This window comes from Zeus faber (genome assembly GCF_960531495.2).
Source record: "Zeus faber genome assembly, chromosome: 11".
NCBI lineage: Eukaryota > Metazoa > Chordata > Actinopteri > Zeiformes > Zeidae > Zeus > Zeus faber.
Window position 1 is genome coordinate 26,093,002 of NC_137205.1, and position 71,652 is coordinate 26,164,653.

At 48.0% G+C, this 71,652-nt stretch overlaps 2 protein-coding genes across 2 annotated transcripts in view; one reads left to right on the top strand and one right to left on the bottom strand.

The window, feature by feature from the left end:
• Positions 1-21,313: 21,313 nt before the first annotated feature.
• Positions 21,314-52,680, top strand: notch3 (notch receptor 3). The gene is made up of 32 exons (XM_080009261.1): positions 21,314-21,674; positions 22,862-22,934; positions 33,382-33,524; positions 33,621-33,956; positions 34,631-34,753; positions 34,862-35,251; positions 35,353-35,538; positions 36,930-37,043; positions 38,195-38,308; positions 39,294-39,527; positions 39,705-39,815; positions 39,931-40,123; positions 40,235-40,380; positions 40,739-40,972; positions 41,362-41,514; positions 41,605-41,833; positions 42,036-42,237; positions 42,753-42,909; positions 43,120-43,304; positions 43,405-43,537; positions 43,672-43,929; positions 44,046-44,158; positions 44,667-45,214; positions 45,510-45,836; positions 45,957-46,105; positions 46,523-46,748; positions 47,134-47,224; positions 47,338-47,506; positions 47,780-48,084; positions 48,180-48,327; positions 48,431-48,528; positions 48,700-52,680. Exons 1-32 carry the CDS (start codon positions 21,614-21,616, stop codon positions 50,227-50,229), a joined length of 7,479 nt encoding a protein of 2,492 aa, XP_079865387.1. The 5' UTR covers positions 21,314-21,613; the 3' UTR covers positions 50,230-52,680.
• Positions 52,681-61,703: 9,023 nt separating this feature from the next.
• LOC307237131 (GDP-L-fucose synthase-like) overlaps positions 61,704-71,652 on the bottom strand; it is a gene marked incomplete at its 5' end in the record, with an annotated part of 13,923 nt that continues 3,974 nt past the window's right edge. The window contains 9 exons of the mRNA XM_080009769.1: positions 61,704-61,855; positions 62,590-62,689; positions 63,015-63,094; positions 63,874-63,940; positions 65,287-65,351; positions 65,478-65,611; positions 65,962-66,035; positions 67,006-67,134; positions 67,621-67,735. Coding sequence (XP_079865895.1) covers positions 61,800-61,855; positions 62,590-62,689; positions 63,015-63,094; positions 63,874-63,940; positions 65,287-65,351; positions 65,478-65,611; positions 65,962-66,035; positions 67,006-67,134; positions 67,621-67,735 — 820 coding nt within the window. The 3' untranslated portion in view covers positions 61,704-61,799. The remainder of the gene's footprint in view (positions 61,856-62,589; positions 62,690-63,014; positions 63,095-63,873; positions 63,941-65,286; positions 65,352-65,477; positions 65,612-65,961; positions 66,036-67,005; positions 67,135-67,620; positions 67,736-71,652) is intronic.

Below are 71,652 nucleotides of genomic sequence, written 5' to 3' on the forward strand. Positions count from 1 at the left end.
ACGAGGAGGATCCGTTTCGTCCCGCCATGGTGTCGCGCTCGCACTCTCCCCCTCCACGAGCCCCGCCCTCTCCTCCACCCTGCTCTTTCGTTTTTTTTTCTCCCGCTTTCTTTCCCCCGCTCTCCTCCGCTCTTTTCCCTTTCCGACCTCGTTCTCCCCCCAAACCTCCCATAATCCCGCGGGGCAACGCGGAGAGAGTGTTGCTCTATTTTATTTTATTTTTTTTATGGACACGGTGACAGGGTTGAAAACGTGAGATAAAACTCATGTCTCTCACCGGAGGATTGGGGGTTCCCAGCGTTTTCGGGACCCCTGTTAGGCGCGTGGGCGTGTGTGGGAGCGGCGGAGGTGGAAAAGGGGGAAGACTTATGGTTGCAATTTGAAGACGCTTTTTTTAGTCACCCCTTAAAAGTGGGAAGTCAACGTCAGTGAGCCTGGGGCGTTCTGTGGGAAGTCAAGCCGGAGATCTGGAGGAGTGGGAAGTTTGGTTTTCCTCCCGGAATTCTCTCGCGCTTTGAGGGGGTGGGAGGTGGGGGGGGGTGCATAGGTTTGTTGAAAGTGTATGCGTGGGGCACGGGGGGCGGGGGCGGGGTGGGGGTGGGGGGGTCTATTTACATTAGATTGATTCATTCTGTCAGAGTAAAGAGCGGAGCATACAAAGTTAATCTCCAGGAAACGGAACATGCAGCCCACACCACATGTAGCTCTCTCTAATGTGGGAACTCAGAACCGCATGACGCTGTAAAAATTGGAGGAAGGCCTAGAGCAGAACCACAGCTCACAGTTTAACCGGGGGATAAAAAGTTAAAAACTCGGAGAGGTTCGGCGCGATCGCGGTGTGTATGTTTGCATGTGTACTTGTGTGCATATTTGTTTGTCTCCTCCCATGTGTGTGAGAGTGAGACAGAGACGGAGCAGGCGAGTGTGAGTTTGTGTGTGTGTGTGTGTGTGTGTGTGTGTGTGTGTGTGTGTGTGTGTGTGTTTGTGTGTGGATGTGTGATGGTGTAAAGTGCATCCGAACCTCTCTGCCCGGTTCCCAGAGTCGGAGCCAGCTGGATGGTAACTGCGGCACAGCTGCCCTCCAAACCAATTACGAGAGGGCTGGCTCGCTTTAAACACAACCACTGCGCCCTCCTTTCAATTTTGAACTCTAAGTGTAACACATTGAAAAATAACTTTGTTATTTGTCGTTCGCATATTAAGGATATTGGATTAAGATGCCCTCGGCGTACCTGAGTGATTGCCATCTGCAAAGTTAGAACCCTAAAATTGCAAACAGAGGGGGGCGATTGTGAAAAATGATGCAGAGAACGGGTTTACATGATGTAAACTCATAAAAGCCAACTTCAAAAGCTAATTCCTGGCAGGCCTGACAGTTGAGCAATTGCATATTTGAGATATAGCCCATGCGCGCATGACTTTTTAGGAAAGTGGCTGTAATGGAATCTGTCCATCTGCACCGGGTGCGGAGCCACCCGCCCTGGCGGGAACATGGCCTGATCATCAAAGAACATCAAATCTGCATTCAAATTCACAGCAAATCCTCTGTGATGAGGCTGTTCCTTCCTGTCACTCGCACAAATCCAGGGGTCGCAACCTCCAGAGTCTACAGCCACAGAAGTCTACAATCAGTGAAAACATCAGAGACCGACTTCAAGCCTCTAGCTGCAGCAGTAGAAATAAGATACACCCACAACGTGGGGCAACATCCGAAAATGAAACACAAAGAGTTAACTTTTTGGGGGATAGAGGCATGCTTGGATGAGGGGGGCAGTGGGAGGAGGGTTCATGTTGAGTAGCGGAGCGTGAGCGGGACCGATGTCGAGGTAAAACGCACTTTGTTGTGGAGAGAGAACCGGGCCATGATGTGCACAACTGGGCAGCAGCAGGTGGAGGGCAGCTTGGGTTACCTGGGGTTGGGATTTCAAAGTACAGCTGGATGGGACTGTCACTCTCACCGATGAACCAGGATTAGGGGTTAAAAGGGTCGAGAACTCTAGCTCATAATCAAGAAAATTGCAAAAACAAAAACATCTACTCTTCACCAACTATGAAATACGCATTACAGTCTTTGCTACTACACTGTAGCTGCTTTCACACATGCACTGTAACCCTGAAATGATCTGTACATTACCCAGAGGAGCTGTATGTGTCACGCAAATGTCAGAATCAGTTGGACCGGTCATTAAGCAGACTTTACGCAGCCAGCACCCGAGTACAAATTCTGCGTAATTTCCGATTGAGTGGTATGTGTGAACAGAGCAGGTGATTGTCCGGATCGTTCACAGTGAGCGAGTGGGCGTGTCGCATGTTGATGACGTCTCTATCATGCGCCAGTTATTTACCTTAGTGCGGATCTTCGTGCACGGAGTGTAGCCGCTGCGTACCTCTTTCCGCTTTCCTTTATATTAATTTCCACTCTTTCCTTTGTATTGCGGATAAGTCCAAATACATGGAGTATGGACGCAAAAAAGTCACAATTACTGATAAGTCGTCAGCCTCGTCCGCCATCTTGGGTGTGCTGTAAAACTCATTCAGCTCACTCACGCAGCGTCATTGCGTCACGTCCTGCCTCCTGCACGCTCTACCAAGGCTCCGCCCCTCGTGTAAACCAAACAGCGTTTCCAGTAGGTGTAAACGGGTCTCGGACAATCTCCGGTTGTGCGCTACATGTGTGAAAGGGCAAAAGCAGGTTATGTCCAAATAAAACACAAGGACCTTCCAAATTCCCGCTTATGCATGCAACGCTGTCGCTATCAGCACGCTTGGCTATTTTTTCAGTTGGCTTATCATTTGGCCAATTCAGTCCTACGTCCCAACGTCCCACGTTGTGCCGTCCTGGCAGCCATGCCGGGGTGGGTCCTGCCCGTTCTGCGAGTCCATAGTAGGAGGGGAAGTTTCCATGCCGTTACTAGTTGCGGGGAGCGATCGCTGGTCGCTGGCCTCCTGCAGCACTGTGGGAAAATACAACTCCCACTTCCTTTGCTTGTTTGGACCAAAGCGGTTATAAATGGACCTTTGGACGAGAAGGCCAAGACCAGTCACATCACCCTTTTTTAACATTCCCAATCTCCAGAGACCTCCGCTCCGAGGGAGAGGTGCTGGGGGCCATGCATTTTTTCCGTTGGAATGTTTTGAGTTAATGTTTAAACCAAGAATATTTACTATAGCAATTTGGGCTGATTTCTCTGGCGCTTTGATACCCCTGGAGACCCTGTTTGAAAATTTGCTTTGTGATTGTTTTGTTTCTTTTTGCTCTCTTTCCCTCACCCTCTGCTGTGCACTGCCCAGAGACAAAGGAAGAAAGACCAGCAGAAAAAGAAATTGAAAAAGATGGTCAATAAGCCTTATGGCATTACAGTCCAATTACAAAGCGATAGATAAGGAGATCATTTCATATTCTTGTGCTTGCTGGGGTTCAGATTGGACCCACAGCTGCATAGGCCGGGTCCTGCAGCACCCTGGACCTAAGCTGAGCCCTGACAGGTGCTGCCCCCAGACCCCTCTCCGCGGCTTAACGCTGATCCCCCCCATGTAGACGCCTGCGGAACGGCACTTTCCCCTGGCATGCTGTTAAAACCCAAGGCCGGGCTGTAGCCAAAACCGAGACGAGTCATAACACCAGGCTTCTAGAGGGATGCTGAGGCGGAAAAAAAATGGAACACTGTGCATTGCAGGAGAGCGGTGGAATAGAGCGTTAAACATCGAGTGAGGACCGACGTTGCAGAAGGGGTCGCTGGGTGAAGCTCAGACCTGACGGAGGATCACCCCCCATCTCCCCCTGCTCATGTCCTGGACATGATTTACTTCATTCAAACGTGTCGATCCTCCATCCTCCCTTAGCCGATTGGATGTCTCGTTCCCTGCCGTCCCTCCGACTTGGAGGAAAAAACCGGGCGCCAATAAAGCCTTTGGATTTAAAAAAAGGAAGAAAACTACAGTCCTCCTTTTCTTCCTTTGTAGTTTTTTGTGTGTGCTCCTATAATCCCTCCATTAGACATAGTAGCAGCAGCTGTCACTGGCTCTGTCTCTCTAGCTGGGTCCACAACAGCATTACGCTTTTTAATGAGTGATTAGTCTCAGATATCTGGCCGTTGCCCGAGCCCATACTGTGGGAAATAGGCATGCTGGTTGCACTCTATCCAGGGATCGGTTTAGAGTTTCCTCGAATCTGAATAGGAACACAGGGATCCTAAAAAGACTAAATAGAGTATACGACTCAACAAAATGGTATTTCAGTTAGATAACCGCAGCAACTCTGACGCACAACTGGAGCGGCTCCAAACCTTTGCAGACGCAAAGGGGGGCAAGTTTTTTCCCGAGTCGCTTTCGCTCGAAAACGTCAATATCCTGAATGTCAACATGGCATTTTGGCTGAGACGGACCAGGCACCGCGGCGGGCTTTGTCTTCGTGGGGTGAGGTGAGGTCTCCTGTTATATTGTGGCCGGGTTGTCGCTGAGCCAGGATGGATTCCTTGGCCCAATCATGTGAATTCATATTTCACGTTCGTGCCGAAGAAAAGTTAGGGACTCGGGCGCCAACCTTTAGTACTTTGTCATGTTTTCTTTTGGTTATAATCTGGTTCTCGTGGGCTGTCAACAAGCTGATCCGTCTTCCTTCACGAATTTTGACCTAGTTCTCGATCAATAAATGCACAGTTTTGCAAAGGAGACAAATGCCCAAAGTTTGGAAGTTTAAACGTCATTGTTAACATGTACAATAGAAACGGTAATCTGCTTCCACTTATTTGCAATATCATCTTGGGGGGATTTGGCTGCCCCCTTCGGATATTTTGGGGGTGGGAGGGGCGGGGGTTTGAAGGAATTTTTTGGGAGGATTTGTGAACCCAGTCGTTCAGTGCCTCCCCGGAGCTGGGGCTAGTCTGCCCCACCGATTGAATAAAGACTAATAAAGTCCAAGCGGCCTCCGAAAGGGCATCTCCGTCCCAATGTCCTGCAGGTTGGATGACATTGCGGTAATGTTTAGGAAGGGGGGGGGGGGGCACCCAGGAAAATAACCGTCCCCGCAAGACACAGTGACATGGAATCTTTGTCCACGTCACAAGTCGTTGTTGCACTATTGAAGCGCCTCGCGGGGATGAAATCATAATGAGGTGTTTTTCGGCGCAAGAGCACGGAGCAAGCTGAGTTTTTTTATGCACCTCCATTTTTTTTCCCCTCTCTCTCTCTCTCTCTCTCTCTCTCTCTCTCCCCCTCTCTTACAGGCCCTGCACGCCTCTCCGATCTCTCTCATGCTCTCTCAGTAAATTGGCAGCGCGGCGTGCGAGCCGTGCCCCGGCTCAGATCCGTACGCAGACAGCCGTCTGTGTGACGGCCGCAGTGTCTTCGCTGAGACAAAGAGGAACTTGGCAGGCGGCTGAGCTGCGGCTGGATCAAACGGCTCCTGTTTATTGGACCGCCCCCCCCCCCTTTTTTTTTTCCCGCTGGCCTCTCGGCGCAGACTGTGCGAGAGTGCCGTCTGAAGTGTCTTAAAGATCCGCTCCCTCCAGTAAGACAGGGACCGCACCAGACCACACACGGGGGGGGCCTCCGACCGCCACAAAGGAGAACCACAACACAGCACCTACACCCACAACGCACATGTTCTCATTTGCTCCATTGTCTGCCTCGCTTTATGACTCCTTGTACTTGCTCGCTTTATATCTCTATTGCCTCAAGTCCGCCCTTAGTGACGGATTTATTTTCCCTAATTCCAGGCTGTTGTGCGGCTCCGTCTTTCGCCTCTCTCCTACTCAGTCTCCATTGCCGCCCGCCGCCTCCCCCCCCCCCCCCCTCTCCGACTCTCCGATCCCTCAGACAACAATGTGCTGCTCCCACTCGCTCACCTTCCCGCGCGGTAGCACCATGGTGCAAGCGCCGGAATGTGTTCTTATTAACGGTGATATATATTTACCGTCAGGCAGAGAGGGGGTCCACAAGGATCCTCATTTCAGCCGCGTACAGATACAGAGGAAATGGCGTCGAACCCGAATTCCCGCAGGTGTTATTCAACGGCCCACGCCGCGGGCCAAAACTTTAAGTGTTGAATGACAGCGAGTGAAGACCTGAGGTATCTCACCGCAGTGTGTCAGCGAGGTTGGAGTGTGTTGTTGTTTTTAGAGAGCGAAAGTGAGATGCGGGAGAGATTACGATTGAGCAGATAAGTGTGACTGGAGGTGAAAGAAGGATCTGCTGGAATAAAGCTTTATCTTTGCATCTGCCTTTCAGTTCCCATGCTCCTACCGACACAGTCGTGGCTGCAGGAGTTTCGCAGTGGATTTATGGGGGTGAGGGTCTCTCTTCCTTTAGAGCCCCCTAGCCTCAAATTGTTTGTGTACTTGACTGACAGGGAATTCTCATTCTCCCACATCCTCATATCTTTCCGCCCTTGATTCCCACGCTAAGAGGTTTGATGGGAAAGTTCCAAAACACTGAGATACCCTCGGAATCCTGAATTCTTATACAAAAAAAAAACTCTCATCCATCACAGAGTTTAAAAAAAAATGAGAAAACAACAGGAGAATGGGATAGCGGGTACTTCTCGGGGCGACCTTGGCGATGTTCGAGTTAAGAACAAAGCACAACACCAAAAGGAAGTTCTCACACCCCCAAAAACGGTTTCCATGCATGCTCAACCAAGGCCACTCGGTGCCCCTTATCTCTCTCCCATCGATCCCCAGCATGGGGAAATGCTCTTCCCACAGAATCCCCTCACTCCGAAGGGTAAACAAACACAGAGAGTCCACCATCTGCGACTGGAGTGCCTCTCGGATGCGGAGCCCTCGGGCCCAGAGGTCGTAGCGCAGTTGTCGAAACCGCGAGGGGCCACTGGAGGGATCCCACCAGGTTAATGCTCGGCTCACTACGGTAGGTGCCGTCGAAAGAGGCCCCGTCAGAGAGGGAGAGTCAGAGGGAAGAGATAGAGATGGGAGTTGGGAGCAGGGGAAGGATCCCCCGGAGGAGGACGGAGGAGCGCGCTGGGGGGAATCAGCTCGGGTATTTAAAAGACCCGGCGGCCCGAAGGCTGCATGTGTTCCTGTCATCAGGGGGATCGCATACCCCTCAGCCACCTCCCTCGTCCAGGGTGGCCGGTGTGTGTGTTTTTTAAGAGCCGTGAGCGCTTTGAACGTAGCGGGCTTCAGAGCGCAGAGCCCATCGGGGCAGGAAGGTAAAGAGGGTTTCGGTCTCATTAAAGCCAGAGTGCGGGCCTCACTGCGAGCACCATGTGGCGTAGGTGAAGACGCAACATCCAGATATTCCGAAGTCCAAAGAGAGAAAACCCGGCGGAGCCAAGGCCTCACCTGTTCCAACGTTTCACTCAAGCATTGGAGACCACAGCTTCCCCGCGCTCGCCAGATCCTGAGGGAACTTGGGCCGCAACACAGCTTGTTAATCTCCAGTTTATGCATTTCCATATCAATTGTATAATTATTTTCTCATCACTGCGATACTGTCTTATTTTAAGTCTCCCGTAAATGAACACTAATGCTTTCGTCCAAAACCCTGAAACATAACCTCATGGAAAATATATTGGGGTTGGGGGGTGGAGGGTGGATCCGGGCACTAGTCCTTCTCTCTTTCGGCTTCTAGAAAAAGGAACCGTGTAATTCATGGAGACTGGCCACACTTCACTCTACCTTTGATGTCTCCTTCCTCCGTGTCAGATCTGATCACTATTGAAACAGATGCCCACATTCATTCGTTAAGTCTTGATTTCGGTAACCGCCAAGATGCCAGCACATACTTGTCGTGTATAAAATGTGGTCCGTGCTTTGCGGTTCTAAAAAGGATCCAGAGCTCAGTGTTAGTCTCTGCGTTTCTACGACAGCTCTTTTCCTCCTGCCACGTTGAAAAAGTCACGCTCACTCATTTATAGGCCGTGGCGGGATCAATTCTATAACCCGCTCCCGAGGAGCGGTGTCTTCAAGGCCGACTCGGGTTTCAATGGGTCTTTGAGCAGCGTGAAATCAGGACTAGAGGCCAGCTTGTGCAAAACCACTGCCCCAGACTGCGTAGAAAGGAGAGAAATTTGGCAATATATCAGCCATGAGCTAGCCAATAACATTATCTGCAGCCCCCTCATTGAAATGCATTGAGCCCAACTGTGCCGACCTGAACCCTCTTCCTGCTCACGCCCTAAAGGCCATGCCCCTATTGTAGGGTTATGCTTCTTCCTGTGTTTGCCCTACAGAAGCTGGGAAAAGGGGAATTGAAACAAGCTGTTGCAACAGCACTTCCATGGGATCCCGGGTCAGAGTAGACCCCCAGGAAATAGTGCTTTCTCTCTTAAGGGCATGGCTGAATCCAGTTGTGAAGCTGGAGCTCAACAGGCAATCGTTTGCTACAGTACATGACCAAGGCTTATACAATTGTGAAAAACCAAAAACCAGTTCCAGATTAAGTCGTTCTGAGTCGGTAATCATACAGGGCTTTCAAAGGTGGTGCATTTTTCACATATTTTTCTTTCTTGTATTTCGCTCCGATATTCAGAGGACGGGAATGCATTTTGGGAAGAGGAGAAAGAGGAGAGAAAGGAGCGGCGCAAATCATGGTGCGCTTGCTTGAATCACAGAGCGGAGCAATTCCCACTAATTACGTCCCATAACAGAGGCAATAGTGTAATTAGGGGCTAGAAGAGAGCAGAGTGCGGACCACATCTGGGATCCCCTGGGGTCTCCTCGTCCTGACATGTTCACCAGAGTGTGAGAACCTTGGCACTCAAAACACACCTAAACACACAGTTTCGAGCCGCAGTGCGACACCGGACTCCACAATGCAACAGGAATATATTAAATTAAAGGGTTACAACGCTAAAAGCAGGCGTAATTGTGCTTTCTAAGCCGTAGACGAACCTGATGAGCTGAAGCGTGACTGATTAACGCGTGTTAAAAGTTAACTGAAAGCCCATTTTTTAAAGACTTTTATCCAGCCAAATAATAGATTCTAGGTTGTTTTGTTATTTCCGTTCATCTTATACTTCCAAAACATTTGTGTGTTTCGAAAATTCGGACACGCTTTTGCTCGGTAAAGTAGAGATCAGTAGGATTTGTTTTTATTCTGAAAAGCAACAGTAGTTCTATTTAATGATCTTTTTTTTTTTTTCTCCTATTTGACCGAGCCTGTAAACACACATTTGAATGTTTGTGTGTTTTTTCGGGCTCTTCTATATCGGGAAGAAGCCAGCGGTACTGTGAGAAGCCTCCGTGAGTCAGGATCTCATGACAAGCGCCGCGGTCATCTCCGACCCTGCTTCAGTGACGCAAACGCGGACGGATAAAGCCGGCAGGTGATTGTCTGCCTGTCTTTTCCCCTCGGAGGAGCGGGTGCCCACCCTCAGCCTTGGCAACCCACCGGGAGGCCGCCGCAAGGTCAGCAAGGCTCCCCGTATCCTCTCAACCATGTTCGGTTTACGCCGGTTGTCGCTCGTCCCAAGGAGAGTGATGAGGCGCTTGACGCTTCTTTTCCAAGGACGCCCCTGTTGAAATGATGTGTTTTCACACGATGATCATGACGCCCGTTCACCCACCGGATATACCGGTATGAGGAGAAACCTTAAACAAACCTAACAAAGTGTGCTCCGGGGGGCATCGCTCCTCGCAGACCTCTGCTCCACCGCCCCACCCCGGGCCCTCCTGGCCGAGCTTTGATGGTTGTGGGTTTGCAGGGCCCCGACAGCTGCTGCTAAATTAAAGAGTAGGAGAGGACATGACAGGGCCCTGGAATGCGTGGATTCTCCTTCTCTTCCGTGCCGTCCTGGGAAGATGGCTGGAGACGAGGAGATTTGTTTGTCCAGGAAGCCGGATAATCCGGAATATCGTATACATGCATCATGCATTCCTGACTATCTGTCCTATGGAATCGCTCGCCCCCTAAAAACCAGGCGTTGCTGTGCTACGAAGGAGATGAGAATTAATTGCACAGGTCAGTGCTGATACGTTTGGCGATAAGGGATGAATTTGGCACGGCCGCTATTTGGAAAGGCTTATGATGTGTATTACCATGAGGGGTTATAGTGTCCGCCCTCGGCCCTCAGACCGTCCCGAGGTGAGACCTCCTCTGTCCCGCATTATCACACTTCCTTCATTAGTTGCCCGGGAGACAGTGACCAGTTCAGCGGGGTCAGCGGGGCCAGAGGCATGGTTGTAAAATCAGCCAGACAATAAAGCCGGCCTCAATAACAGTGTAGTCGCCATTCACCGGAGATTAGCACGACACGGCCTCCAGGGATCCACCCGTGGAACGCGAGCTTTACCTAAAGCCACAGGACGTCTTGCAAACACAGGAGGGGACAGGAAAAAAAAACAAACAAAAAAAAAACCAAAAAAAAAAACGGAGGAGCGCCGGAGGATTGGCAGGCTCTGCTGGTGATACAGTAGCGAAGGGGCTCGCAGGCGGCGTGCGAGGGTGAGGGCCGGAGAGGGAAGCGGAAGCGGGTGAAAAGCCATGTCCTGGATAAGGCAGAGGGGGCAACAGCGCATGTCGTCAACGAATGAATGTAGCGAGGAGCGAGCTGAGCGGGGGCGGCCGGACAGCTGCTTGACCGAGATACGCGGCCAGGACAGAGGAGAGACACCCCAGAGGGACGGATGAAAGGTTCATGGCCAGGAAGGAGACACTGGCTTCCAGATTGCACTGGTTGGGGAGGGAGGGGTGAGGCGCCCACCCCCCGATTCCACCAGCCGCCTCCATCCCCCCTCCACCCCTGCCATGGACTGGTCCCTTTGTTTTTCTTCAATATATTTTAATAAACGTGGTATTACCGCAAGCCCCTCCGATCCATCCTCCGCTACTCCCCCCCCCCCCCCCCCCCCCCCCGGGTGCTGTGGTTCAGGAATGTCTGCTGCCGTCAGCCGCCCCCTTCCGCCCCCTCTTCCACCGAAACCCTTCCGCCAGGATGGCCGTGTCGGGCTCCGCTCACTCTCTTCACCAGCGCGCCCCAGATATGCCGCGGAAAAGAATTCATCACAATTAGGTGGACGCGCGATTCCCACGCCCCCGCCTTGCGTCTTTTCTTTTCATGGTCTGAATGGAACGGCAATCAGGCGAGTGGACGTGTCGACTAATTATCACGGTCCGACGCGTTGACATTAATTCGCTTTTCCGGGCGGATCGCGCAGGCCGGCGACGCGCTATCACAACGTGCAATCTAGTCGAGTAGTAGTTTGCGCCCGAAAGCGTGCCGAGGATAAGAGTGAAGTTTCCGACATTGAAGTGGGTTGGGGGAGCCCCAGGCGGTTCTCCAGCCTTTTTCGACTCCTATCTGCTTCCATCTAGTCCATCTAGATGTGGAGTGTGCCTCCACATCAGCCACGGTCTTATGTGCACCTTAGAATCTCCGCCTTTTTTAAAATTTATTTTATATTTTTTACTTACTTACTTTGACACCATATGACGAAGTGAAAAGGCTTTTGAAGTGTGGTGGCATGCGGCGTAGTCTGTATGTTTTGAACACATCCATCTTTGTTCCTCATATCAGCGCCCCCTATAAATCGTGATGAAGAAGACGAGGAATTCGTTTTTGATACCGAGAGATGTAATCTTTCAGCGCTCCAGGAAACTTGGACCGAGGGGGCTGGAGGCCTCCGCCCGTGGAACCAGAACAAACGGGCCTGTGGATTTTGGCAGGGTGCACTTTTTTCGATTGTCCAGCCTTCACACAAAGCATTTATGCACCGTTGCTTTCCTTCTACAAAGCCGTAATACCATTCAAAATACATTTAGGAAATGTGTACGTGGTCCAAGGTTTAGTGTAGCGAACCATTGGACAAAACCAGACCGCCGCCAAAGTGTGAAAAGTGGCCGTGTTTGATTGTGTGGTGGGTGTGTTTATGTGCTTATGTTCTCTGTGCATACGTAGGTGCTTGCGTATGTGCCGCTGCATGTGTTGATGTGTGTGTGTGTGTGCGCGCGTGTGTGTGTGTGTGTGTGTGGGCGTGGAGGGTTATTATCCTGTTCTTGGTATTGCTTGTTGTAATTACACCTTGGTGGTGCGCTAGCATTGTAACTGGCTGCCTTGTTGTTTTGATTGAGCACCGACCAGATTCATTTTTCTTTTTTTTTCTTTTCTTAAGGAAGCTCCTGGCTCTCGAGGCTCTGCCGGGACAGGTTGAGACACAGGTGGGGCTGTGGGTGCAGCCTCTCTTACCTCAGTGCGCTGCTGTGGGAACCGCTCACTTGCCTCTAGTGCATGAGTAACAAGACCCCTGAGGCAGTGTGGCATAATCTCCTCTAACACTCCAATCTTTTCTCTCTCTCCCGCTCGGAGGGACACACACACACACACACACACACACACACACACACACACACACACACACACGCGCACGCACGCACCCACGCATGTACGCACGCACGCACGCACACACACACACACGCACACACACTAATTCAGATAACTGGATACACTGGCTCACAATGAGGTAATCTTAATCGTTTAAGGAAAAGCACTCTTTAAATGAAAGTACACTCTGGACATGCATAGACAAAACTTTGTGGAGCTGGTTGCCTCCGATTGCAGACGGAAGAACCGGCGTTAAATTGGAAGGTAAATATTACTCTGGGTGGTGAATTTATTTCCAGGTAGCACGCTCTTTAAATTTGTCCCTGCAGCTTGCATAATGAATCAGAACATTACGAAGGACAAATATGAACAAACTGCTGAGATGAATGATCATTTCCAATTAATAGTACGAGGCCCTCTCTATCAGCAATACACTTCAAAATATCTATCCTATTAACATTAAGTTGGCAAATGAATGCAGTCTTTAGCACTATTTACATGAAAATTTGAAAAAACCTAAATATATGACATTAATAAATATGATCTCCCACCCTCCCTTTTTTTGACAGAAGATACAATGAAATTAAACAACTTAAGTGGGCTTTTCACAGTGTATGATTATGAGGGTTGACATGGTAGTACCATTGTATTTCATTTTGTTTCCTGCACTAACAGCTCCCAGTTGGAAAAAAAAGAAAGGGAAGAAACGCAAAAAGGATCATCTATTTGGCTGAAGGGGGTAATTACGCCTTGTTTTCCTTTCTTGCTCTTATTACAGTGGATCCTCGGCGGTCATGGGGAGAGAGCAAAAATTTGGCGTCACGACGACAAACAAACGTACCACCCACTGAGGGAAAAATTACATAATTACTGGTCGGGTGCCATAGCGAAATTGAAATCTGTCCCCGGATAACAAGACTTACGAAAAACCAAAGCGCCAGAGCAAACAACTTTCACACATATTCCTCAACGGTTATCGGACGCAATCTCAGAAAACGTGCCTGTGATGTGCAGCGTGGCCTCTCTGTGAAGGAATGCGAAGGAATGACAATGGACGGCTGCTCTAATACAGATTTTATAGTGCTTTGGTGTGGTTTTGTTGGGGGCAGTGGGCTGGCAGCTGTTGCTGCTGTGCAGGGGCCCTCGGGTCCCGGCCTACCCCTAATGGCCAGACCAGCTGTCGGAGTTCTGTCTGCAGGGGCGCGGGGCTGTAGGAGGCGGGAAGGGCATGAGAACTTCCACCCCCCTGTCCTGGGGGGCGGGTCCCCGCCTTGTCTGCCCTGCGCTGAAAAGGGGGTGATTGATGGCGCAGGGTTGACACCATGCTTCCACAACAATTGACTCAGGAGGGACAGAGGAGGAACAGAGAGCGCGGGCCCCTCCGACTCTTTCTCCTCCGGTTTTCAGAGGCAAATGCGGGATCAATTGCAGTTGTAATTCAGTCATTTTTCACAATATCTGTTTTTTCGTCATTTTTGCTCGCACGCATGCCCCCGAGCTCTGAACCATTTTCGAAACACGCCAAGGGCGCTAATTTTCACCGTTTTATTCATGGTCGCTTAAATATCCACGCTCGCTGTGATCCTTTTGTCAGAATGCTCGGATTCGGCATGAAGTTGAAATGACCCCTGTGACATCCCGACAGAGAAGCCCCCTTCTCCCTCCGAGCAGTTCAATTAATCCGGAAAGCAGAGTAGAGAAGTGTGGGGACTACTTGGTGCGCGGGTTGCGGGTGGGTGGGGCGGGGTGGGGGTCCTTTGGCCCCGCGTGTGCGTTGGGTTATCGCTGGGTATCAGCCCTCGGCACCACGGCCCGCTAGCGTGGGTCTGACCTCTTGCACTAAACCCCGGGATCCTCCCCGGACCCCTTTCAGCAAGTCGCCAGCGCCTCCGTCCTCCCTAGATTTACAGCCCCACAGCGGAGGGCGAAAGGTGGTGGGAGGGGAGGGGAGGGTGGGGAGGGGGCGGTTAGGCAAGGGGAGCAGAGGGGGCACTGTCCGGCAGCTGTTCGCAGTGGTCTTAAGGAGCCGTTTCACACAGAAAAAAAAAAAAAAAAAAAAAGAGCCCTGGCATTCTGGATTCCTCCAGCTGGCCGCTCTCCAAAATCTGCCTGAAATACATTCTTGCACAGCTCTGTCTGTCCGTTGCACCCGCTGCCCTCCGTCCTCAACGCTCTGCGCTGGTGTGAATGAATGGTGGAGGGGGGGCTGGGATGTCCAGTGTCCCCCACCACCCCCGCCTCCCAGTGGATTTACATCTGAGTGGCAAAGAACAACAATTCTTCCATCTCTGTGAATCACTGCGAGCCGCATTCCCCGTCGACCGGAGTGAGAGAAGAACGTCCCGTCCTGCACGCAGGTCCTCCGCACAGGTCTCGTTCCTTACCATCGCCAGGGATCGAGAGAGAGGAGGTGAATTCAAAAGATGTACAAAATAAATGTCATATAAATATATAAAGAGCAAAACGGGGGACAGGGGCCCGAATGGAACGAGGTACGGAGCTCTCTCTTTCATTTCTCCCGGTCCCGCTCACAGGGCGACATGTGCAAACAGGGAGGTTTTAATAGCCGTTTAGAGAGCTTGTGTGAAACTCAAACAACTTTTTCCCACAATTCAAAGACAGATTCATCATTCCTGTGTGTTTACTTTAGGGGGAAGAGACTTGAGTCTCCAACTCACATTTTGCACGTGTGTGTGTGCGTGTGTGCGTGCGTGCGTGCGTGCGTGCGTGCGTGCGTGCGTGCGTGCGTGCGTGCGTGCGTCCGTGCGTGCGTGCGTGTGTGCGTGGAAAAAAAAAATCGTAATATATTCAACAATAGATAAGTAGAACAAAGCCTTTATACTTGAGATGTACTCAGAGAGCGAAACACTCCAAAGCCTAGGATCTGATGAAGGTATCATATCCTGTATGTCTCAGAATGGTTGTTTGATTGTTTGTTTGTTTGTTTGTCCCGGTTGCAGAGAAAATAACTCAATTAAAAAATGTAAATTGTATGGCGGTGTCATATTTTATACATTTTCAAAATAAGCCCCCGTGAGAACAAGGTGAAGACACTGATTAACAATACTGAGGGATGCAGCGACACACAAAAGAGACATTATTTAAAACACAGGCATCTATTCAGAAATCTATGACCTACTTTGACTGTAGAAACGGGCTACCAAAGAATAATAAGACGTATTTTGAATAAATTACACAATTAGCGTGAAGCTAACTAATTGATTACTATCCAATTCATATGGCATACAATAAAAAATGATGCAAAAAACATCAACACCAGTGCTTGTTTAAACAATTACAGCTCTGAACTGGGAATCCCAATTTCCCAGGACTGGACGGAAGAACCTTGTGTGTGTGTGTGTGTGTGTGTGTGTGCGTGCGTGCGTGCGTGTGTGTGTGCGTGTCTGTGTGTGTGTGTGTGTGTGTCTGTGCGTATGTGTGTGTGTGTGCGTGTGTCCATGCGTGTGTGTGTGTGTGTGCGTGCGTGTGTGTGTGTGTGTGTGTGTGTGGTGTGTGTGTGCACACCTGTGTGCACGTGCACTGATCCCAAAAAACGAGAGCCCCTCCGCGGCCTCTTCGCAGCTGAGCGGCCGGCTCCGTTTGAAGCCCAGGCGCTTATCCAACAAGACCTCGGCGATAAGGAGATCACAGGATTATGAGGCAGTTATACCACAGGTAATAAAGGTCGGGGGGGCCGAAATGCCAAGCTCTGATTGGCCTCAATATCTGTCCGCAGGGGGTCTCCGCCGCTGATTGGCCGTGACGGGTTTTGTCAAGGGGGCTCTAATCCTCTCCACACTCTCCGCGGGCGCTCTCGGGGCTTTTCCCACATAAATCAGTCTCGTCTGGGTGGTAAAGTCATCACACTCCCGGTGTCCATAGAGACCAACTATTAGCGGCGCTGTTACGCAGAGGGCTTGATAACTTTCTGGACGTCACGGGAGGAAACCTACGGGCTGCACTTTTGACCCGCCCGTCACTGAACTTTTACCGGGAGCTTGCCTCAGTAAATTTGTCGGTACTGGCCTGTGTCTCGATATTTTATATTAATTGCTGGAATTCCGACCCTCAAATTTAAATACACACATATAAAATGCAATATACACATACATCTACAAAACTTGAATATATGCATATACCACATATACCCATATATATAATTATCTACACAACATTTATCTAAAACCTACACTTAAATAGGGTACAATAGTGTTTACTTTCTGGAATATATTCTTTCGGGATTAATAAAGTATCTTTACTTTCGTGTGTAGCCCTGTGCAACAGTGCAGTACACTGTCAATGTCATAGTGATCACCATGTCCATTCTTACAATACCTATTAGTTTATTTCACTACAATAGCCAATAGGAGCTCCACGTCAGCTGTCTTCATAAGCTCTATTGTAGTCTTTCGATTGGTGTTCAACCAGAGATGGAAAGTAACTAGTTACAACTACTCTTATCACAGATGCAAACACGCTGACATTTTGATTTTGTGACCAAAATTAAATACTTTACACTTTTACGGTTCTTTTCAAGTGACAACCTTAATTCTGAGAAAATGAGCAGTGCACTGGGTCGGTGCACAAAAGTGAATTATATATATATTTTTTTATGCAATTATCTTTCAAAACAGTCACAGTTCACTTAAGCCCAACCAATGAGAGACTACAAGTGTGCTGTTGCTGAAAATATCAGTTCTGCCCCATTTCCGCGCCGAGCCCTCGCAACGTCAAGTCAAAAGGATCGTCCTTCCCCCAACGACACAGGCCAACGCCATAAAACTCAGTCAGCAATGAGTTGAGTAGTTCTGATCAACTCGTTTGGTGAACTTTTACTCCTCCTCACAAGTTTCCATTATTACATCACTCTGCATTATCTCCGCCGTGGTAGTACTTTCAAAGTACTGTAAAGCACTCTCCAAAGGTAAACAGGTCAGGGTTGGCCGTACCCTCTCCACCTCTGTCTTCAACACCTTGTAAGGTAAGTGAGAGAGAGAGAGAGGGAGGGAGAGAGAGAGAGCGAGAGAACGAGAGAGGGACCCCTGGAGTGTCTGAACACACTCCCCTGCAGGGTGAGGACGAGGGGGGACAGAGTTTAGAGGCAGCGCGATAGCGGTGGCCGTGCGGTCGTTGCTTCTTGCCCATGGGTGGTCCGTCCCCCGCCCACTCTGTAAACGTACAGTATCATTCGACGGATGGAAGATAAACCCTTTGCAGCGTTGCGCCGTTGCATCACAGTTGTTATTGTAACCGCACCACGTGAAGATATCGAATTTTGAACGGGCGGGGGGGGGGGGGGTTAAAGCGCTTTCTTGGCCGTGCGCCCCACGGAGAATCCCACATTTTTTTAACGTGTATTCTCATGTGGCGCTCGTCCCGAATGTGTCCTCGACGCGGAGTGACGATGTCGTCACGTCTGCCAACGCACCGGCGATGCTTGGGCGGCGCTGAGAGCCGTTGGAAATAAAAGTTCAAAGGGGGCCCTCGGGGGAGCGTCGGGGGAGCGTCGCTCTCCTCCCGACGGTGAGCGCCGCTATAAATCCCGGGCTCCTGTCGCCGCGTTGTTTGTCTGATTGGAGTTTCCCCCTGAGTCCTACGCGAGAACCCTGTCAGCAGGCTTTCCTTTCTCACGCTGCCTCCCCAACACAAACAAAACAAGGCCTTTCTTCTCCTTTCAGTGTATGTGTGTGCACGCGCGCGTGTGTGTGTGTGTGTGTGTGCGTGCGTGCAAGGGAGAGAGAGAAAGGGAACGATAGAAAGACGGTAAAAATCAATTGAGGCAGAAAATTGGAGGAAAAAAGTCAATGGAATCTTTCATTCACAGTACAACAGCAAAAAAAAAAGAAGAAAAAAAAAAAAAAGGCAAAGTCGCAGACCCAGAAATTGTTCCATTTCTTAACTCGAAGCCATTCTGGAAAGATCCGCTCGTCTCGGGTTCGGAGACGTCGCCTTCGGGAAATGAGATCGGAGCGATCACGACGACGGATAAATAAAAAAACGGTGACCCGGTCGAAGTCTTGTCGGTGGAGGATCTTCGCCCGGATTCTCTCGCCCCGCGGGTTCAGCCCCCACCCGCCCCCTCGTGCTGCCGTCCTCTCACGGTTTCACCCGCGGGTCCTGAAGGAAGGAGCACTTTTGAAAGTTTGTGTCGGCCCACTCCGGTTACGCTGGGGCTCAATAAAAAGCCAGACGCGGCATCGCCGGAATACCTGGCCCCGGTCGGAGCCCAGACGCCGAGGGGAGCGACGCCGTCACACCAAACCCTCCTTCGGCGATACGGGAGCGGCGTTTTGCAATCCGGCCCGCGCCTTCCCTAGACCTGCATCGGGGGCGCGGATATTTTTTAACATTTGTGACGCAAGTTTTTTTATGATTTTATGATTTTTTTTACGATTACAGTAACGGCTCCCTTCAAGGGGCCCCCGTCGCCAAGCCGCCGTCCCACGTGGGCGACAAACGCCTTTCGAGATCGTGCCGGTACGGGCTGGGCTTCTTTCCCGCCCCCCCCCCGTTAACACGCGCGCTTTTGTTTTTCGACGTCGACGGAATCGAATGAACAGCGGCGAAGACGATCAAAGACCCGAACGGGGGGAAGAAGCTCGACACTTAAAGGGGTTCTCAATCTTTTTTGGCGCAACGTATAAAGACGATGAATCCGAGCTTACGGTTTTCGGAAAGAGATACAACTTTTTTTTTATTTTACCTTGCAGCCATTGGCGCTCCGATGCGAACCCAAACAGCTGATTTGCGTGCAAAAGAGTCAATAAAAGCCTGAAGAACCTCTGAAGAACTTATTTTTTTTTTTATCACTTTGCCCCATTTAAACTCAGTGTGAAGCGGCTGCGGAGCGATATGCTTCCCAGCGGGGAAGCGTTAATATGAACAGTTATAAACGACACAGAGACATTTTAATAGGGCGCGGGGCGAAAAAATGGCGACGGGTGGGGCCTGTCCTCTAAAGTGTGCGGAACATTCAGGGGAAAAAATGGGCTCTTCCCCACCTTGAGGGCATCCAAAATATTGCCGCTGTCTGCCGTGGCGCACCGGGAGGGAGGCCGCCACGCTCCGACCCCCGACGAGATTTTCAAAAGTACACCTTCGCATAATAAATATCTTCATCTATCATCTTAAATATCACAGTTAACCATGACTGAAGGTTTTTGCCTTTTTGAATATTCCGGTCACGCATATTCAACAGTAATCTGAGGTTTAAGGGCCGCGCCGCGTCGCCGTGGCAGGTTGAAATCTCAAAGAGGAATTTTTTCGAGGAAGCCGCGATCACACGGCACCGAGCCCGAACCTTTGTAAAAGTGACGTCCTCACGGCTTGAATCGGCGGGCGCCGAATGAGACAGGTGTCTGTTTGGACTAACAAGGTCCTTTCACTGACCCCCTATAGATGACGTCATGGGCGCTAACAAACTTCAGCCAGAACCAGGCCTGCCACATTCATGCCTGGTAATTTATTCAAGGCCAGGACCAGAAATTGTGCGGCGCAGAAGGGGGGTTGGGGTGGTGGGGGAACGTCCTTGAATATTAGTGTGTTGCCCCCTCCGTCTCCGTCCCCTGCGGAGAGAAACTGTGTCATAATGCCGTGCCGCTTTTATCATTCAAATTAAGGCCATTGTCTCTGTAAGCGACCGGCTCCGCTCCCTGTGCATGTGGAACAACCGAGGCACTATATTGCTGGCAGCCGAAAATGAGTTCCACAAGCAAACAATCTGAGGAGGAGCAGCCCGAAAGGAGAGGGGACACAGTGGAGGCAATGCATGAGCCAAGGGAAAACTAGAATGGCTGCTTTCACTCCCGTCACGTAAACAAGGTGCACGCTCTTATCGGCAAATGCATCGAGCGTCGAGCGCGCTCACAAACATGTTTGCATGCATGGACACAGTCGAGTGAAGGCGACAATAAGGTCTTCTTTGATAACCCAAAAAGCTTGTTTTAAACTCTATATAAACATTCGGTTGCATTTCACAGGTAGTGTACAATAAAAAACAATATTATTATATTATGCAGTGCAGAACAGAACAGTTCATTTTCTAGAAGGCGACACCAGCATAGAGCTACAATATTTCATCTATTAAAATAAGTCCCAAGTTATGAAGCTAATGGCTCCTATAGAATAGTGTAAGTATGACACCTAATCTTATGAGGTGTGTAGACAGCGAATAAAGTGAAACAATGACATACATACACACACACGTACATTCGCACATACATACGTACATACATGCATGCATGCATGCATACATACATACATACATACAAACATACATACATGCATACGTACGTACATACATACATACATACATACATACACACATACATACAAACATACATACATGCATACATACATACACACATACATACAAACATACATACATGCATACGTACGTACATACATACATACATACATACATACATACACACATACATACAAACATACATACATGCATACGTACATACATGCATACATACATACATACAAACATACATACATGCATACGTACATACATACATACACACATACATACAAACATACATACATGCATACGTACATACATGCATACATACATACATACATACATACATAATTACATAGATTAATGTCAACTATTCAATAAATTGTATTTTACACTTGGTTGCAGGTCATTAAATCAATCATTATAATTAGCACTGGCCATACGAAAAGCAAAGTTCATTCCGTGTGAATCACGGATGTGTATTGACCCATCTGCAGAGCAACTCGGTCGTGTGAAGTACTTGTTGATAAAGCAAACAAACCAAAAAAACACCAAAAAAACAAAAAACGAATCCTCTCACTTCCGAGCAACTCGAGTTCCAAATTGCGAAATCCCCTCCGCGCATGCGCGCTCAGACCCACGGCGCCGCGGGAACACGAACTACTTGTCCTTGCGCGGAGGAGCCTCCCTCTCCCGAAGTGGGTGTGGGGACTTGGCGGCGCGGAGGCGGAGTGATACCGTCCCGCACCGGAGGCTGCAGGGACCCGGAGCAAAGTTTCTCCCAAAGTTCCTGGAGCTCCGTGAAGACGCGCAGCAGCTGCCCGAGCTGCGGAGGATACTAACGGGGGGTCGGACCTGGACGCTTCCCGGCGCCTTTTTTGTTTTTAGGGGGTTGAGCCGTAGAGCAACAAAGAAAAAAAAAACAAACAAACACAACCACAAAAAAAAAAACAACAACACAAAACAGCAAAAAAAAAAAACTTTATGAAGATCGCGTGGAGCTTAATCTGTGTTTTTTGCCGACTACTAAAGGATGTATAACCTCCAGTAACACTGCGCTAGCGTTGGAAAGTTTTTTTTCCACCGAAATGGAAGGGAATATTCCATGGATACTCTTTTCGGTTTTATTATTTATGATTCCCTGCGAAGGTAAGACGAGCATTCGATTGATTGTTTAAAATTTTTTTTTTTAAATAAAATAAATAGATTGGGATCAAGATTCACCAAGATAACAGTCCCGCCGACCAAAAGTGTTGTTGTCCGGACCCGAATTACTGTTCTGTCGTCCGCGATTTATTCATCTATTTTTTCTTTTTAATTTTTAATTTTATTTCGCGTCCCGTTTAAAGGGGCTGTATTTTCTCAAGTCTCCGTGCGTAGCGGCCAGCGGTTCACCAGTTCAAACCAGAACAATCGGAGCATCACTAACTACCTGATCCCACTCATCCGAACAACTTCCATAGTTTCATCACTGGGGGAAAAAAAAATAAAAAAAACCCCAAAAAAACCCCACTCAACTAGCGTTGTGTTGTTTAGTTGTCCTCATTACATTTTTCTTTTATTGAATTAGTTGAAATGGTGTGTTGGGGGCAGGGTGAGAATCCGTGCGACCCATTGAAGGGGTGATGGGCCGATACTTGTCCCCCTCCTCCCTCAACAAAGAGCCGAGAGACAATTGATTTGTATTTTTTTTTTATTCTTTTCTAGCCAGGAAATCGGTGCCACAACGCGAAGAACAATTACGTTTTAAAAAGTTGTTAACGGCATGTTAAAAAATTTAGAGTGATATCTATCTATCTATCTATCTATCTATCTATCTATATATATCGGTAGATATCAGTGTTCAGGAAAAACAATGGTGTGACTCAAGATTCAAGATTCAAGATTTTTATTTGTCACATACATATACATACTTCCATACATATATGCAGTGAAATGTAATGCAACGCACCCGGTGATAGCACACAATAAGTCCTAGGAAAAAGTACAAAAATAAAATAAAATAAAAAGTAGACTCAATTAAGGAAATGATGCCCAATCCCATCATTAACTCAGCCCACACATATTGTACACACAGTCTGGGAACCGTTGCCTTATCTTTAATCTTTATCAACAAAGAAAGTTGACAGCATTGCGGGTGTGTCCGCAAAATGCGACAAGTGGAAAGATTAATCCAGGTGGGGTTTTTTTTTTTTTTTTTTTTTAAGAAGTCGGTGGCCCCACGCTTAAACGGGGGCATTGGCTGAGTTGAAGTGAAATAAGCTGTTAAAACTTGAGTTCATTTCCTTTTTTGCATTTATTTTTTTTGTCTAATCTGATTTCACCAATGTTTGCAGGATTCCTATGCGGGGATAAATACAGACCATGTGAAAATGGAGGGACATGCATAGATTCACCTTCTCGATGCATGTAAGTGCCTCATCTGGATTTGGAACATTCATGCAATCATCTGCTGTGATTTGTCTCTGCTCTTTGATCAGTAACCCAGTTGGCAAATTGCCAGGCGTGTATTTAATTCCGTGTAGGCTAGATGGAGCAATCTGTACGTTATTTTATTTCCTCCCTTTCCTTCCGCTTATGGATGGTGAAATACAGAAATATTTGATTGATTAGGCCTACGGGGCGCAGAACAGAAAGTTGGCATCAACCAGTGTCTACATGTTCAGCTGCTACGCTCATACTGCACCTGTTGAAGAGCTTTGTCACACTTAACTTATGATGTGAGGCCTCGCAATGCGTCATGTGATATTACCTCCCAGACATCTTTCAATAGTGACGTGTTGAACTCGAGGTCTGATATTTGCCTTGGTCGTACACCTTTTATTCTCCCAAGGCCGTCGGAGCCATTTTCCAAATCCTCTGCGCTGCTCAGAATCTCTATTGGACTTTTCCCGCCTGCTTTGAACATGTTTGCCTGCGCTCTTCCATCTTTTCACAGTGATCAAGCCTTTGTTTTCCAAACTAATGAGGGGGGGCGGTGTATGTGGGGAAACCTTGACAATAGTCGGGCTAAATGGCTTACAGTGGTTTGCCTTGGGGTCAGTAGTCCCTTTTTATACCCTTTAGTTTCGGAAACATGCATGGGTGTTTCAGACGGGGGAGTGGGTGGTTTCCAGCTGCTTCCCTCCAAAACTGTAAATTCATATTTTTATTGGCTGCCCTTTGACCGTATTACAAGGGTCTTATATTGCGTGAGCATAAAATGGATGAAAATAATTGTAAAAAAATATATAGTTTTTCCTACGACTGGAGCCTTTAGATTTCTCCTATGAAGATGGCTGCACTCAAGTGAATAAACAATGTGGCGGTCATTCATACATGTGGTGGGAGGAACCGCCGCTCACAGATTCCTATATTCTTTAATGATTAGCTGGACTCTAGGCGAGTGGATGCCATTCCAGTGGGTAGATTTGTCATTTTATGGCCTGTGGCAAACCTTTGGTAACCCTCTACAGTGTAAAAATGTTTCTTGGGCAAATGGTTCAGGGCCAGCCCAACACTGGGCCGGACCGTTGCTTACCAACAGTTTGATATGAGGAGACACATGTATGCGCCGTGTTTTGTGTTCTTCTGGTTGTCTGCCCTTCATGCATAATATGAAGGGGGTGTGGAAGCTTTTGCATGCGTGATCGCCCTGCTGGTTCAATGCCAAGAAAAATAACTATGATGCGTGGGACGGGGTTTGCAATGGGAAGAGGACACCAAATGGTATACCACACAGCGTGGTAAATGTACCATGGCTGGGCGAGCCAGTGGAGTGGAGCGTGGCCACATGAGAGTGGTCAGACCAGTCCTAGACAGAGGTGAGTGTTGGAGCCACCCCACCCCTTCCCCTGGGAGCCGAAAGTAATGGGATATCCCAAACGGCAGAAAAGATTCTTTCTTCATCCGGCTACCTGGCTGTAACATGACACCATCAGAACAGGGTGGAGAAAGAGAAAGGAGAAGGGGAACAACAAAGTGAGGCAGATATGGAGGTGGGCATGGGGGGACGGGGGTGTATTGAAGCTGGCATTTGATGGGAGTTTAAAGGTCTGGTGCAGAACATGAGATTTTACTTGAAAATTGCTTCTGGAATAGTATCTGTATGATTGTAGTGGTGCTACTTCTCTGAGGCTGTGAAAACAGGTTGTTAATTAAAACCTCTTGGCAAGAAAATTCATATGGGACAATAGTATAATGCACCGCGACTGCCATTGTCTCTGTCCCAGATACCAGAACACTATACAACATTATAGAAACCAGTTCTGGTATCGGGTCCCATACTGCTCATGTATTCAAACCTATACTCAGAAAAAAGTGCTCTGATATTTTAACCATTTACCAGCGTAAAAGGATTGGATTGCATTAAGTTTACGTTACGTCTTTCATTTTGGAACTTTTTTATTTTATCCCCGATTTCCTGTCATAATCCTTGATCTCCACATAAGTCAGAATATCAGATCGGTTCTCTGTATCATTGAGTATCTTATTGTCCAGTCTCTTTAGGGATTGTAGGCTGTGCTGATGGCCGCCTCCTCGCCGGATGACCGGGTAAAGGTCTCAGGCCAGAGTATATGATCGAGGATTACATGAGTAATCCTCAGAAACCTGTTGCACTGGGCAGCCCCTCTCTTGTGAGGATGTAAGCGAGCCGAGTCATACGTGTTCCCAACGGTTTGTATGTGAACTGAGGTTCCTCACCTGCACATTGCACAGCTGAGCAAAGTTTGAAGTGAGCAGCATCGTTTGTAGCCGTCCCTAATTCATGAAAAAAATCCTGCCACCTTGTTCCAGACGTTTCAAGGCTGGTCTTGGAGTGGATAAAAAGTGGTCCTTCCCTCCTTTTCGTGATGTTGCAGATTGTCACAGTTCGGCCAGCTTTTTGCACTTGACAGGAAAGGGTCGAACGTGCCCGTGGCGGCCCTCTAGGTGAGCAGTCAGGAAGTCCAGTTGGAGGACCGTGGCCCCCTCCACTCTGCCAGTGGAATGTGCTGCCCTGGAAAGGGCTACGGAGGCGAGCCTGGAGGGGAGATAATTAGGCAGATTGAGAGGGTGTCATTCAGAGAGGATCCAGCTGGAAGGATTGGGCGGGGGTGGGTTATAAGGGGGGCCCTCGGTGTGTGTGTGTGTGTGTGTGTGTGTGTGTGTGTGTGTGTGTGTGTGTGTGTGTGTGTGTGTGTGTGTGTGTGTGTGTGTGTGTGTGTGTGTGTGTGTGTGTGTGTGTGTGTGTGTATTGGGGAGGGGTGGGTTGCATAGAGGACAGCTGGTGGATGTTGTGATGGTAATCCAGTGAAGTCAGATCTTGACAAAAGAGCGAAGCGTAGGGCCAGGTGCTGCCATTGAGCAGTCTGCTGCCCCCATGCTGCGGGAGACAAGTTCGTGGCCCAGCGGAGCCGGCGGCTCACGGGTAGATCGCTCCCGAGCACATGCTCTGTCTCTCACAGTAGAGTTGTGTTTGACTCCCGTCGACATTCTCTCTGCCTCCGTCCCCCAGAGCTCACAGTGGCAGATCCCAGATTGCACTCTTGTCCTCTCCCTTAGGAGATAAATAGCAGCGTCCGCTGTGTGCTACTGTACATTGGATGAAACAGTGGTTTTCTGTATACTATTAATACTCTGGCCCCGGTAGCCTATAAATTGTGAGTGTTGTGTTTAAGTGACCTCATGGCAAATTCCCAGCGTTCTTGGAACATGCCGGGGGATATTTTGATTGAGACAAGAAACAAACACTTCAGCCAGTGTATGACACTATGGGCTAAATTAAGACCGCCCTACGCTGTATCCCAAACCACAATCTAGTAGAATAGATTGATGAGGATAAGGCATGAAATTGAAACCAGAAATTTCAGACAAAATTAGGTCTGGAAGGTGTGAAGAAGTTTTAGATTTGAGAACGAGATGCTTGGTCCGACATTAGGCATTACTTTGTCCCGGAGTTTGATATGAATATCAGTTGGATTTGTTATGGATCAAATATTGTATATTTGATTCATCAGATCGATCACTGCAAAAGTCATATTACCTGTTGCTACCACGATAACAAATTCTTCCATATTGCCCTCCGGAGAGCACGGCCTCCTTGGAGGGATTTGTGTACGTCAGGCAGCTAAGATTTGATACAGCCGAAAAAAGGAAAGACTTGGAAATGTTCTCAAGAAAGATAATTTTCTTTTCATCTGCTTCATATTCCTGTCGGCACAGTAAATCTGAAATAATATGATTCAGGTACCCTTTTTATTTTTTTAATGGATGTTGACAATTGTCCTGTGGCTGAATTGGTTTTAGTTTGGCCCATTGCAAATTACACAAAATGTACTCCAGTGCATTGATCCTGAGCAGGGCAATATTCTGTTTATGTAAGGTTAATACACATTCAAAGGCATGCATTTGGTTGCAGACCGTAGCGAAGACGCAGATTATTTTGTTGGCTCGACTCTGAGCGCCTCAGGGCAAGTTTTGTTCTTTGGTGTCTTTATGGTGGATTACAGTGGAATGCTTCGTAAGATTCCTCCTGTCCGTCCGTTGCTTTAAGGTTATTGTCCGTACCTTCTATCCGTTCCCCCAGGCAGTCCTCCCAGGAATGTTTCAAACAATACAGTCCGCGTGGTGTCATTGAGAACGGGATCCTTGGAATGGCATGTTTGATTTGCAATTAGTTACTCTGACATTTTGTGAGCCAGGGCCTAGCCCATATCACTCATGATAAAGCCGACAGGCAGATGGAGCCATCCGTCATGCCAGGATCCAGCAGCACAGCTCAGGCGGTGCAGATCCTGTAGATTCAAGGATAGTTAGAGCATGGGGGCCAATATTAAAGAAATGACGAAAAATATCTGATCGGGGGCCTTTAAGAAAGTGGGGATCTATCATCATTCTCTCTTCTTTCTGGGTCACGACCGGTGAGTGGAACTTGTGGTTCCCAGGCCCCCTTTCAGGAAGTATTGCCTTCTGACCTCCCTGCTAGGCACATCCGGTCTATTTGACTTAAGGAGCTTACTCCGTCCACCAGTCACATTGCCCTTGTGATGGGATGGCTCTCATCATTTATTACCAGAAGACCAAAAAATATCCCAGGCCATTGTGACCTATAATGTGTGTCCACACACACATTAACACTCACAACCAGATAACCTTGATGCATAATCAATTTCAGACATTTCATTATTGTTGAGCCGGCAGTGGAAGGTCCCGTTGTGGTTTAAGTATTATTGGTCCTTTTGGTGTCTACGGATAGTATGTCTGAACCAAATGCTTTGGGGACAAACCTATCTCTTAAGTCTCCTACCCCCAGGCTCCTTTCTCCTCTCTCTCACTTCTTAAGTCGGTCCATTTCTCAGACATTTGCAGGAATAGAAGTGTACTTTTCCGTCACGTGGAGTTATCCTGAAATGTTTTAAAAATGGAGTGACATTTTAATTTTGGGAAAATTCTCTCTTCTTAATGTACTGTAAGCAAATTGATTCTTTCAAAAAGAATCCCACATTATTGACATTCGTTGTGGTATTTGTAAGGTGCTTGAGGAAATAACACAGGACCGCACCCTCCATTATAAAGTTCTGTGCTTTAGTGTGACAATTGAGATAACGGCCATTCTCTTGAATGACCTCTCTCAATATTTTTTTTGCTTTATCACAATGGAACTGAGGTGTTATGGTATTATATAATATATTAAAATTTTTCAGCAGTCATGCACTTCAAATAAAATTATGTGTGTTTAAGCATCCTACACTGTTGCAAAAGTGTTACTTTTAGAACTAGTTTATTAATGTTAAAATGGGTCAAAAAGCCTGGAGACGTGCTTGGGTGTCGATCTTTTATATTGTGTGGGGAGTCCTCATTTTAAAGTTTTCCAGAAGTCTGGTTCAGTTTAGGTGGTGGGGTGGGGATTCTGTGGTTGAGTTTGATGAGGAATGCTTTGAAAGACCTCGTCCCTGGGATTCATGCAATGTGGTTATGGGCAAATGTCTTACAATTCCAAAAATGTCGAGGGGAATTATTTTTCTTCACTCTGTTCACATTTCAAGCATGATTCTCTAGAAAGTGTATTCTACTAAAAAAAAGCCGGAATTCCATGAGGTATTTCTTACCGTTAGTTAATTGTGTGCCTAGCGAACAGATCACTTTTTCTCATCAAGGTGTGACAATCCCCTGTGACTATTTCCTTTTTACATTCCCCACGTAAACACCACTTGCATTGAGAAGAACAGCCCGTTTTTTGTTTTTTTTTAGGTAATTTTTAAGCTCTCTTAATAGAAAAGGCGGAGTGGACCTCCTACTTATTATTATTATTATTATTATTATTATTATTATTATTATTATTTGTGTTTCTATGAGAAAAGTTAATTGTTCTGATTTTCATGAGGTTAATATTCATGCACTGTGGGGGTGCAGTGAAAACCTCCTGGAGATTTCAATACCTCCATTGTCTGTCAAAGTGCCATTGTTGAATTAAACTCTGGTCTTTTAACTGTGAAAAGCTTAAACACCCTACTTTTTTTTTTTTTTTTTAATATATAGAGGCGATCATGCGCAGTTATCAGTATGAGTATCCTGGCGGCCTAAATTCTACCTGGATATGTCAGAGGTCACGGCTTTGGAGAGATCCCACTGTCCTCATGAAACCCTGCCTCCCAACACTGGCTTCCTCGCCCTCCTGCTCTCTGTCCCTAACTATCCTACCATTGGATACTGTTGCCAGGCTACAGCACAGGACTGTTGGTCCGTGTAAGCTCAGGCCTAAAAGACTGGCTGTTTGGGTCACTGCCCCCCCCCCCCCCAACCTCTTCACACAAAAGGGTTCTGACTACTTTAGCTCTTTTATTTGGTTCCACAAAACGCTCCCCAACCCCCAATCTGGCTCTTTGCTGAGAAAGAGTAGAAGCAAGCTGAGGAGAGCTGAGCAGAAGAGGGCCGATTTGCGGGGGGGGGGGGGGGGGGGCTCCAGGTTGGGCTGGGGGTGGAGATGTGTTCTTCTTGGCAATGCGGTGTTGGTATGGACTCTCACAACGGCCCAGAGTTGGTTCCTGCTTTGGATTGGGTTCGCAAAACAGTGCTCTGCTATGTGCGAGACTCTCAGAGTGCCATTTCCATCGTGGCTTTTCACGCCGTCAAAACATTTAGTCAAAGCAAACACTGGGAGAAATAAGTCAATCTGTAGTTTACTGAAACGGATTCCTTGAAGAAAAGATTTTTTTTTTTTCTGATACTTAATCAAATGGTTATTGGTTTTAGTTTAACGCCTTGTTATTAGTATATTTATCTGAGAAAAGCCATTGATTACTGGGGAAATGGCAAAGGCTTCTGCCACCAAACAAGGCTTTAATACTTGGTGGTTTGTGGAGTGTAACTGGGTGTATGAACCGTGTCAGAGATTACAGGTTCCATGTCCGCAGGTGAGCTGCCCTTTGACCTCTGCCTGAGTAGCTGCTATTGTGCAGAAGGGGATGAGTTCAGGTTACCTGCCACAATGACCTGGGGAACAGGAAAAGTGGTGTTGCGTTACACGAGCAGTGTATAGGTGCCATTATTCACACGCATTGATTGGAAAAAGGGAAAAAAACAAAAAAAACAAAAAAGCTTTCGACAGGAAAGCAAAACCCCTGGAACCCACAGAAGCAGTCACAGGAGGCTGATGAAGTGTTAGAATATGAACTACATTTTAATTGTACTGTATTTCTGCTTTTTTTTTCTTGCTGTAGTTGCCAACATTGCTCTCTTTCATTCTCACTTAAAAAAAACAAAAACACAAAACCTCCTCAGTGGAACTCCGAGTCGTTCATGAGTTGATAGTGCTGCCCTTCCACCAAGCCAGTTGTAAGTCTTTGCCTGTGTGTGGGTGTGTATTTATTGCTGCATGTTTGAAGAGTGTTTGCTTTTCATTGTTGCAGTGATGCCTTTACTAAACATTCCAAAGGTTGTGTAAAGAGTCTCCTAATGCATGGCTTTTGTGGATTAATGACCGTATCATTCAAGTGTGTGCGATAGCCTGCGTGTGAGTATGAATTGGTGTGCCTGGTGCAGCCGTTCCAGTGTATGGACCAGCATCTCGGGCAACTGCCGGACATCCAGAGTCGTGCTGACAGATGTGCACAGCTGCATGATGCCGGGACTGCAGCTGGCGTGAGCCTTCATGCGTGCTATGGCTTCAAGAGATTACCCGTTCTTACTCTCTGTGCGGCACATTTGCAGACCTCCCCCATGTCTGGCGTACGTTCTTCCTCAAGGGGTCGAAGGTCACCATTCGCTTAATGTTACACAGGGGCCTATTGCACAACAGCAGCCCACACCTGCTCTCCGCTTCCTCTACAAAAAGGCTCGACGGCGCTACAGCTCCTGCTCTGCCATTCCTAGCAGCTGTGGAATCCGCAAGGTTGTAAAGAGCCTGATAAGGCAGCTCTCAGGTACAACAGGACAAAGTTGCCTCTCATAGCCTCTGCACTGGTAGGGCTCCAATCCTGTCTCTTATGGGGAGTAGCATGTTGGCAGTGGCTCTGTCTCGACAGAAGAATGTATTTTGACTGCTCTGTTTAGTGTGTTGAGGAGGACAAATAAGTTATCCACCATTCTCTCCAGTTGTATATTTGACAAACTTCCTAAACACCGTCATGGTTAAAAAAAAAAAAGAAAACTCCAGACATCATTGTAGATGACATGACTATAACCAGACATTAAATACCTCTGTTGCTTATGGAAATTGTATGTGTGCACTTCTACACATACAGTGACGCTCTACGCTCGCTAGAAGAAGCCGTCAATTGTCTTCTTCCCACAAACAGCCGAGGGCCTGAGCTCAACAGTCCTTCAGGGCTGTAGCTCTTTGACTTTCTTCAAGAGTCAAATGGTCACGGTGTAGAGTTGCCTCAGAAGAGTTTGACAGTCTGTCTGTGGTGTAGTTTCCAGCCTTCTAAGCAGTTCTCTCCCTCCGTCGTTCCAAAGCCCTCTTTGTGCCTGACTCTGTTTCATTTTTCGGTGACACCCTAGATTCCAGACATAGTTAATTTGCCTCTAAATAAACCCAGCCAGGCCATGACAAATAGCCAGGGGGACCGGGGGTGGGTGGGGTGGGGGACGGTGATTGGTAGGGTGTCAGGCTTGCTTGTTCGTCTGTAAGGTTGCTATGGCAACAGGGATGTGGGATTCAGAGTGAGTGCGAGTGTTTTCAGAGCACGAGACGAGGGATTACAGGAAATATGACATGACATTCCCTCTGGAACAGTGTTGCTCTTCCTTCTTCTCCTCCTCTCAGCCAGTTCCACACTCCGTCCCCGCCCCACGCTCTCCAGCCTGACTGACATTATCATCACAATCAGACTGGGGACCTCTGACATCTGACCTCTCAGCGTGTAGGGGGAGGCGGGGGTCAGGAGGGAAAGCCAAGCCGGCTTTTGCGCTGAGGGGGAGTTGCAGATGCAGGAGAGTTTTTTGGTAGTTCTCCTTACATCGGTGCAACAAGTTCTGCTTCGTATTTGATAGTTAGTACTAGGGGACAGAGATTTTCGTCTCACTGTGTCCTGTAATGTGTGTCTGGCTCCTCAAGGATAGACCCACAGTGTCCTCTGTCTCACCATTCCTTCAGAGAAAGCTGAGAGACTTGTTTGTACACCACAACACAGCAAAGCGGCAGGCACCAGAGGCGCTGCGGCCAAACTAGATCAATGCCTCCTGGTCAGCCTATACCTGGAGCAGCACTGGGCCCTAAGCCAGGGAGCCATAAAACGGGTTGCGGTGGGGTGGAGAGTCGAGTGGCCACAAAGAACACAACCACAATAAAAGATGAACTTACCCTTAGCGTAATATTGGTACTCCTGTAACTGGGAGTAAGGGAAAACACATTGTTCATTCTGCCCTGGGGTTTCGCTCCAGTGAAAGAGATGGCCCGAGGGAGGGCTCAAACCCAGCCAGCTCTGCCCTGTCATCAGCATCAAACAGCCTGTTTGAAGAGGGGGCCTGTCCCCAGGCAGTAGCTCCCATTGTGGGTGTAGGGTTACCAGCTTGTACTGGACTGCTTTGCAACCCCCCTCCCAGTCCAAACTATGTCCCAGCTCCCCAAGGACCCCTTGAAAAGAGCTATAGGAAGCCCTGTTAGTTTGTTTATCTCTTCTTACCAGAGCAATTTTAGGTCACACTCAGGTATTCAAGAAGAAAATGTAGTGGTCTCTTGGATAAACCAACTGTAAGATGGCACATGCTTTTAATATTTAAACTGATGATGTTGAAATGTTTCTCCCACTTGTGAAACCTCTGCCAGGAGATGATTGTAAATTGAGGTTTTGAGGCTGTTGTTTCTAGGTATGTTTTTCTTTTTTAATATATGAGGAGAATAGCAAGAGCTAGTGTGGAAAATGTGTAATAGTGGAGGAATGTGAGCTGACATGGAGAGAATGAAACTCTCCAGCTGGGAATGACAGAGTGCATTTTGCAGTGAACACCGAAAGACAAAGAGCGATATCCCCCATCTGTTTCCGTGTGTGTGTGTGTGTGTGTGTGTGTGTGTGTGTGTGTGTGTGTGTGTGTGTGTGTGTGTGTGTGTGTGTGTGTGCGTGTGCGTGCGCGCGCGCTCTGCCAAACAAACCCGACTGCATTATTCTAATGCATGAGGAAACTCAAGTTGATGAGAATCAAATCCGACCCCGTCCATTCCTTTACTTGGGGGCTTTTGTCCTGCCAGGCTATGAGTAAGGCAACTTGCCTTGCCAAGGTGTCGAGGGGACCATGGAATCCAAATCCAAGAACATTAAGCAACATGGTGGGAATAGAGAGCATTGGCCTTGACTGTAACTTGGAACATATGTATGTGTTTCACAGAGTTGTCTCAGATGGTGTTGTATGCAAACCTGCATGCCAGAGTCAATCTGACATGTGTTTTCCTGTTCAGATGCCGGCCGGGATACATTGGCCTTCTCTGTCAGCACCTGGATCCATGTCATCGCTCACCATGTTTGAATAGAGCAGCCTGTAAAAGCCAAGTGGTCACCGGCATCCCACAATACACCTGTGTGTGCAACAGAGGGTTCAGAGGTAAAGCTATGTGAACGTCTTTATCTGAAAGAATTGCTGTGTCAAAAGGAAATTGCGTATTCTTTTGCTAAATATATGTTCTCTTCAAATGTGTAGGCCAGGACTGCTCCCTCATAGATGCCTGTGCGACAAGCCCCTGCGCCAATGGGGCCCGGTGCGCCAACTGGAACAACCATTACAACTGTTCCTGCCCGCCTGGCTACCAGGGAAAGAACTGCCGAAATGATGTAGACGAGTGCCGAAAGCCCGGCGTGTGTCTCAACAGTGGCCTGTGCCTGAACAGCGCCGGGTCCTTCCGGTGCCAGTGCAAGCCGGGGTACAGTGGACGCACCTGTGAGGTGTCCACCTTGCCCTGCGCACCTTCGCAGTGTCTCAACGGTGGCACCTGCCGACAGACCAGCGACCATTCCTACGAGTGTGCCTGCCTGCCAGGTAGACCGGCTCTACCGTCCAGTACATTCTCACACAAACACACCCCCACACTTCTACCTAATTAAATCCAGAGTCCCAATCCCACTGTTTTCCCACATTCTTATCCTGGGCAACGTACACCCGGTTTTCCCAGGCTGATGACGCAGCTGTCAGTGCTGCTACTTGCATTTTCCTCCCTAGTCATAGGTCAGCTTCTTGGCTGCTAATAATAGCTCCTGATGGGAGATGGGAGATGGGATGGTGCGAGAGTTAAGAAAGCAGCCCGCCTGTACTCTGCTCTCACTTCTCTGCGCTCACTGAAGGAGGAATTTACTTTATGGGCCTTCTGGTTTCCCTCCAGGGAGCTGACAGGAAATGTCTCTTGCCAGAGAGGAAGTCATTGAAACTGTGAGAGATTATAAAACAAGCAAACTGCAGGGAGTACAGACCTCTAGGGCAGAGTGGTGTCAGTGCTGATGCTGGCTGTGCTGTGGGAACCACCACGGCAAGATGTAAACACTCAAGACGCCCACTGAACCTTTTAACTGCCCATGCAATTCCACACCTTCACTATGGTGGGAAATACTAATGAGGTTATTGGTAGAAATGCTTAGTGCATGAAGATTAGATCACTGTCTGTGTGTGTGGGTGTTACTGGTGTGTACCATAACTCCTCTCACTCTGCTTTTTCCCAGGGTTTGAAGGCCACAACTGTGAGAATAATGTCGATGACTGCCCGGGCCATAAGTGTATGAACGGTGGCATTTGTGTTGATGGAGTTAATACATACAACTGTCAGTGTCCACCAGAGTGGACAGGTACGGAATCACAAATACACACGTAATTCATGTGCATACACATGTACACACACACATAGGTATACAAGATGGAGAATTATTTGTCGAATAATAATTTAACCTTTCCAGGCCAGTACTGCGCCGAGGACGTCAACGAGTGTCTCATGCAGCCAAACGCCTGCCACAACGGCGGTACCTGTTTCAACACCATCGGCGGCCACACCTGCGTGTGTGTCAACGGCTGGACGGGCGACGACTGCAGCGAGAACATCGATGACTGCGCCATCGCCGTTTGTTTCAACGGCGCTACCTGCCACGACCGCGTGGCATCGTTCTTCTGCGAGTGCCCCGTAGGAAAGACGGGCCTTCTGTGCCACCTCGACGACGCCTGTGTCAGCAACCCCTGCAACGAGGGGGCGGTGTGCGACACCAACCCACTCAATGGCCGCGCCATTTGCACATGTCCTGCTGGCTTTGTCGGAGGCGCCTGCAACCAGGACATGGACGAGTGTTCGATCGGTGAGTCCCATTTCACATCTGTCCACGCTCGGCTCACAGTGCTCTTGCTCTCTTTCCGGTTGCTATGTTCCACGTACCGATTTTGGTTCCTCGGCTCCTAGGTGCGAATCCCTGTGAGCACTTCGGGAAGTGTGTGAACACGGAGGGGTCGTTCCAGTGCCAGTGTGGCCGAGGATACGCCGGCCCGCGCTGCGAGATCGACATCAACGAGTGCCTGTCCATGCCCTGCCAGAATGACGCAACGTGCCTGGACCGCATCGGAGAGTTCACCTGCATCTGCATGCCAGGTACACCCAGCTGCACTTTGTTATGCTGTTAACATTCTGTCTTTTAGAGGATGTTTGACATCCTCAATTTGTCAGTAGTTCAAGTAGTATTACAGTAAAGTAATGTGTTTGGTCTTCGGACAGTAGATCTGTAGACCTGAGTCTAACAGGAAGCTTTGCTAAGGATGAGAAGAGTTGTGACAGCTTAGTCCTCATAGTGAAACCATTGATTCTTTGGACCTTTTGATTCTATGTATTGTGTAGTATACTTTGATTACAATAGGGCAAGTAAAATAAACTATAAAAAAATAACACGAGAAACAGAACATTTTGGTTCAGGTCACTGTCATTTCAGACATATTGTCCTCCACCAAACATTGAAAGTTGAAAACTTGCTTCACCTTAACTTTATCCTGATACAATATCAGCAACTCCATCATATGAACTTAAAAATGCGAGCTGTTATGCAACACATTGTCCTTGATGCTGTCGGGGCTAGAGGCTTTAATCTCTGTGCATTGTGCAGCCAGACAGTTTAGGACCTGGTTATGGTCTGGACGCTCTTTGACAAAACAACAAAACAAAAAAAAAACCACACTGAAACTCTCACGCACGGTCCTGCATGCATCCTGGGGTTTTGGGAACTATACAAATTAGAGCTGGGAGTTTGCTCTATAGGCTGGGTGGGAGAGAGAGCCGAGCGGCAAGGGGGAGGAGTGTGCTGTGAATACTAATGAGCAGCGGAGTGGTGGGAATGGAGCGGAACAATAGGGACCCTCTGTGCTCCACTTTGCACCCCTCATACACACAGAGAGGGAGCGAGGCCTTTTCCCAGACCCTCCCCTCCCTTCCCCCTCCACTCTCACGGACGGGCTCTTCCTCTCCTCTCTCCTCATCGTCGGCTAGCCTGGCAAGGCTCATGCGGCGCCGCTGATTATTTCTAATTCCACACTACACTCTCCCCGGGAGCAGTGCTCGGGCTCCACACTTCGCTTCACCTCAATGACTGAGCCCTCCGTCACATGCTAGCGCCGAATGTGTGACATGCACCTGGTGAATGAGGAGCTGAGTCAGGGAGTGGTAGTGCTTTATGGACAGTAGGGTCTGGCGATCCAGGTCAGTGCAGTGGGAACACTGGTTGCGATCGGGGTCATTTCTCCTCCCGAGGAGGAGGGGAAGAGGGAAAAAAAAAAAAAAAAAAGGATGCGTTTCCCCCTGTGGTTTAAACCAAGACCATTGACTGAAAACCTTCTGAGGCCTCCTACAAACGAGAAGTTTCCCACAGTGTGTTTATTTAAACTCACAAACCCCTAGCCTATCACTCGCAACTCTGGAATAAATGGGGGGAAGTGTACCGGACTCCCCTCTTATTTGAAGTGTGTGTTTTAATACCTTCGTTTGAACCCCTCCAGGTTACACGGGAACCTATTGTGAGATTGACGTGGATGACTGTGAGAGCAATCCATGTGTGAACGACGGCATCTGCCGAGACATGGTCAACGGCTTCACCTGCACCTGCCAACCAGGTACGTTCCTTTCTTCTCCGAGTCGTCCCCCCCAAAGCCCTGTTCAAATCCCAGCAAGAGAACAGGTGTAAGTGCCGCGGTTTAAATGTCCCCAGTCCAGACCGGGAGGGGGGCGCGGGGGGTTGGCTTGCTACTTCTGCCTGCTGGCATTTAGAGCCACCTCTCATAAAAAAAGGAGCCAGGCCCCAGAAAGCTGCCTATCCTCTTGCCTAAACAAAGACACTATTGTGACACCCCCCCCCCCAAGTCCGCTCCTCTCTGGTGGAATGTGGACGGCACAGCAGTCTCCCTCTCCCTCCCTCGGCGGTGGGGAGAACAGCAGTCCTGCTAATGAGATTCTTTTCCATGTCCGCAATTTACATCTGGGACAGACATCCCCCCCTCCCTCCTCCTCCCCATCTTGCTATTGAGCCTGTGGAGCTGATGCAGGAAGGGGAGGGAGGGGTTTCCCCAAGAAAGAAAACAATCCCACTGCCCCCCGCCCCCCATCCCGTCCCGTCCCGTCCCTTCCCCCTCCTCTAACCCCGACAACCCATCCCAAGCAACACCACGCAGTCCCGTCCTCACACTGTTAATCAACGGGACAGAGTCTACCAATGCACCAATTCACCCCGTCTGGGCACCGTGCCCATGGATTTCAAGCCCTCTCCGTTTCTCAAGCTTCTCCCGGGCTGTACATCTTTTACTGATATATGTTTTACAGCAGGCGGTAATGGTCGATAATGCTGTTACTGCAAGTGGCGGAATAACTCTGAAACCATGCCATTGATGATGTGCTCGTGAACATAAGGGGATTCAATTTATCACATTCCTGCACACATTTCGCAGTATTTTATTTTATTACTCAAGTGTCTTGACATTCCAGCAACCTCAAGCCTGATATCGTCCATTCCAGAGTTCCTCTGTATGCACATACTATTTTGAAGGTCATAGGCTCTCTTGAATTCTCTAGCGGTCATCTAAGGACCGGACCAAGTGTATAGATGGTGCGCGCTTGAGACGCTCCCGAACGTGACCAAGGCCAGCCATTACCAGCCCAGCCGAAGACCTCTGCCCCCTCAGCAAGAGACAGAACTGCCCTCTGACCTGGGTTTGGACCCATCCACTGGAGATTTTCCCTGACCCCTCACCTTTGTGTTTGCCCCTCCCAGGGTTTACTGGCACCATGTGTCAGATCGACATAGATGAGTGCGCCAGCACGCCCTGCCAGAACGGAGCCAAATGCTACGACCGACCCAACGGCTACGAGTGCCGCTGTGCTGAAGGTAAGAGCTTCTGCAACATAAAAGTATCCTCTGGTGTGTCTGTTGAAGCGGGAGTAGTGCCAAGATGGCGCCCAGATACCCAACTGTATATGCGTGTGTTTAGTCTTTAGAGAGGGTCAGCAGGTTCTCTGGGTGTCTGCTGGCCTGGCAGACTGACTTGAGGCCCCTAATCCCCCTCCCTATCGGCCCTCAGGATCAGAGGGTCACTCGGGGCCAGCAGATGCTGCAGAGGCAGCCGTGGTCATCACCCTGACATCTGTTGCTCTCCATCCCACCATAAATGCCATTACACATCCCCGTCTGCACAGTGCTCTCGCCTCTATGGCAGGAAGAAGCAACTAGAGTCTGAGGCCCTGCTTGTCGATAAAGTTTTGACTGAATCAGTTCCATCAGTTTGTGTGCGTCAAGACTTAAAATGTGTTTGTTTGGGCCTGTGTCTATGGGGGAGCCTGCTTCATTGTTTCAGTGACCAGCTGCTTGGTATTCCCTGTGTTTGTGGGCCCCCTTGGTTGAGTGAAGTGGCCCTGTTTGACGTGGTGCAGCCCATTGTTCCTCTCCGCCGCCGAGAACAAAAGCAGGGCTGGGAGGCCCGTGTAGGAGCCTTTGCCCAGCTCAGCACTGCACCGCACCGCACTGCACACACCAACAGTTGTTTCGAGCGCCCTGTTGTCATGGAAACCACAGGGCACAGACCCTCAGACTGTAGAGGCCCGACTAAAGAGGCAGAGGGGAAATACAGAGAAAGTTGGAAGGAGGAAAGGGAGTAGTACAAAATGATAGATATAAGCGGTGAAAAGGTAAAGGTGGATTTGAATATCAATGAAAGGTTTTTCGGAGGAAAAAAAAAAATATATATATATATTATTATTATTATTCTTATTTTTGTGAATCGGGGAGATCTAAAGGCCCAAGCCGTCTCGCTGGAAAGCCATTTCAGACGCTCGTCTCACGCCGACCTCCTTCCGCACCCCTCTATCTGCTTCAGGTTATGAAGGTACTCTTTGTGAGAGCAATATCAACAACTGCCAGCCCGACCCGTGCCACCACGGAACCTGCGTCGACGGAATCGCGAGTTACACCTGCAACTGCGACGCTGGCTACACAGGGTATCGCTGTGAGAACCAGCTGAACGAGTGCCACAGCAACCCCTGCCAGAACGGGGGCAAGTGTGTGGACCTAGTCAACAAATACATCTGCCAGTGTCAACATGGAACTTCCGGTATGATTTGACTTTTAAAGACCAAAAGTTTGGAGCGATATTTGTTTGATTATTATCATGATAATGACCGACATTCCTAAATTTTACTCTGGAGAAGCAATGTGCTAATTTATCCTTGTTTTAACGATAATAACACTCTAATCGCTCCTCCTTGCACACACACACACACACACACAGGACCCAACTGCGAGATAAACTTTGACGACTGCGCCAGCAACCCATGTGACTACGGTATCTGCAAAGACGGAATCAACCGCTATGACTGTGTCTGCAAGCCCGGCTTCACCGGTAAATTTCGAACAACATTTTGAAAGTTTGACCCATTGCAAGACGAGGCGTTCATTTCTCCCTGGACCGGGCTCTATGGAACAGATTGACCGCAGCGGCTTTGCTCTCGTTGCAGGTCCCAAGTGTAATGTGGAAATAGACGAGTGCTCCTCCAGCCCCTGTAGAAACGGGGGCACGTGTGTGGATGAGGAGAACGGCTTCCACTGCATGTGTCCCGAGGGCTTCAAACCCCCGTACTGCTACTCGCAGGTGGACGAGTGTGGCAGCAGCCCTTGTGTCCAAGGGGTATGCAGAGACGACATCAACGGGTAAAAGCCGTTAGCACCCGTGTCAGACTTGATGAGCGCAGCCCCGCCGGCTCGTTCACCTTTATTTCGCCTGTGTGCGTGACGTGAACACGTTCTACCCTTCGTTTCCAGGTACCGCTGTGACTGTGAGCCCGGGTGGGTGGGCAAGAACTGTGACCTGGACAGAAACGACTGCTTGCCCAGCCCCTGTCACAACACTGGCACGTGCATCGACCAGCTCAACGGCTTCAACTGCAAGTGCCGCCAGGGCTTCAGAGGTGAGGAGCGTTGACGGGACTCTGACCGGTGTCCTCTCGTCAATCAGTCGATATCTGGCCCGCCAAAAATAGCCGCTGTATTTTTGCGCTCTATGCTATGCATTATTCTTTGCGTATATGGAGCGACTGGGCAACCCAGCCGTAACCGCGTAACTTAATTCCATGACTGATTCAAGAAATGTAATCATCGGAGTTCCCACCCAGGTCATCTCTTGTCTGAACCTATATAAAACTCTGCAGTTTTGCCAATTACTTCCTCACAGCGCCCCCTAGTGACGGCAATGGGAACTACCATTTACTACATTGGTACAATTGGTGCAAGGTTTAATATAACTTTGGTTCTCCTGCTCTTTGCCAGGTAACCTGTGCCAGGTGAACATCAATGAGTGTGCTTCCAGCCCCTGCCTGAACAAGGGCACCTGCTTGGACGGCATGGCCAGTTTCACCTGTCTGTGCGAGCTGCCGTACAGTGGACCCACCTGCGCTGAGGTCCTCACCCCGTGCTCCCCCAGCCCCTGCGCCAACCAGGCCCTCTGCACCCACACGCCAGACTACCTGGGCTACCAGTGCAACTGTCAGCAAGGGTGGCAAGGTGAGCAACTGAAATAGTCTTTATTGTCTTTGGCACCAGTTATCAACGTGGCCCCAGGGGACCCTCAGGGCACCTTCAGTAAGGTTCCCGGGGAATCCCCCGGCAAAAATGATTAAACAAATGGTGCTAACGGTGAAATGGTGAAGTTTAAATGGTTAAACTTCACCATTAGCCCCATTAGAGATATGTATAATACTGGCTATAATGTAGAATATAATGTAACTATAATGTAGACAGGTATGGAAGTTTGGACTAAAGCATATTGTCTCACAATAAAAATCTTCTCAGATTTGGGTCCCACAGACAAAACTTTTACATATGAAGAACCGCTCCCCTGATCTATTGTACTGTGCTGTAGAATCCTATCTAATGCAGCCGCCTTCCTTCAGGTCAGCTCTGTAACATCGACATCAACGAGTGCATCTCCAACCCCTGTAAGCACCGCGGCACCTGCACCAACACGCTGGGAGGTTTCGTGTGCTCGTGCAGAGCCGGATACACCGGGCTGACCTGCGAGACCGACGTCAACGACTGCTCACCCAGTGAGTAAACCCAGTCAACCCCAACACCTTCAATTCAGTGTCGTACCGCCCCCCCCCCCCGCACCTTCCTAAACGCCTCTGTCCCCTCAGACCCGTGCCTCAGCGGAGGCTCCTGTACAGACGGGGTCAACTCCTTCCACTGCAGCTGCCTGCCGGGCTTCACCGGGCCACGCTGCGCCGTGGAGATCAACGAGTGCCAGAGTTCTCCTTGCAAGAGCAGCGGCACTTGCACCGACTACGTCAACTCGTACACGTGCACCTGCAGGCCGGGCTTCACCGGAATCCACTGTGAAACCAATATTCCCGACTGCACCGAAAGGTGTGTGTGTGTGTGTGTGTGTGTGTGTGTGTGTGTGTGTGTGTGTGTGTGTGTGTGTGTGTGTGTGTGTGTGTGTGTGTGTGTGTGTGTGTGTGTGTGTGTGTGTGTGTGTGTGTGTGTGCATTCTACACTGTCTTGTACCGCAAAAGATTTTGATCTAAACCCAATATTGCTGTTGTGTCACTGTTTGTCCCACACGCAGTTCGTGCTTCAACGGAGGGACGTGCACGGACAAGATCAACGGCTATGCGTGCACGTGCCGCTCAGGGTTCACCGGCTCCCACTGCCAGTACGAGGTCAACGAGTGCGACTCGCAGCCCTGCCTCAACGGCGGCCTCTGCCAGGACGCGCTGGAGTCCTTCCGCTGTTCCTGCCCTAAGGGCTACACCGGCAACCGCTGCCAGGTAACACACACACACACACGCACAAACCGACTCGACTCCCTTTATCGGTTGAGCCGGATATTGGGAAGGATCTCATGACGCGATTCCATCCAATACCCATGAGATGGTTCGCGATACGCTTCTATATAAATATATATCAAAATTTTATTCATAATGAGAGTCGCTCCCAACCTTTTAGTGTACTATCTGAATTGAAAATCTATTTCAGATTTTAGCATGACAGATTTCACCTTATATAGAAATGAAATATTTCCAATTCATTTTTGAAATTTTGGTGGTATATAACTTATTATTTACCACAAAAGGGTTGCGTAACTTCCGAACAAATTTTCGATACTACAGTTCTCAAATCAATACAGAAATTGAACTGTCGATCAATTTTCTTTGACGTATCGTGATTTTATTTTTTTTAGAACATTTGTAGGAAGCCCCTTTCTCCTTGCGACGAGCACACTCGTGTTCTTGTGCATTCAGAGTTGCCGGTTTGACTGTACGTCCTTTTTTTCCGAAACCAGACGCCGGTGGACTGGTGCAGACGCTCCTCTCCGTGCCAAAACGGCGGTCGTTGCCGTCAGAAGGACACCTCCTTCACCTGCGACTGCTCCGGCGGCTGGTCGGGACGCTACTGCGACATCCCCAGAGTCTCCTGCGAGACGGCCGCTCGTCAGAGAGGTACTTCCGCTGCTCGCTCAGTTTGATTGTGGTTAGCGGTAGCCCGGGATGGGGGACAGCTGGTGACCCCCGGGGCGAGAGAGGTGCTTTCACAAATGCCGCCTTTTACTTGTGCGTCAATATAATGTCATTGTCGGTTATTATCTTCTTATCTCACCGCTTACCTACTTGGTGACACTGCGGCTGAAGGTTTTGTTTCCCCTCCCGCAGGTTTGCAGACGGACGAGCTGTGCCACCACGGCGGTCACTGCGTCAACACCGGGAACACTCACTACTGTAAATGTCCCGCCGACTACACCGGCAGTTACTGCGAGAGTCAGGTCGACCACTGTGACGACAAGCCGTGCCGCAATGGCGCTACCTGCAGGGGATACGTAGGAGGCTATCAGTGTGACGTGAGTCCAGCACAGTTCACCAGCCAGACGCTTGGAAAGACTATATCAGATTGAATAGATCTCATGCCATCGCCTAAATGCCATCTCCGTCCCCTCACAGTGCATGCCGGGCTACACCGGAGAGAACTGCGAGATCGAGATCAACGAGTGCCAGTCCCACCCGTGTCAGAACGGAGGCACTTGCATCGACTTGATTGGCCATTACATCTGCTCGTGCCCCCCCGGCACGCTGGGTACGCTGAGACACACACCTTCACACATTCCGCACAATTAGTTCAGCAAAACCAGTTGACTGACTTAAAGTTGCCGGACTCAACGACGTGATGTTTGACGATGAGTATTTGATCCTTTCCCCGCCACCCCCAAGGCGTCTTATGCGAGATCAACGAGGACGACTGTGCCGCGCCTCTGAGGCTGCACGGTGCCCCTCCCAAGTGCCTGAACAACGGCACCTGCGTGGACAGAGTGGGAGGCTACCGCTGCAACTGCCCGCCCGGCTTCACCGGGGAGCGGTGCGAGGGCGACATCAACGAGTGTCTCTCCAGCCCCTGCAGCCCTGCCAACAGCTTCGACTGCATCCAGATGCCCAACGACTACCAGTGCGTCTGCAAGCCCGGCTATACAGGTTAGATCCCGGATCCGGAGACGTATGGAACCATGATGGCAGTACCGCCCTCGCATTTCCGCGCTCGCATTCAGTTCCTATGTTGATGATTTATTCTTTTTTTTTTTTATCGTCAGGTCGCAGATGCCAGAGCCGCTTCAGTGTGTGCGAGTCTCAGCCCTGTCAGAACGGCGGCGCCTGCTTGGTGTCCAGCAGCTCGGCTTCGGGATACACGTGCACGTGTCATCTGGTAAGTGCACGTCCACGTCCGGTTCAGACGCTGTTTGTCAAATGTGGTTTCAGATTGTGCGGCGCAGGTTCGCCCCCCCCAATTTGGAAGATGTAACTACACTCAGTAGTGAGAATGTGTATTATTACAATACTACATCAATATCATAAGATAAGAAAATTTCAAGTAAGGTACAAATAGTAAAGTATAGTAAAATTATGAAAATAAATGTATTATGGTCATATTAACACTGATAATAATAACAACAATAATAGGATACTTGTACTACTTGTATATGTATGTCCTTATGTCTTAATATATTTGCAGTATTCACATGTTGTAGCCTCATGTAATGACTTTTTTATTTCCTTACCTACAATTCAAAAATATTGTATTTTAACTCTTATTTGATCTTTTTCGTTTCTCTGTTGAGGAAACCTTGGGAAGTGAAAGGCAGTAACTAATTCTACCGTTCACATCCACACGCATTTGACAAATAAAACGTTGCGTTTGTTTGCCTCCCGAACAGGGCTACGTCGGCGCCCACTGCGAGAGGAGCATGTCGTGCCGGGAGCTGTCGTGCTACAACGGCGGCAGCTGCGCGCTCACCACGCGGGGCGCCCGCTGCATCTGCCAGTCGGGCTACGCCGGGCCGCAGTGCCAGCACCGCAGCAACGAGGGCTGCTCCTCGCAGCCCTGCCGCAACGGGGGCCAGTGCACGGAGGAGAGCACCTTCCCCTTCTTCCGCTGCCAATGTCCCGCCGGCTGGACCGGCAAGCGCTGCGAGCAGAACGGGCGGCTGGTGGATCCGCCGCCGCCCCCGCCCCCGCCGCCGCCCTCCTGCCCGCTGGCCGATTGCCACAGCCGGGCCAACGACGGCGTCTGCGACAAGGACTGCAACACCTTCGCCTGCCAATGGGACGGTGGCGACTGTTCGCTGGCCGTCAACCCGTGGGCGCGCTGTGCCGACCCGCGCTGCTGGCGCGCCTTCAACAACAGCCAGTGCGACGAGTGGTGCAAAAACGCTGACTGCCTCTACGACAACTTTGACTGCAAGAACAAGGAGAAAGTTTGCAAGTGAGGATTGTCGCTGTTTTTAAGTTGAAATTGGACAGATTAAGGTCTTTAACGCACACTACATAATACAAATTATTACATAATTAACATTATCATCATAAAACCTTGTGACATCCGCAATCCCTTGTTACCGCAGTTTTATTACAGGGTTATTCCATTGTAAAGATCAAATGTATTCTATTTTGGCAAGTTATTCCAAAATGCACCGTTGATACAGAAAGCTTTGTCTTTTCCTGTTCGCCTGTATACGCGGAAACTAAACCTTGTGCTGAACGTCGCGTGCGTCTTCCCACAGTCCCATCTACGAGACCTACTGCATCGACCACTACGCCGACGGCCGCTGCGACCAGGGCTGCAACACGGTGGAGTGCGGCTGGGACGGCTTGGACTGCGCGGGGAAGATCCCGGAGGACCTGGCGGACGGCGTCCTGGTCCTCGTGGTCCTCCTGCCTCCGGCAGAGCTCCTGCGCACCAGCACGGCCTTCCTGCAGAAGCTGAGCGCCATCCTGCACACCACGCTGCGCTTCCGCCTGGACCGCAAGGGCGAGGCGATGATCCTTCCCTACACCCGCCGGGCGGTGCGCCTCAAGCGAGAGCTGCAGACCCAGCCGGAGGTCATCGGGTACGACCCCCCCCCCCCACAGCTTATGAAATACGATGCCACGCTCCGCAAAACCTTTTGTTATTGTTGTTGTTGTTGTTCACGCCATATCTGAGAGTTGTCCTCGCCATGACTCGGCAGGTCCATCGTGTACCTGGAGATCGACAACCGCCTCTGCTCCCAGGACTCCGAGGACTGTTTCCCCACGGCCATCAGCGCCGCAGACTACCTGGGAGCGCTGTCCGCCGTGGAGATGCTGCGCTTCCCCTACCCCCTTAAAGAAGTCCGCGGTGAGTAGATCTAGATCGGTGTCACATCCGTACCGAAACGAAATTAGGCAAAAATCTTTCCCTCTTGTTATCTCAAAAGTATTTCAAGGTGAAACGCTGGCGAAAACTGCGAGGGGAAATGTTTCTCATGTTTTGATCTCACATTTGCGAGGAGAATGGCTCCTTTTATATCCGGCTGCCTTCATTATTCATCTCACCGACGATGGTATCGTGCTTTTTTTATTTTTTTTTTATTTTTTTATTTTTAGGCGAAGCATCGTGCTGTAGAAGGATTGTCGTTCAATTAATATGTGGACTTCTACTTAAAAATCTTGAGTGCCCCTGACCCCCTGACCTTTCACCCCTGATAGCACTAGAATGTGCGGACGACTGTGCCATATGGGGAACATTGCTTTATTTTTTTCTGTCTCCTCACAGGGGAGCCCATCAACGACGACACCGACTGGGACCAGTGGGCCAAGCTGATGCTCGTGGGCATTGGCTCTTTGTTCCTGTTGGTCATCCTGGTGGTGGGGATGCTGATCGCGCGCAGGAAGCGGGAGCACAGCACGCTGTGGTTCCCCGAGGGCTTCTTCCTCAAGAAGGAGCCCAGCAGCAACAAGAACCGCAGGGACCCCGTGGGCCAGGATGCTCTCGGCATGAAGTGAGTTGGTGATTTGAGTTGTAGCGATCGCCGATTTAGACTATAGCGCGGTCGATTATTTACACGCCACCTTTTTGTTAAGACTCTTCAGTGGAATTTGACCATAATGAAACAGAGAAACCCCAAAATGTTGTTTCATTTTCATATAATTGTGCTTTTTAGCCTTATTTTGAGACATAATAAAAATGCTGTAACTATAACTACCAAATTGCAGCATCGCCGATTTTGTAATACATAAATATTGAATATCACGCTGAGATCTTAACATTCAACTTATGTACGGTCTCAAATTCCAGCTTTCACAGCGATTGCAAATAATGCTTCATCAAGATGGTCATCATTTTTGTTTTGTCATTTTTGATATATCTGATATTTCCGTCCTCAGACACATGCCGAAGACCGTGGAGGAGTCTCTGCTCGGAGACCACAGTGACCAGTGGATGGACACAGACTGCCCAGAGGCCAAAAGAATGAAGGTAAGCCCAGCTATATTTATATATTCATATATGATATATTTATTTTTTTCAAATGCATCATATCACATGTATGCAATTCAGTCTGAGGAAAGGCCCTTCCCCTCTGTGCTCAGGTTGAGGAGCCCAGCATGATGTCGGACACGGACGACGCGGTCGATAGTCGACAGTGGACGCAGCATCATCTGGCGGCCGCCGACATCCGTGTGCCGCCCACCATGGCGCTCACGCCCCCGCAGGGAGAGTTCGACAGCGACTGCATGGACGTCAACGTCCGTGGCCCAGGTCCGTGGTGGAACATATCTGCCAAACATATGGAGATTCGGGTTGATGGAGCTGAGGTGTTTCAACAGATGCAACAAAAACAGAAGAACCACTCTGAGCATCATACCCATGACGCTCAGAGTGGTTCATACCTCTTCATACCCGGTTCATACCTCACCTGTTTTTTAGTTTTGCATTGCCCTGAAATCAAGATATGGTTGTGGCTGTTGTGTACATCATTTGTATGCTTATTTAAACAATAATGTGAATTGAAACAATTTTTTTTCTCTTCAGATGGCTTCACTCCCCTGATGCTGGCGTCGTTCTGCGGCGGAGGCCTGGAGCCCGAGGTGGCGGAGGAGGAGGAGTCTGAGGAGTGCTCGGCCAACATCATCTCCGACCTCATCTACCAGGGCGCCTCCCTGGCGGCGCAGACGGACCGCACCGGGGAGACGGCGCTGCACCTGGCCGCCCGCTACGCCCGCGCCGACGCCGCCAAGAGGCTGCTGGACGCCGGGGCGGACGCCAACGCGCAGGACAACACGGGACGCACGCCGCTGCATGCCGCCGTGGCCGCCGACGCCCAGGGCGTCTTCCAGGTCGGCGCAGTTGAAGAGGATGTAGACATAGATGTTTTTGAAAGGTCTTTCAACCCGGGTCTAACTCCCTCTGCCGCCCTTCCCCCTCCCAACAGATTCTCATCCGGACCCGCGCTACAGATCTAGACTCTCGAATGTACGACGGCTCCACGGCTCTGATCCTCGCAGCGCGGCTGGCGGTGGAAGGCATGGTGGAGGAGCTCATCACCTGCCATGCGGATGTCAACGCTGTTGACGAATTGGGTAAGTTTGTGAGCATGTGCTTGCGCGCACCACAGGTCAGTCGTCAGGGCTCCTGTCGGAACAATCATTGGTGACAGAAAACATTTTGTGCCGTCTTTTGTAGGTAAATCCGCCTTGCACTGGGCCGCCGCCGTCAACAACGTGGAAGCCACCATAGCCCTGCTGAAGAACGGCGCGAATAAAGACATGCAGGACCTCAAGGTATGGCGTCAACTTGTTTTATAACCAGAAATGTTGTCGTCACAATTTTTATATCAGTGATAATCTCCAGGGTTTTCTGCGGAAAATACGCCTGTAACTGGTTGAAAATCTGGCCCCCAGTGGCTGCATAGCCCTGCTGCTACACTCACGTTCTCTTTCCTCTCCGCTCAGGAGGAGACGCCTCTCTTCCTCGCCGCCCGTGAGGGCAGCTGCGAGGCCGTGAAGGTGTTGCTCGCTCACTTTGCGAACAGGGAGATCACGGACCACATGGACCGGTTACCGAGGGACATTGCTCAGGATCGCATGCACCATGACATCGTCCAGCTGTTGGACGAGTACAACACGGTGAGGAGCCCCCAGGGCCACGGCGGGGCCGGCCACCACCTCCCTGGCGGACACACCCTGTCCCCTCTCATGTGCCCGCCGAGCGCTTTCCTGCCCAGCCTGAAGAACACCCCGCAGGGCAAGAAGAACCGGCGCCCCGGGGCCAAGGGCTCCAGCCTGGGAAGCCAACACGCCAACAGCCTGAAGGAGTCGGTGAAGGCCCGCAGCAAGAAGCTGACCCTGGACATGCAGAGCGCCCTGCTGGAAAGCTCGGTCACTCTGTCCCCCGTCGACTCACTGGACTCCCCGCGCGGTGGAGCTAGCAACGCCGGCTACATCACCAACCCGACCTCCCCCGTGGCCATGCCCTCGCCGGGGCTCTTCCACTCCTCCATGTCTGTCCCTAACACCCCCATGGTGCACAGCGGCATGCTGGAGGGCGGAGGCCCCTTTGCCGTTTCCCTCGCCCAGCTCAGCGACCTGGGAGACGGAGGCATGCCCATGCAGGGACGCGTCGCCATGGCGTCAGGGGTCAACCACGGCTACGTGCTGAACGCGGCCCAGATGGGGCTCAACATGGGCTTGGTCAGCCCCGTCAGCGTGCCGTTCGACTGGCACAGCCGCATGCCGCCGTCCTCCCAGTGCGGCCCGCAGGTGGTGAACCTGGTGCACAGCAGCCAGGCCGGCATGCACCCGCAGAGCCCCGCCATGCAGCAGAGCATGCTCCTGCACCAGCAGCAGATGTACCACAGCCAGATGCTACAGCCCACCCCCGTCACCTCCACCCCCACCATCAGCCCCGTCAAGCTGCCGTCCATCGCGGAGCAGCAGCAGCTCCACAGCCACTCCATGGCTCGCCTGGGCACCTCTACTCCACCCACACCGCAGACCTCCCAGCCTCCGCCCGGCTTCTTTCAACAGCAGCAGCAGCAGCAGCAGCAGCAGCAGCAGCAGCAGCAGCAGCTGCAGCAGCAGCAGCAGCAGCAGCAGCAGCAGCAGGTTCCCCAGCAGCCTCCTCAGCCCCAGCCGGCCCCCCAGCCCCCCCAGGCCGCCGCCGCCACAACGGCCCCGCCTGCCCAAGCTCCAACCCCCCTGGCCGGGGGCAGTGCTGCGGGTCTCGAGGATTACCCCACCCCTCCGTCTCAGCACAGTTACTCCTCCGCCCTCGATGCCACACCCAAGCATTACCTGCATCTGCCCAGCGAGCACCCCTACCTGACCCCCTCCCCCGAGTCCCCCGAGCCCTGGTCCAGCCCATCCCCCCACTGCGTGTCTGATTGGTCAGACTCCACCCCCAGCCCGGCAGTGGCCGGTCCCACCCAGACCCAAATCCCCCACGTCCCGGAGGCCGGAGGCAAGATGCAGGTGTTTGCGTGAGCACCCCTGAGACCCCTGCTCGGTTTGGGACGTTAGGGGGGCAAGAAAAAGTGGACTGGCCCTCGGGGCCCGTCTTTGTTTTAAATGTGTCAGCCTGTTTCCAAGATTTTTCATTGGAGTTGGATTGACTTTGTTTTATCAAGAAGACTGTCTGCCAATGGTGTCTGCAGAGAAAACCGTAAAGGGAAATGTGTGTTGTCTGGAAAAAGATCAGACAATTTAATGAAGTAAGACTTATTCTGTCACAGATGGACTTGTTTTTTTGTTATTAAAAAGTATATGAAGAAAACCAAGTCTTTCATTTCAAAGGCTTAGGGATGATTTCCTGAGAACTAACATTTTAAAAAAGTAGATGAGAGTAAAAAAAATAAATGTCAAAGTGAACTCTTAAATTTTTTATTTATTCTTTTAATGTTCTTCCAAATTGCCTTTGTTCTTTTTGGTTTTATTTTGTTTATTTTCTTCCTTTCAACGGATAAGCCCCCTTGCCCACCTTCTTCCAGTAAAACCAGTGTTTGCAAAGGCAATGAAATTAGAAACCCCTCTCCGTGAACAGCCGTTTGTACCGCACCACTTTAAATGATATTTATTCAGGAACAACTCTGACCAGTCGGCTCTGGCAGGTATAATTCTAATTGAATGGAATAATAAGTTACTGATTTTGTTCCATAGTGGTATTAAGGAAAAGAATGTAGATGGGTGTCACTGAAGCACTTCACGGGGCAAGTCCTCAGATGACAACATTGCATGGGTTACATGTACGTCGACAAGGCGATTTGTATGTCCATCGCCACATTGTTTGACCTGCGTTTATCAAAAATAAGAAGATGAAATGGTCTCTGGTCGATGGATCGTACCCAGTTTTAGCTGCCACGCCCCCTTTTTTGCAACTGTAGTGCCTCTTATGCTCTACCTCCAGGTATTAACCTTGTCTCAGAGAATGTCAGCCTTTTTTTTTTTTTTTTTTTTATCCACTTTAAGCAATTCTTTACAAATGCCTTCCAAATCAGCCTGTCACTGCCCTTGTTTCTTAGACGTGGATTGTTCTATACGCTGTACATTTTTTTGTTTGTTTGTTTTGGTTTTGTTTTCTTGGGGTTTATTTTTTTATTTTTTTTATTTTATTTTTTATTTTTTTACATCAACATGATGTTTCAAGCAATGTTTACGAGCTGCTATTTATCACTGAATCCCTTCGAACATTCCTCCATGCTCTGCGGTTTGGCCTGGCCGCGTTCGAAACGGCGCCGCCTTTCCCTGCGCCTCAGAGCGTGACCACTAGAGGGCGAGCCTTTCCACAGAATCTGTCGTAAATCTCCCGCATTCTCCTCTTCACTTCCAGGCCCTGGGGTTGTGCCAGGGGGTGGGAGGGTCAGCGGGACCACCCTGGCTGCTGAGCTGGGACTGCTAATGCCCTGTCACTCCTCAGGGAGGTGTTACTGTTAATGGCGCGCATGCGGGAGCGTTCCCCTGCGTCTCTTAGTAGTCGTCCGCTCAGCGGCGGAGTCGGCATCGCCAGGCGACGTGTCAGAAGATGTTTAAGGAGAGAACCTGCTACCATGTAGTGGTGCATCCTTTAACCTTTTTGCAAAACGCCAGGATGACGCTGACACTGCATCACGGTGTGTGTGTGTGTGTGTGTGTGTGTGTGTGTGTGTGCGCGTGTGCGTGTGCGTGCCGGCCGTCCGCAAGCCGGTTTTACCCCACGGCCGTAGAATTAAAAACTACATTTCACCTAAAATATGATTTAAAATGTTGAGCAATTGACCTTTTTGTTTATTTTTTTTTTTAATTGACTTCTGTTTGCATGTCTACAATTAAAAGCAACACCAGGCCACTGTCACGCCAGCCCCCTGCTGTGTTGATGTCATACTTCCTCCCTGCCACTACGTGCCATTCAACCAGTTATTTTTGTTTGTTAAACATGTTCACTATAGAATCCATTACTGATCCATTTGACTTAGAAAAATCCCTTTGAAAGTAGTATTGACAAATTTTAGCTTGTATAATATTATTATTATTATTATTTTATTATTATTAATAATTTCAAGCACATGGTTTTTCATTCTGGTCTGTTCATTTCTCTCCCCGGTCGCACTAAGTGTTGTGTACATTTAAAAGCTCCCAACACTCCCTGTAAATACGTTTGTCCTGCGTAGATCTATTTGTTCGAAAAGTCGTTTATGTTTTTAAAATGTTCATGTACTAAAAAGGACAAAAATGAAATGTACTTCCTTTTAGCGTTGTTGTGAAGCGGAGGATGCGGCTGATATTTTATTGGTCTTGTATTATTAGAGCAGTCATAGATATTTTCTATCATTATTATTAATTTCTATACTTGTTTAAAAGTAGTTTAAAAATCATTGTACATAAAACTTTTTCACATTTTTCTGCCTACAGACAAAAGTTGTAAAATATGTTACTTCTAATAAAAACTGTAGTTAACTACAATATTTTTTTTTTGCACTGTGTTTTTGTTTTTCTTTCAGAATTAAACGCTGATTTCATTATTTTAGGTCGACATTTACTTTCTATGAGGTTTGTTTTATTAGCCTTTGCGTTTAGCTTTTCGTGTAACCGCCCTTGATGATAACTCAACTGTTTGAAAACAAGATGAAGAAACTTTTGTACGGGCTTTAAAGGAAGAATACCTTAGAGTGGACAGTTTTCAATAGTTCATAACTGTGTACTATGCCAAAAAAAAGGGAACTTCATGGTATTCAATACCCCCAATAAAAGAAGGCTCCTAACAGTTACACTGATATTGTCACCTTCATTTCATAATTATTTCATATTGTTTTGAATTATCATTTTTTTTCTCCTCTGGTCATGATGGAGTTGACAGAGTTTTCTACCGGGCCAAATATGTCCCCATCACTTTTTAGTGTGCACGATAAAAATAAATGTAGTGAGGAGGCGTCGCGCGGAAGCGGTTCCGGGTTGCCAAAACAAGAGGTTAAAATCCCTTTTTTGCCTCGTGAAACTGCCGGCCTCGCTGAGACTGCTTCACCACTCGGGTCACACGGCGCCTGGGTTGTTGTGCTGCAGGACATCGGCCACTTCTACACGTTTTGTGTTCAAATAACGTCTCAGACGGGAGGAAACACTTCAGTTGTGTTATTATTTAATTATTATTTCTGTTATATTCTATATTTCACCCTTTTTTCTCCCCCAAGATATTGACATCTTTCATTTTTATACTTCTATGTTTTTAATCTATTGTTTTTAAGTATTACTGCCTATTGTCTTTGGATGTGATCTGCTCTGGCGTCTGTCTGTCCGTCTTGGTTTCAGGGTGCTGGTGTCCTTCTCCTGCTGGCTCCAGTGGGGATCAGTTCTCCCATTTCCATCTTTATTATTACATTACTATTATATTACATTTTATTTAATTACAAATGCAATTACAAAGTACACCTTGCAATCCAGGTTATTCAGACAAGAATGGACGGCACCATTAACTTTTACTCGGGGCTTGGAGCAACACAAGGCTGGTTTTGGACAAGCATCTGAAGAATACTTGGTTGGTATAGATGGCAAATCACTATAGTTAATGACATGGATCACATTGACCCAGGCTTTTTATTCAACAAAAACACTCCAGACAGGCTTTTGCTCACTATTCTTTTTTTAATCTTTTTTATAATTTGTACTATAATGACCTGATGAAATGAATGTTTACACCCAACATCTTAACTCAAATCAAAAGGCATAACTGGATTTGTCTGTCTGTCTTTCTATCTCGCTGTCTGTCTGTCCGTCTGTCCGCCCGCCCGCCTGCCTGTCTGCCCGTCTTCTTGCTGATCTCCATGTTTACACAGGAAATAGAGTACGGAACAAAGCAGCAATGATGTGATGATACACTAGGGGACGCTATTGCTTATTGCACCTTGTTGAGCCCGTTGTCATCACCAGCCCTGATGGAAAACCAGCATTTTAAGCTGCAGAATCAGACACATTCTTTGTCAGCATAAGTGCAATTCAGGGGAATTAATACATCCGGATGAGGAGAGGAAACTGTTACAATATATTTGCAAGGATGCTGTATTATTGTGTGATCATATAATCAAACGCAGTTGTGTTACGCTCTTTAATGCATGTACTCTGCATACTCTGTCAATCGTCACAATAGACAACTCCCATTGAAACCAGTTAAAACCTTCTAGTCACCCTATCGCCCTTTACATTGGGACAAACCCGCAAGGGTCCCATTCATTCAGGAATCACCGTTAGATCCAATAATTGTTTGGTAGCAAACAGAATCCTAACCCCAGAACCTAACCCCCGCAAGGGTCCTGTTTGTCTCGGAAACACGGTTAAAATCCGGAATCCGGTAATTGAAAAGACCATGCGAAAGGCCGTGGTCATGACCGATCTCAACCTGATCAGGTGAATCGAACACACACACACACACACACACACACTCAATTACACCCGATGATAAAAGTGATGACAAAATACACACGTCCATGTATTACAATGCCGCTGTCGAGTTCCCAACCCTTGATTTACATTCACGCTCACTAATATCCACCACCAAAACTCCCCTCAAACCTCCCTTGTCCGCTAAATCAGGTACCGTCGTCGCCTGTAGCAATACTAGAAAATAATGACACGACACATCGTTGTTTCACATTCCATACTTGCATCTTTATTTTGCATTATGACATTACATGTTTCTAAGTTGAGTGCACACTTCGTAACTCATAAGTTTGTGTCTTTCATTAATTTCTTTATCTGACATTCATCTTTACTTGTTGCTCCGGAGCCATCTTGTGCGCACTCATCGAAGCCTGCAATCTTCTGATTCAAAGTCATACGCATCCAGCCGGCTCTCCACCTAACAACGGGTCTTAATGACTGAGAGGGTTGGCGTAAGTACACACGAGCTTCTCCGGTAAGCTGAACCAAGCGCTATTTAGTGGTGGACACCCATAGCACATGCAGGGCCATTTAGTGGCTGTGGTTTCAAGAATTTGGGTGTTCTGTGTGTGTTAAGTGTTGTATGATTCATTGTGTTTTGTGTAAACAGAATCCGTGAGAGTTGTTGGAGAAATTCTCCTGCGTGGTCAGTGAGGTTAATTTGCCCGCCACAGGAAAACAAAACTGAGTAAAGGCATTTATGCTGCAGAATAAAGAGAAAGGTAGTCATGCTTCAAATCAGTCTGCCCCTATTACTGACAGAGGGCTTTAAACCAAAGAGGCTGTGTATTGGTCAGGTGTCATTTACGACACTGACCCTCAACCATCTCCCCTGATGTTATGTGCAAACAGTGATTTAACAGACACTATTTTAAGCGCCCCTTGGGGTGATCCTTATCTCCACACAAGGTTAAGTGAGGATGGAATGTAGTTTGCCCCCATTCTACAATTGACTTTTTAGAAAGAAGTCTTTAAGGCAGACTCCTTAAAACCCAGAGACCATGTGTAAGACAAGGCATGGTCCTATATGAAAGTCAATACTTGAGAGCATTTCCTCACAAATGCCAGAAGTAATACTGGCAATAGGATGGACAGATTTAACTTGACATCTGGAGGTCACTATGAGAAGTTGACTTTAGGACATCTGTTAAATATTTGTAGCCTTACTGTAGTCCAACTATTGCGCTGAAACCCAAAAACTATCAAGCCTTACAAATTTAGTTAGCCTAGAGAACAAAGGTGCAAGTCTTAAAGCACTTGTCCAGAGCATCAAACCAACTCTGTCACCAGCCACATACCTTTCCTAGGAGAAGCGCTTTAACAAGTTTTAAACTTCTCCCCTAGTAAATGGCCTGCATTTTACATAGCACTTTTCCCGTCTTGTAACCACGCAAAGTACTTTACAATATACGCCTCAAATTCAAACGTTGATGGCAGCGACAACCATGCATACCAGCGCATCCAGAGCACTTTAGAGCTGTAGACAAGGAGACAGGAAGGACAGTGTAAACTTTATTTCTTGTAGAATTTTGAAGCTCCCATGTAGCTGCTACCAAGAAGAGGGCCGCTGCTGCCCCTTGCCCTGGAAGACAGGCCGCTGCTGCCTCTTGCCCTGGACCTTGCCCTGGAAGACGGGCCGCTGCTGCCTCTTGCCCTGGACCTTGCCCTGGAAGACGGGCCGCTGCTGCCTCTTGCCCTGGACCTTGCCCTGGAAGACGGGCCGCTGCTGCCGCTGCTGCCCCTGGACGGCGGGCTGCTGCCCCTGGACGACAGGCTGCTGCCCCTGGACGACGGGCTGCTGCCCCTGGACGACGGGCTGCTGCCCCTGGACGACGGGCTGCTGCCCCTGGACGACGGGCTGCTGCCCCTGGACGACGGGCTGCTGCTGCTGCCGCTGCTGCCCCTGGACGACGGGCTGCTGCTGCTGCCGCTGCTGCCCCTGGACGACGGGCTGCTGCCGCTGCTGCCCCTGGACGACGGGCTGCTGCCGCTGCTGCCCCTGGACGACGGGCTGCCGCCCCTGGACGACGGGCTGCCGCCCCTGGACGACGGGCTGCCGCCCCTGGACGGCGGGCTGCCGCCCCTGGACGACGGGCTGCCGCCCCTGGACGGCGGGCTGCCGCCCCTGGACGGCGGGCTGCCGCCCCTGGACGGCGGGCTGCTGCCCCTGGACGGCGGGCTGCTGCTGCTGCTGCCCCTGGACGGCGGGCTGCTGCCCCTGCCGCCGCCCCTGGACGGCGGGCTGCCGCCCCTGGACGGCGGGCTGCTGCTGCTGCTGCTGCTGCCCCTGGACGGCGGGCTGCTGCCCCTGCCGCCGCCCCTGGACGGCGGGCTGCTGCCCCTGCCGCCGCCCCTGGACGGCGGGCTGCTGCCCCTGCCGCCGCCCCTGGACGGCGGGCTGCTGCCCCTGCCGCCGCCCCTGGACGGCGGGCTGCTGCCCCTGCCGCCGCCCCTGGACGGCGGGCTGCTGCCCCTGCCGCCGCCCCTGGACGGCGGGCTGCTGCCCCTGCCCGCTAGGGTGCGAGAAGCTGCCTCCTTGGTTGTAGTTACTGCCTAAACTAACAGGAGAAACTGAATGGGAATATAGGTCAGAGCTTGGGTAACTTTGACTTCCAGAGTAAACCGGGAGGGGGTCACTTCCTTCCCTTGATTCAGTAGCAGGCCCATGATAGAGAGCACTGACAGCATTGGCTGGGTAATAAACATTGGGAGACCACTGCCAGCTTGAGTCACTGCCAGGAAGCTGCACTGCGGTCATCTGGTCATCTCTTTGATTCCCATAATGTTGAGCTCTGTACGCTGTTGGACACACAGCTTAATTAATGCATGCAGCTAGTTGAAGTAGAAATGGTCTAGTCTGTTTAGTGCCGTTACCATAGACTTTAAAACCTCCAACAAGCAGTGTTGACAGCAACAGCACCCTAGAAAAAAAAAACAGAGCCATTAGATCCATCCATCCTCTAAAAAATGTTGACACTTTCAGAAAACAAGATCGCCAGCCATTCAAGACTCGCTACCTTTGCAGATGCACTGCTGATCCAGCCATTGTTCTAGGACACTACACCTCAACAGCACTACAAGCCAAATAGAAATTACTTAAAACATCAGCACATTACAGCAACTCTTCAACTGCCTTTTAAACACTGGTTGTTTAATCGGTTTATTGGAAACGGGTGTGAGTTGTAGAAAGGGGGTGTGGTTACTGTGTAAGACGTAAGTGTAAGATGCAGCCAGTCAACTAATCAACCAGCCAATCAACAATATTACAAGGGACTGACTTGTACAGTCTGACTAAGCTGACTATATATTTTTTGATTGTTGTCCATCACAAAATCTGGCGTGTCTCAAAGACTGCCAAAATTCTACAGTGTCTGAGACTACAGTGTCGGAGACCCTAATGAAAATACCAATCTTCCATTTTAGAAACAGATCATTAACCTGCAAAAATAATGTTCTCTCACTGTTTTTTTCAGGTTTGGTGGTCGACCCTGCAAACCATACAATATGTTTTGTTATTATAGGGACAATTATTTCTACGCTCTGCTACCATTGCAATTTTGACATTTTAAAGCGATAATCATGTTCCAATCCAACAGGATTTGCTTTTTGGTATTTACATATTTATTCCCTTTGATGCATCTAAATAGAATGATAAATCAATAAAAATATAAATGCACACAACCAAAAACAATGCTAATTTCATTCGATGGTCTCACATGCGACTGCCCAAAAAATGTGAATGATTGAAATCTTTTCATAAAAAATTGCAATAAAAAGAACAGACGGCACACTTTTAACTTTACAGAACTTATATTGTGTATTGAAAACATTTAAAGATATAGTCTTGTAAAAAATCTGTGGAATAAAATATTATTTGTTTGGATAAATTGTATATTCTTCTTAATCATCTAAATCCTAATCACAAAAATCTTCTTATTCTCTATATTCGTTCATATTTCTTTGTATTTTTTGCTCTTGTTTTTCTTACTTTCCTTCGTCTGTTTGTTCTTCAGCCTTGTCCAAATCTTTGGAAACAGATGGTGCATTTCGCTGGAGATGTCTTATTATTCATCAGACGTGTGACCAAGTCCCCACCTGTCCAAATCACATGTCTCAAGTCATTTGGTCCAAGTGTTATTTTATTTGATATTATTCTATTCACTAACTGCATTACATTTTCGGAATCAGCTAGTTCAGTTAGTTGCTCGGCAGGAATTAGGTTAGCTATTATATTCGGTTTATAACTTATTGTGCATAATCTCTGGGTGCGTTGCAAAGACATTTCACTGAATATATGTATGAACGTAACCTAGTTTCAAATGAACGCAGCATCGCCTACTGCGTCCGTGTCTAAACGTGTCTGTAAACCAACATGTATGGATTTCTGATGCCATAATCAGACTTCTGCACTTATTTTGGTGAGTTACTGCGTGTAAAACATACATGTACAGGATACATGTTTTTGTTTATGTAAAAATTGGGACACATGGGCTGCCGATCCTAATGTGGTCAAAAAGTCAAATAATGTCAAAATAAGTCAGATACTGGTCGGGCTTCTATAGAACTTCTATCACTGTCGCAAATCAGCCGCAGAACTGCTTTACAGTAATACATGATGTAATGTGGGTTCACTGTGCTTTACGTTACCTGCACGTGGGAGCGAATGCCAACAAACATGGAGCGCGGTTTTTTGGACCAATCACAGCGCACAGAGCTTTTCACGGAAGAGAACAAACAAAACAAACAAACAAAAAAAACAAAAAACCCAAACACCCAACACCCTCCCCCTTTTTTGCAGCTTTCTAAAGAACCAACTTGTTTGATGAGGAAATCTCAAACTGCACGGTGGCAACTTCACGGACAACAACATCCGTCCGTCTGCCACTGAGCCGCAACCAGATGGGGTGAGGGACTACCGAGCCCCACCAAGGTACCTTTGTTTGCCGATCACGTTCAAAGTGAACAAACAATAATTTGGGTGATCATGTCTGAAGTCAAGTCGTTAACAGTCCTTAACTGCAAAGTCATCAAACACTGACTCGAGTGCACATGATGTCGAGTGCGTATGATGTCAAATGATCCCGTCCAGTGATCATTTGACAATATATTGTTTTACTTAACGGGGAAAGAAAAAAAAATCAAATTGTTTTGTTGAAGGCCGGTGTCGGCAACCCCAACCAACCACATCTATGCATTGAAGTCTATTCTCCCTCTCCCTCTCTACCTCTCTGTCCATCGCCCCCCCCCCCTCTCTTGTAGTCCATACCTCAGTAACTTTCTCGTTTCTATAATGTACAACTCTGTACATTGTCGCTCATTCTACGTGCCGTCCTTCCGGTACTTTTCCACTCTACCCTGTGTGCTGTCCCTGTCTCATCGCTCATGCCTTGGTACCAGACCAGAGTGCACCATTGTTGTACCTGTCGTAATTAAACCACGTAAGTACTGTACGAACGTTACCGACTTTGTTTGTTCCTCCCTCAGTCGCACAGGCAGTAAATGACAGGCCGTCAGCATCTAAACGCCCTGCGGGACTCAAGGATTTTCTGAGCAAGTCGGCCATTTAATGTGCTCCTCTCGCACCTTGTAGTAGAGTAAAATAGATACTTAACCCTCTGAGGTCGATAGTGACCGAATATTAAATAAATAAATAAATAAAGCTAGAGACCGCTCTCGGAATCCTGTTTGCCACGACGGTAACGCTGTCGAGTAAGCCAACGTTACCGGCGGTGGCTGCTGGGCGGAGAGGTGGGATCTTTCTTTTGCCAGGCCAGCTTGGCGTTGTCCAGGCGGCGGCAGAAAACGCTGGCAGGCAGCCTTCATGCAGCTCTGCCCCCCTCTCCACCCAGCCCCAGCCTGCGTCCTACAACCTTTTTGTTTTACTCATGGTTCCAGTGACAAACACACCCCCTGCTCCAAGTTGCCACACAACAGCGACGCAGTATTCCTCGACGAAGGTATGTTTCCAATGAATTTGCAGCGTGTGTGTGTGTGTGTGTGATCATCTTGCACCTACACCAGCTAGCGGGCCAAGACCGCATGCTCCCACTCCTATATATATATATATATATATATACATATATATATATATTGTTCATGAATTCAAATTTTCCTTTGACTGGGACGTGATTGTTGGTTCTAGAGTTGCTCTTCTCGCCTAAAACCATTTTATTTTTAGTTTTTGTATTCAGGTTGTGTGACGTTCTCATTAAATCCTTCAAAAGGAAAAACCTTTCTTGCATCGCCCCCACTCCCACTGGCCTACAGCCTCATCCCTTTGTCTGAGAGACAGAGAGAGGGGCCCCGCCCGCTGCAGATCCACACCTCTAATGGTGGGGGGGGGGGGGTCATGAATTTTCAGGTCATTAGCTCATGGCTCCTCTCACACCTTGGGTGAGCAGATGAAGATAAAGTTGTAAGCAGTTGTGACAAAACCTTGTTTTTACCTTTTATTTAGACGTCAGATTTGATCATCTATTTTGAACTTGAACAACTTTTGTATTGACAAAACAGTTCGTCAGTATATTCCATTCTGTGTGCTATGACAACATCTGAAAACATACTCTTTACATCTTGTGTGTTTTGGATCCATCTAAAAGCTAATGATACTGACCATAAATAAATATCAGACCACACCAAAATCACTCCTCTGAATTCAGCTTGGTCTTCAGAGGGTTAATAAGGCCTGGGTTGTAAAACAGTGAATCTACACTTTATAAATAGGAGCGGGATTCCTTCCCATCTATTTAGATATTCTTACATTATATTTTCTAGCTTTTCATTTTTTGGGGAGCGTTTATACCTGTATCTCTGATGTATGTTGTTATATATTTTTATATATAACACAAACTTATATTTCCCTCTTGAATGTTTCTCTTGTATTGTATTGCTCATCGTTGCCTCCGATATTGTACTGTTGTATGCCCTGACATTCGTCCGTACTTGTTAATTAATGCTAAAATAACGAGGATGGCGTATATGTAGAGAATTTATTGCAGCAATGAATTTGGAACAGAATTGAACAATTACATTTTTAAGACCGTCAGAACCACTGTCATTAGAGCCGATAGAACCGATTTGATTTTTTTTAATCACAATTTGATTTACTCCAAAGGTGCAAAAGGTCCGTCTTTCAGTGACGGGAGGCGTCTCTATGTGCGAGCGCTGTCGTAGTTTTCCACGAACCACTCGCAGGTCCTTTGGATGGCTGCAGGGAGGACAAAGCACAAACCAAACGCAAACATGATGCAAAGGGGAAAGCAACGTTTCAGTCAAATCATTTGCATGCTGAGGAAAGGGCGGCTGAAAGACCAGAACAGAGGAGTATCACACAGGAGAAAGCTGCTTGTGACAAGTCTTGACCGGGTGGGGAGTTTGCTAAAACAAAAAAATAAAGCAGAAATACTTGTTCAACATTATGACCTCATATTTTGCTGTGATGATGCGTTGTATCCTAAATGCATTAAAGTTCACGCTATTTGCGAAGATTAAATAGTTGATGGCTGAGTTTTGGTTGGCCTCGGTTTTCGTTGTTGGAAGCCTAAAAAGCAGAAGTTATTATTAACTGATTGTACTGTTTGAATGAAAACTCTGCAAGTTCTAAATATACATTTGGCGGAGTGAAAGGTAATATATTGGTAATATTTACTTATATATAGCTACCAGGTGCTTGTCTCCGGTGGGTGGTGGCTCTGATGATGAGTGCATTGGCTTGTGCCCTCATGGGACCACCCACAAGGCTGCAGGCCATTCAGTTATGTATTCAGTTACCGTCACATCGGCAGCGTTCCATTCTATGCTTTGGTTATACTCATTATAATAGTCTTTCAGTACTTATTATTTCCATCATCCCCATCACCACATTGGAACTACATCACCCATCTTTGCAGGTCTAATTCAAGCCGTGTTTCTCAAATGAATCGGTGCCCTCTTATCTCTGACCTTCTTTAAGGGGCGTGAAGACAAAGTCGGGCACGTAGCGCCGCAGCTTGGCGTTGCTCGCCGTCTTCTTCATCTGGCCGTCCGACATGCTGGTGTCAAACTGGTGCCAGGGGGTCAAGGCTCAGCGGGCGCCGCTGCAAGCCAACCTCGAAGGCCCTTCTCCGGTTGTCTGTGGCGCCCGCCTCATAACAACAGACGGTTTCCACGAAATCAATTGTTTGATTTTTTTTTTTTTTGACAAGCTGATTGAAGCCTCCCCCCCCCCCCCCCTCCTCGGAGGCGAAATCAGATTCGTGTTACAAACGAGGTGAATGAATCGTGTTTCCATCGTGAAAACAAGACACGAAATTAACGGTGACGGCGGTGACCATCCCGGCGACTGCTCTGACGCTAAGAGAGCCTTGAGGAGAGCCGGGAAAGGATACGAGAATTTCGCCTTTAAAGTCGAGCGACTCCACAATCATCTCCACGGCCTCTTTGATCGTGACTTCGTCCTGCTCTCCCACTGTGGGATCAGATGCAGAGGAGGGTGTATCAGTGATTTAGAACAGGTCTATAAATGCCAAACGAATATGTCAAAACATATAATATGTAGAAGGCATGCGCTATAACTCCCACGGTGAGAAACACAGACACACACACATTGAAACACACTCCGGGCTCGGCTGGTGGCATATTTGCTATAGAGCTTTTTTTTATCTGAGGTACTGGTTCTCAACCCCCCAGAGGTCCTTCAAGACGTAACAGGGGGTTCCCCAGTAAAATGATTGAAAGTTAAACCGTTATTTCATTTACAAGCACCATTAAAGAATGTTCTTAAAGTATTCAAAGTAAAAATACTTGTCATATCCAGTGTGCTGGTATAACAGAGCCGATGATATTCGCTTTGGAAAAGTCAAGTTTGAAAAACTAAAATTGAAACACAACCTCCTAACATGGTATGGAAGAAGTAGAAGAAGATTATTATTTATTAATAATAATAATAATAGGAAGAAGAAGATTTATAATAATAACAATAATAACAATAATAATAATAATAAGAAGAAGAAGATTATTAATAATAAGAAGAAAAAGAAGAAGAAAAAGGAGAAGATTATATACAATAATAATAATGATAATAAGATTATTATTATTAATAATAATAATAATAATAATAATAATCATCTACAAACACGAACGAGGCATGTCATCACTCCCTCCGCTCCCATGCTCTATATGGAAAAGTTTACTACAAATATGCCTTATTTCTGAATGAAACTGGATGTTGAACGTCGCTGTTCTCACCAGAGAGGATGATAGGGTCGATCTCGTCATATTCCCTCAGCGCCCAGAGGATGAGGCGGCCGATGTCCTGACAACAGAATATACACATGCAAATGAGCATCAAAATAACACCCCCATATATACGCAAAAACAGACAAAAAAACAGTCCATAAAACCTGGTGTCGCTTGCCAATATCTGCCATTGCCGATGAGGGTAACTTGGGGTTTGGCCTCAGCAGGTTATGGTGCAAATCACACGCACGCACCCACGCACACACGCAACCACCCACCCACCCACCCACGCACGCACGCACGCACGCACGCACGCACGCAAGCACACACACACACACACACACACACACACACATACACACACACACACACACACACACAGGTTTGGACACAACAGAACCACCCAAAAGATTGAAAGGGTGATACATACAGTGCACATACAGTGCACACGGACAACTCGACGGCGCCACGCGCTTCCACGCCCTCATGGGCTGGCGTATTTGAGCAGCTAAATCCTTTCTGCCCGACCTGCTTTGCTGCCTGCGTTCCTGCCCTCCCTCCACCTCCCCCCGCATCCACCTGTCGGGCTCTACTCCCCCATCCGGCGGGGGGATTCGAGTTCGTCCCTCCAATATTTCTAGCTCACTCAGGGCTGGTTCGCCCGAAGCGTCTTTGGAGCGTGCAAACCTGCGATGCGCGTCAGGATAAAAAATATTTGAACTTTGAAAAGCCGCAAGCGCGCCACACGTCATGTGAGAGGAAATGACCCGCCACGGCCTCCGTCACAACATCCTGTCTGCGCAGCGGTTCCCTTTTTTTGTCCCCAATATGGAGAAGAGGCTTGGACACCAGAGCTGTACGACCTGTCTAGTGGATATAATTCAGATTCAGTGCCTGGAGGAATATAAACTGGGATAAGCTGTGAACTGGCATGTCTATCGAATGGTGATGTAATAAAGTTGGCGCTAGGCGGAATGTGCTGATACAGCGTTTTAAGCAATGTAGTGGTCACTTTTACTTACATGCAGACGCAAGGCAGATCATTTCTATGTTAATAAAAATAAATTGTTTTGTCCGCTTTCTGTGTGTGTGTGTGTGTGTGTGTGTGTGTGTGTGTGTGCTCACACACGTTGTGGTGGTCACGATAGGGCCGGAGCAGGTTGCTACTGGCCCGGATAGACAATCAGCTGGGAACTCTTGGAGCTGTTTGCAGTGGTGATGGCTGGGTTATACAGTTTGCTGCAATAGGATTTGCCTTTATTGTTGTACACGTGTTGTACTGGTTTGGTATCGGTTGTTTGGCATCAGGCGAGCCCAGACGTAAAAAGCCAAACGCTGCTGGATTAATAAAGATCTTTAGAAATTAAATCAAACAGCTGTCTGTCAGAAATATATTTATTTGTGTGGAGATGTATACTGTACCAGGGAATAGGTGAACTGCCTTTGAGGATTCCCAGAACCCCACACGTTCAGAGCCGTGCCTTCCTCTGAAGGTCAGACAAGAAGAAAAGTTACCGTTTGTCACTAAGTGTGTTTATGTAACTTGTGCAGTGTGTGTGTGTGTGTGTGTGTGTGTGTGTGTGTGTGTGTGTGTGTGTGTGTGATTTTCTTACTTTTGGCTTTGTACGTCTTGTTGATCAGCGCCGACAGCACGTGACCGTTCTCTATGTTGAAGTTGTCGTGCGGTCCGAACACGTTGGCGAGGATGACGGCGGTGTAGCGGCGGCCGTACTGCTGGAAGTACGCCCTACGGGTTCCAGCCCAACAATGAGAAGTTTTCTAAATCATCGACACCCAACGCCCGGCGCTGGTAAATCTACCGACACCAGACTAGACGCAGGACTTGAGGGCTTCACAAAATTCCCGACCCGGATCCGAGATCCGAATAGAACCAGCCGTCAAAGGCGAGGCGATAATAAAATGTGGGGTCCGGGGTCCCGGGTTGCATCATGGTCGCATCGTTTCTATTTAATTGATTTATTTTTTATTTATTTATGAAGTTACGTACTGACCTGTGTGGTTCCCTGCTGTATCTATAAGCGCTGCGGATGGCGGGTGGCCGGGAAACGACGCGCACACGATGAGCACGATGCTCACCTGTTCTGAACGTCAATCATCCTCTTGGCGTGCGAGTAGCAGAAGTTGGAGTCGTGCGGGGGGCCGTTGTGGATCTATGAAAAGTTGGTGATTTAAGATTAGCTAAGGTAACTAGATATGATAAGATAGTACTTTACTGATTGAAAAGTAATAAATTAATAATAAGTTATAATGATGAGCTTCTCAAGAATGTACAAAGTAGTTAGATTCGGTGTAATGCAAATGGATTCGTTCTAAATAATGGGAGGCAAAGTAATGTGCAAAGTAACAAGGTAATAAAGCGACAGCAGTATACAGTATGTGCCGTTCATAAATGTTATAATTGTTCATAAAGTCACCGTGCCGGGGAGTGGGTGGCAAAAAAGTGAGGAAGATGATCTGTGAAAGGAAGACTATGTGTACACACATCTCGGGAAAAGCTACTGACGATGTCTTTATGTAAAATGGGCTGGACAACCCCAGACACACCCTGCGGTTGAGGTGCCTTTACGGTCAGTAGAATGGTGACGCTATTGTTCAAAATAGCTCAAAATTCGGAGTGCTATCCCTATGAATGAGAAGCCGTTTGTCACTGTGAGAAACCCAAATACACATTTCACAAACGTGTACAACGTTTATTATAATCGGCTATCTATATCGTGAATTATTCTCAATTCCTGAATTTCTAAAAAATTGGATTTAATTTTAGATAACATTGTCCCTGATAATGCATTGTGTTGCCAGGCTAAGAGAAAAGCACTAATTGATTATGGATTAAATTAAAGGATTAAAAATTATTTGCTCAGGAATGATCGTGATCCTCCTAAATTGATTCCCCAAATCTGAAAGATCTGAATAATATTGACCAATTTTATTAAATGCATTTTGATCTTCTTTTTTTGCTTTTATTGTTACAATTTGATTCTATCCTTCTATCAATGTAAATCACTTGGGAGTTGCATGTTGTGCATGAAAGGCCCTAACAATACAGGTAAAGGTTATTAGTATATTATTATGAATTGCCGAGCTTGTCGAGACTCATTCCATTGACAAAGCGGGAGGCACCATGGTCTCGTCGATGGGGTAGGAGGTCTTGTCGGGGAAGATGCAGCTGGACAGGCAGGACACCACCTTGGTGACTCCCAGCTCATGGGCCATCTGCAGCACGTTGTCGTTGATCCTCAGGTTGTCCCTCTGGAGGCGTGGGGAGAAGAAGTTGGAATTACATGGACGCCATACTATATTTGGATAGGTCAAGCAATATGCATTGTCCTAGGATGAAAAGTCTGCGCACATCTGGGCCCTACTCATTCTGATCCTGTCTACCCCATGAGGATGTTTTTCCCCTTTGCTGTCCAACTTACTTTGATTGAAACGATTAAAAAATGCATACACTGTATTTATATACATTGTATTTATTTATATATATATATACGTATATATAGTTTGTGTGTTGTTGATGTTTTTTCACATTGACAAATAATGCATATATATATATATTATAAATTATTCATATATTGATTCTAATCATTATTTTTTATTATTTAAATATATTAAACATATTATTTATATTGTTATATATTATCTATATTTATGTAATACAGATGTACTGTATACATATATAGCATATCTAAATGAATTCTTATGGATGCTAATCAATTTGTTATTTTGTGCATTTACCAGGAAATACAGGTTGTCCCGCATGTGCAGGTACAGTCCTCCTACTTTGGCAGCGAGGTGGATGACATGGGTGGGGCGATGCTTCTCAAACACAGCCCTTGTCTGCACTACATCTCTGCGAAAAAACAAACACAAAAAAAACTCCTCGTTATCAGTGGACCAACAAGTGGACCGACTTGCACTGTGACCAAAACTCTGACTCCTCTCAATGGAAACGCATGAGCAAATAAAAACTTTAGAAAAGAAAAGAAAACTTAATTCAATCCAAAGACAAATAGGTGTGGGAAACTGTTAAAAAAGTCCTCAAGCTTATCTTATCTGACCTAATTACACAGCTCTGTGGAATACTAGATTCTGATTGGTCAATAGCGGTAATCGGTTGTCAGTTATTTTTGAATTATGGCCCATGGTGTTTGTCTTAGAGGACGCTCTAAAACTAAGCATAATAGTTATAAAATAATTTCAAACAATATACCATACATCCCTTGTGTAGTGGGGAGTCTCCGCATCCTTACATTGGGCACGCAAGTCTCTTGTCTGTTGCGGGGCAGAGATGGACCAGGCAGACGAGAAGAGAATACGCAAACCTATCTGCGCGGTCACAGCATGACATGTTCGATCCCCAGGCCGCGCTGAGGCGCTCCAACCAGGGAGACCCCAGAAGGACGGGTCCTCCATTATTAGTCCATGTCTTTGAACAGGCCTTGTAAATACACTCAGGGGTACACATGTAGTCTACTGAAACATTTGCTTGTTATTAAGAGTATGGCAGGACTGTGTTTTCCATTTTTTATTAGGAATGTGCCATTATTCATTAATTCATTTATTTATGTGTTTTTTTTGTTTATTTTCCAGTTATAACATTTTGTCCCATAACAAAAAAAAACACATAAATTAATCACATTTAAACTTTTTTTTTTGTCTAAGACTATTTTTTTTATTCTCACATACACAATAGCTCAAAACTGTATTAATTTAGAAAACATAAAAACATTTTTTATCAAAGCCAGGAAATGTATTATTATTATTATTATTATTATGATTATGATTATTATGATTATTATTATTATTCTTATTAATAAGAATAATAATAATAATAATAATAATAATAATAACAATAAAAAAACAAAAATAAAAATAAATAATAATATAGTTATTTCTATTATTATTATTGTTATTTTATTATATTCATAATTTTTCGGGCTAAAACTGTCTGGAACAGAACAACTGCATTTTGTGTTTCGAGTTTCATCCAAATGGATCCACATATGGAGCAGAGATGACTGAAAAACCGACTGAATCCGAGCCAAAGTAGCCGGACGCGCGTGCTTCGGGTGCGCGGTGACTTGCCACGCCTGATATCCTAGACGCTCCCCGTCATGATCCTTCCCCTGCTGTGTTTCATGTCACTTCAGTTCCCTGTCACTACACCTGTCCCCAGTCTGTTATCACACCACCTGTCTCCACCTGCCTCGTCACTCCAGTTTGTACTTAACCTGGTGCCCTTCACTCTGTTGGTGTCGGTTTGCCCCGGTTCCTTGTCCCCGGGCTCTGCCTACGTGTCTACCTAGGTGGCCGCGTGCCCGTTCAACGTCCCTGCCGGTTCCCCTGTGTTTTCCCTGGACTCTCGACGCCTGATTGCCCGCCGGCTCCTCCGCTTCTGGTCGTGAGTTCTCCTGTCTTCCCCCGCCACAGTCCTGATTCCCCCTGGACCCTGTTTCCCTGCCCGTTCCTGGCCCCCGGATGCCCCGCCGGCTTCCCTGGACCCTCATTCCCTTGTTTTGATTCAAGATTCAAGATTCAAGATTCAAGATTTTTATTTGTCACATACATATACATACTTTCATACGTATATGCAGTGAAATGTAATGCAACGCACCCGGTGATAGCACACAATATGTCCTGGGAAAAAAAATAAAAGTAGAAAATTCCTTTCTAATAGACCGACTAACTGACTCCTAAAACGTAATGCAGTAAGTTGAATACTTATAGAATAAGATAAAAATATATAGAATAAAATACAATAAAAATAAATTGAAATAAAATGGAATAGATAGAGGGAATATGCCTATGTATATACAGATATGTGCATTTAAAGTGGCATGTGAATTAAAGTGGCATGTGAATGTGAATAGAGTGAGGGATAATACAGCACAGTATACAACAGTACGGCGCAGCAATACGGCATCACGAACAACCCTGAACAGTGACACAGTATGCGGTACAGTATGCTACATACAGTACAGTAGGTAGTGGAGCCTAGTGCATGGCTCAGTTAGGACCCCTGGTGAGGTCAGCGTTAACAGTTCTAATGGCTTGCGGGAAAAAACTCAGTCTCTCTGTTCTCGCTGTGTGACTGCGGAGGCGCTTGCCTGACCGCAGCAGCTGAAACAGTCCGTTGTTGGGGTGATGAGGATCCTTCATGATCCTGCGGGCTAGTTGGTCGGCCAGGGAGGCGTCCACACTCGTGGCTGGGGAGGAGCTGCTCTTGTAGTTTGTTATTGTTCGCAGCCCCTCCCACAAGCGTCTTGTGTCCCCCCGCTCCATCTGTAGCTCCACAGTCTCTCTGTACGTCCGTTTGGCGTCCCTCACCGCCCTCCGCAGATTGTACGACGCGCTTTGTAATTGTCCATATTACCAGATACAAGACCGTCGTTGTAAGCGGCCGTGCGAGCATTCAGAGCGCAGCGGATGGATTTATCAACCCATGGTTTCTGGTTTGGGAATATCCGAACTTTCACCGTGGGAACGATATTATCCGCGAGCGTAGTTACAAAACTTACTACAACCTCCGTAAACTCGCTGACGTCACTTGAACTTGTTTGGAACATGTCCCAGTCTACGTCAGTCAGAGCGTCCTGAAGCGCAGCCTCCGATTGGTCCGTCCACCGCTTCACTTCCCTCGTCACCACCAGATCCCGCGCGATCAGAGGCCTGTAAACAGGAAGCAGCGAGATCGCGGCGTGATCTGATTTCCCGAAAGCAGGGAGCGAGACGGACCCCTGCCGGTTCTGCAATAAACCCCTATTCCCTACCGTGTGTCTGCAATTGGGTTCTTTCCCATGACCAGCCTACGCTTGACACTCCCTCTGTTATCAACATTGGCATCAACCCTGAGACAGGGACAAAGGCCAGCCTGTGCCAACATAAACTTCTAAAAACGTATAACAACACGTCTCCACACAGGACCTGACTTTAGCAGTGTTGTACTGTAAAGATCACATTCCACAGTACTTAAATAGAGTTAATGGAGATTACAGTAGGAACACTAAAATAACAGTATAATGGCAACCATGCAGCTGACTTGAGTATTATAATGTAAAGCTTGTATTCTATAGGGCACAGTACTGTAATATTTTTTACAGTAACAAACTGCTGTTGGATATTACAGTCGGTACGCTGTAAAATAAGTTTCATGCTGGCAACTGTAGCTGCCAGTAAATTAGTTTCATTTAATAGGGAAATTTGTTCCAGTGTACAAACTAGGTGTGTGTGTGTGTTTATGTACCGTCTTACCTCGTTGATGTCTGCAGGGGATGTTTGATTGTCATCTCTGGTCTTTTCGCAAATATAGACATGGTATTGCGATATAACCCTGTGTTGGATGCGGCGTTAGGGATTTGCGAGAAAAATATTAATCCACAGAAACTCGGGACCACGTCGAGGTTCCACCCGACTGTGGGAACGAGTGATGCGTTCATGTACGTGGCACGCGTCGGAAAACCAGTACCCCGTAAAGTTGGAATTGGTCGCAGAAAGACGCCGACGTTTTTATTTCGCGGAACCGTAACCCGTCGGAAATTGAATCGGCAGAAAGGCGTCGCTGTTGAAATTGCGTAACTTCGCTTCCCTTCGTAAACGCGTCATTATTGCCCCGCACGAGACCCACTCTACTTTCGCGCACAACACGGTGGGTTATGACAATGACAAGGTTTGGTTTAGAGGCAAAAATAGACGTTTGTTTTAAATAAACTTCATGTACATGCAGCTTCCTACAGCTATACAGAGCAGACTGAAATTAAAATGGTAGCG

Excerpts from the sequence above, each read along its gene's own strand:
- notch3 (XM_080009261.1), top strand. The coding sequence starts at position 21,614 with ATGGAAGGGAATATTCCATGGATACTCTTTTCGGTTTTATTATTTATG. Across the intron at positions 22,935-33,381 it reads GATTCACCTTCTCGATGCAT|ATGCCGGCCGGGATACATTG; the intron begins GTAAGTGCCTCA and ends TTTCCTGTTCAG. Across the intron at positions 46,106-46,522 it reads CCCCCTTAAAGAAGTCCGCG|GGGAGCCCATCAACGACGAC; the intron begins GTGAGTAGATCT and ends GTCTCCTCACAG.